Source organism: Balaenoptera physalus, assembly GCF_965194825.1.
Source record: "Balaenoptera physalus genome assembly, chromosome: 16".
In the NCBI taxonomy this organism is placed as follows: domain Eukaryota; kingdom Metazoa; phylum Chordata; class Mammalia; order Artiodactyla; family Balaenopteridae; genus Balaenoptera; species Balaenoptera physalus.
The window spans coordinates 5628036-5699426 of record NC_138898.1 but is presented as its reverse complement, the minus strand read 5'-3'; the positions used below and the strand labels follow the sequence as shown (position 1 = coordinate 5699426).

The 71391-nt window shown below is 44.8% G+C and overlaps 2 protein-coding genes across 3 annotated transcripts; both read left to right on the top strand.

Annotated features, from left to right (window-relative positions):
- Window positions 1-23921: 23921 nt before the first annotated feature.
- Window positions 23922-38391, top strand: SPO11 (SPO11 initiator of meiotic double strand breaks; the record flags this gene model as incomplete). Its single annotated transcript, XM_082428188.1, has 13 exons — window positions 23922-24253; window positions 26082-26195; window positions 27494-27582; window positions 28004-28070; window positions 28303-28411; window positions 28756-28839; window positions 29556-29592; window positions 29882-29991; window positions 32287-32386; window positions 32803-32840; window positions 33774-33850; window positions 36029-36140; window positions 36625-38391. 13 exons carry the CDS (start codon window positions 23922-23924, stop codon window positions 36742-36744), a joined length of 1389 nt encoding a protein of 462 aa, XP_082284314.1. The 3' UTR covers window positions 36745-38391.
- A 4343-nt stretch (window positions 38392-42734) lies between these two features.
- RAE1 (ribonucleic acid export 1) lies at window positions 42735-61570 on the top strand. 2 transcript variants are annotated; one of them, XM_082431967.1, is made up of 12 exons: window positions 42735-42952; window positions 46028-46124; window positions 46702-46806; window positions 47807-47899; window positions 51773-51859; window positions 52836-52922; window positions 53368-53439; window positions 54490-54597; window positions 56915-57021; window positions 57106-57181; window positions 57768-57962; window positions 61108-61570. In XM_082431967.1, the coding sequence occupies exons 1-12, from the start codon at window positions 42771-42773 to the stop codon at window positions 61192-61194; spliced, it is 1296 nt and encodes a 431-aa protein (XP_082288093.1). In that variant the 5' UTR covers window positions 42735-42770; the 3' UTR covers window positions 61195-61570. The 2 variants fall into 2 exon arrangements, with proteins under 2 accessions (XP_082288093.1, XP_082288094.1); XM_082431968.1 differs by lacking the exon at window positions 51773-51859 and having other exon boundaries at window positions 42757-42952; window positions 61108-61328.
- Window positions 61571-71391: the final 9821 nt, after the last annotated feature.

The following is a 71391-nucleotide window of genomic DNA, read 5'->3' as shown; positions in this document are numbered from 1 at the left end:
GCTGTGGCACACAGGCTCAGTAGCTGTGGCTCACGGGCTCTAGAGCGGAGGCTCAGTAGTTGTGGTGCACAGGCTTAGTTGCTCCGCAACATGTGGGATCTTCCCGGACCAGGGCTTGAACCCGTGTCCCCTGCACTGGCAGGCGGATTCTTAACAACTACACCACCAGGGAAGTCCCTAGATCAAAATTTAAAACACAGTTCTAACTAGCTATGATCTCATATATACTTAACCTCTTTGTGATTCAGTTTCCACACCTGTAAACGGGACTAATAGTGACTGTTTCAAAGATGGCTGTGAGGATTAAATTAATTAATAAACGGAAAGCACCTTAGACAATGCCTGGGACCTAGTAAGTACTTGATTAATATTATGATGGTTATTTGACCTAGTGATTCTACTTTTCCGATTCTAATTCCAATTTTCAGTTTTATGATTCCTCAAGTGCCTCACAATACATGCACAAGGCTGTTTGTTGCAGCAGTATTTGTAACAGCAAAGACTTAGCAACCACCTAAATAGCTACCCATAGGGGAGGGAATAATATACTACAGATCATCCATACAACAGATTCTTTGCAGCTGTTAAAAAAGAATGTCTTGGGGCTTCCCTGGTGGCGCAGTGGTTGAGAATCTGCCTGCCAATGCAGGGGACACGGGTTCGAGCCCTGGTCTGGGAAGATCCCACATGCCGCGGAGCAACTAGGCCCGTGAGCCACAACTACTGAGCCTGCGCGTCTGTAGCCTGTGCTCCGCAACAAGAGAGGCCGCGATAGTGAGAGGCCCGCGCACCGCGATGAAGAGTGGCCCCCACTCGCCGCAACTAGAGAAAGCCCTCGCACAGAAACGAAGACCCAACACAGCCATAAATAAATAAATAAATAAATAAATAAATAAAATTTTTAAAAAAAGAATGTCTTGATTTAGACTGATGTCCAAGATGTCCCTAAAGTTAAAAAAAGGAGGTGATGAAATAATACGCAGAGTGTTATCCCATTTTTGTTTAAAAAATATTGTCGGGATATGCAAAAAAAATTCTAAGAGAATTTTCACAGAATGCTGATTTCTGGGGAAAGGGATTTACTTTGACATTCATGTTTCAATATTTTTACGATAAGACTATATGGCTTTTATAATCTAAAAATAGTAATATAATAATAAAGAGACATTGAAATGCAGACGGCCGTCATTGCCCTCCTCAGAGGAGGCAGAGGCTGAGCTTCTAGGAGGTGGTGGGAACGGACCAGGCAAGAGTCTGGCTCTGGAAAGGGGGAGAGCCGGGCTCCAGGGGTCAAATTCCACTGCAGTGACCTGGAAAGGGCTGTCGCATATTTTGCAAAAGGAACGTCAGCGCATCAAGTGTGACTTTGACCTCGGGGATCCGAGGGCCAGCCCAGGAGACACTTGCTATTCAGAGGTGCAGGAATGGGACGTGCAGTGCCCTGTGTCAGCCAGCTCTGGCCACCTAGAGAGACCTCCGGGCTGCTCAGACCAGGGAGACCTTGGGCTCAGAGCTGGCAGACCAGGTTCCTCCACTTTGGGATGTGGCGGCTTCAAAGTGGGAGAGGAAAGAGCGGGACAGAGGGCCCAGGTGGTCACAATCCTCCTTTCCTTCCCTCTCGCTCGGACATTCCTTCCCCTGCAGCCATTCAGAATCCACTAGACGGCCCAGAGCCGTCCAGGTCACAGGCATAACGAGAGTGAGAGTTCCTGTGGGCTTTCTGTGGGCAACCACTGGGAGCTAAGCACTTTTTAAGGCTCATTTTATTTCCTCTCCTGAACAAGTCTGTGGGTTAGGTTATTATCTCCCTTTACCCAGTCAAGAACCTGAGGCTCAGAGACTTGAATAATTTATCCCAAACCACACACATTGTAAACTGCGGAATTTACAAATTTGTAATGTGTGCATCTATTTGTACATATTACAATTTTTACTACTTGTAAAAGCTGGAATTTAAACTCATATGTTGAAACCATCACACACACACACACACACACACACACACACACACACACACAAACATGATAAATAAGCCAACCAATATCCAAGAATGTCATTGCTGGCAAGTTCTCTAGAGATTCATTTCACTGTCTGACAAATATCGATTGAGCATCTACTACATACAATGCACTGCTCACCTGTTCTAGTCTTGAGATGCCTGCTAGTACCTTTGAACAGTGCCTGACTCCTAAAAGGACTTCAACCAGTGTTTTTGAATGAATGAATGAGTGAAGGAGTGAATGAACAAACGTGAATGACAATTTTTACATATACTTTTAACACTGAAAAGCTACCCTAAAATTCCTGGGTCAAAAATCTGGTAGATGTACCCTTTGGATGAGTAGGGAAAGAGACAGACTTGTCCTAGAAGACTATGACAAAACATAGTTCAAAAATCTAAATGAATGAATAAAATAACTCTCCACTCTAGTCCTATAACACCTCAATCTATGAAACTTTAGCATTTATCTAAAAACTTTTCACAATAACTTTTAAAATTGGGCTGTCTTATACTAATGTCTGCGAGCAGGACAGGTAATGAGGAAAAGCAAGTTTAGTAAATGTTAGTTGTGGAACTTAGGCCATGGGGATATGGGCATTTGCTATCCACTTTTCTATAAAATCTATAAGATGTCAGCGGAAGTTGCTGGGTTGGGCATCAGGAGAAACCTTTGAAGAGGATCAGCTCCCCTGGAAGCTACCCTTCTGCCCCTGCCCCTCCTCCGCCTCCCTAAGGAGACTAAAACTGGGATAATACGCCATGCTGGCAAGGCTCCCATATATGTTGCTGGTGGTACAATTCCTCTGGAGGGTAATCTGGAACTATCCATGAAAATTCCAAGTTCACATGCCCAGCCATGCCACTTCTAGAAACTAATCCTAGAGATCTCCCCTTGCACAGGAGCAAGACCATTTTTGTACATGGTTATTAAATGCAGTTCTCTTTGTAGCAGCAAAAGATCAATCAAAATCTAAATATAGATCTATCTAAATATCTAAATATATATAATATATATAATATAATCTAAATATATCCAACAAGGGGGGCTTGAACACATCCACAAAGTGAATTTCTTCATGTATGAAAATCAAGAGCTCTTCAGAAGATCGTTAGAAGGAAAAAAGCAAGATGCAGAAAAGTGTGCATAATATTCTGCCTTTTATGTGAAAATGGGGGGAATATATATTTGCATTGCCTTTTATCTATAAAAATATCTGCAAGGATAAACAATGAACTACTAATAGGGCTTTCCTGTTGGAATGGGAATTGGGTAGACAGACGGTTGGGTGGGAGGAAGACTTTTCACTGTTTACGTTTATACAGGTTTTGAATTTTAAACTGTATGAATGTAGCTACTCAAAGTGTTAAACAATTTTTACAATTAAAAAAAAATTTGGCCGCACCTCGCAGCATGCGGGATCTTAGTTCCCCGACCAGGGACTGAACCTGTGTCCCCTGCTGTGGAAGCGCGGCCTCCTAACCACTGGACCGCCAGGGAAATCCCAAAGTGTTAAACAATCTTTAATTACTCTTGAAATTCTTTTAGGATAGCTTAAAAACACCAAAAAACTTAAAATATCAAGTGTGGGTGAGAATATGGAGCAACTGGAAAGCTCATGCATTGCTGGCCTGAAAGCACAGTAGGTTGTACATTTTGGAAAACTTTGGGCAGCAACTACTAACGCTAAGCACATCCCCGCCCCACTCCGGGACCCAGCCACTCTCCCCGTGGCATGTGCAGGAGCATGTGTCTATCCCCACAAAAGGTAAGCACAGGACTGCCTAAAGCAGCTTTGTTCCTAAGAGCCGAGAACTGGAAACAACCCAAATGTCCATCAGAAATAGAATGGATAAATTATGGCACGTTCACACAGTAGAATACTACACGGCAATAAAAAATAAACCAGTACACAACACTGATGAATCCCACAGACGTTATGCTGAGAAATAGAAGCCAGACACAGAAGAGAACGTGCTGTGCGAACCTATTTCCATAAAGTCCCAAAACTAATCTATGGTGAGAGTGTTGGGGGGACGAGGAGAGGTACTGCCGGGGAAGAGATCTGAGGAAGCACCGTGGGGGGATGGAAATGGTCCATATATATGGAAAAATGTATCAAGCTGTGTACTAACAATGTGTGTAGTCAATAAAAAAGTTGTAACTCAACTGAAATGAAAATCCCTCAGAACAGTTTGGCGGTTCCTCAAAAAGTTAAACACAGAGTTACCATATGACCCAGTGATTCCATTCCTAGGTATGTACGCAAACTAATTGAAAACACATTCAGTTCTGGACCCAAACAAACACTGGACGCTAGCGTTCAGAGCAGCACTATTCACAATAGGCAAAAGGTGGAAACAACCCGAATGTCTATCAGCTGATGGCTGGATGAACAAATCGTGGCATATCCATGCAATGGAATATTATTCAGCCACAAACAGGAATGAAGTACTGACACCCTGCTACAACAGGGATGAACCTTGAGAATGATACGCTGAGTGAGAGAAGCCAGACACAGAAGATCGTATGTTATATGATTCCAATTATATGAAATATCCAGAACTGGCAAATCCGTAGAGACAGAAAGTAGACTTGTGGCTGCCAGAGGCTGGGGGAAGAGGGGAAGTGGGGAGTGAGTGCCTAATGGGTGTGGGGTTTCTATCTGGAGTGATGAAATGTTCTGGAACTAAATAGTGGTGATGGATGCAGAACATTGTGACTATGTTAAAGGCCACTGAATTGTTCACTTTAAAATAGTTACTTATGTTACATGAATTTCATCTCAATTTTTCAAAAAGTAAACAAGCAAAAAAACTATGTAAAAAAAAAATCTCTCCGGAACTTACACTGGTGAAGACCCCATTTGCTGCATCTCCGGAGTCTAGTACAGCCAGATTTTCCCCTGGGGATGGACAAGACAGACACTATGTTGTCCAGAGAGCCCCGACTCACTAGGGGCCCTGGCCTTAGGGCCCATGTTGTATGAAAGCTCCTCGTCTTCAGCCACAAGAAGCATGAGCCTGAGGGGACACGTGGGAGATGCAGCCGGCGGGCAGCCCGTCGCAGCCGCTGTGTGTGGTCTCCTCCGGAGCCTACAGATCCCAGCTCTGCAGCTCTAGCTGGGTGATGAAGGGCAAGGTCCTTCCTTAGTCTCTCTAAGCTTCTTTCTCCCCTTCTGTAAAATGGGAGTAAGAACAACACTTACCTCACTGAGTCCAGGAGAATGCAGTGGGCTAGAACAAGTAAGGCACTTGGAACGGATTGGCCCATACTGAGCTTGCAATAAATGGACCCAGGCTAGGTCAGTCAGCATCAAGGCCAGTCAGTGCTAAAGTTCCTGTTGGAACTCTAGTGAGAAGCACTTCTTTCCACCGGAGTTGATGAGGGCACTGGATCTGAGCCCGGCGCTGCTGACCACCGTCTTTCTTAGAGACCATCTGCCTAGAAAAGGAGACAACACAGAGAGAAGCATTGTTGGAGCACCCGGACACAGCCTTGCCTGAAGCCATTGACTCCGCACTTTTATGTTACGTGAGCCGATATTTATTTTTCGGTTAAGCTGGTTTGATTAGGTTTTCTGTCACTTGCAACCTAGAGAGTCCTGCTGATGCCGAGGCAGAACACACAGAATGGCTTTTGAAGTTGCTTCAGTGCCACACCTCCGTCATCTGCCCTGGGAGCTCCGTAGCCGGCTGCCAGCTGACACTCCTGCCCAACAGGCTCGGGCTCCTCTGGGAGGCTTGGGGCAAATCATCAAGGCCACCCAACCTCCCTCCTTTACGCCTGAAACCCTTTCTTCCCCTGACCCTCCTGTCCCCTCATTTCTTCTCCCTCTTCCCCTTCTCGGAGACTGTCTTCTTTCCTGCTTTCCTAAGAGGACGAATGAAGGACCAATGAAGGCTGAGTGTGGAGTTTGGAATCATCCACCCCAGACATCAGAGATCAAGCATCAAGTAATCTCTGCTGAGATTACTTAACCTCTCTGAGACTTGCTTTGCTTTTCTGTAAAACGGGGATACTACTTCCTATTCATGAGTCTTATAAATAACGCCGTGCGCACCGTATGGCCCATAGGAAGTACTCATCCACACTGACGACTATTATTAAACTTTACCTCCTCTCCCCAGTCCTTGGCCCATTAATGCCCATTGCCATCGGTGACCTTGAGGACTAAAGAGGAGACCGAGCCCCTGGCCATCTCCCGGGTGGTCTCCATGAAATCATCTGCAGACACTGTTAGCTGATGACTTAACTCTTCAAACGAGGCCCACCCCAGTGAAATGCCTGCCTGCTCAGCCAGGTTTTAAGAATATAAATAGCACCATCGGCAAGATTCAAAGCCCAGGGCCGGGTAATGACTACCCCTCTTGGGCCTTAGTCTAAGGCAGGTTCCAGCCTGCTATGCAGGGCCTGGAGCTTCTCTTAGGTGAGGCTGTAGCAAAGAGCCTCGCCTTGCATGGAGCGTTTCACTTCCACTTAAGGAATAAGAAGCACGTGGGAACTCTGCTGCCGGTCCTCTCAATCCCCAGGCTCAGCACTCTTACGGCAGAAATGGAACAGTCTATGTATGAATGGACATTAGCTAGACATGCTAGGAAAGCCATGACTGAATTTAGCCTGTGAACGAATTGGAACAGTATGCCCACCCTAAACCATCACTGGGGATGCTCCTGGGCTGTGATATTATTACTGGAGACTTTTCCATTCACAGAGCACTCTTCAAACATCCTGCTACTTGTGTAAGACGCTTACCATCACATGAGGCTGAGGTCACACCCCAAGCGTCCTTGCATAACTGGGATTCTCTCGAAATGACACAGATCAGTCCAAGGCATTCTGGAAGTCATGGAATATAGTTTTGTGAGCTGGGTGTAGGCTTTGGAGCCAGTCCCTCTGTAAGGATTGGGAACTGAGTGCTGAAAATGAAGTACACTGTCTGCATTTGACTTTTTTAAGCACAGTGCAATGCACAGCAGTTTTTTGTACCGTTGTCTCCTCCTCTACCCTACACTGCAAACCCCTGAGGGGCAGGGTGGGTCTCATTTGGCTTTGTCTGCTAACAAGCTGGCTTAGTTTCCTATTCTGCTAAATGGGGATCCTAGTAGTTCCTGCTTAGTAGGGCTGCTGTAAGGATGAGTGGCGGCTGCCTTTGCTGAGCCTGTATCCCGCGCAGGGCATCTAAGTGTTACAGGCATGACTTCATCTAATCTGGGCAACATCCCAATGAGACAGGTACTAGTGGCATCCCCAGAGAAGAGGGATTTACAGATGAGGAAACTGATGCAGGGGGCGCCTGAACAACTTGCCTGAGGTCACAGACCTAGCAAGTGCTGGGGCCAGAACTGAACCCAGGCATTTGGACAGTGGAGCCCAGCTTTCTGACCACCAGCCCCACCACTCCCTGGTTCAACACGATGATGGATGTGAAACACACACACGGCACAGCATCTGCACCCAGCTGCCCATAAACTGTACATCTGATTGTTATTCATGCCCTCCACAGGACTCCACACACATTGTACGACATCCACTAGTCAATATTTAGTGAATGGATTCACGCAATTGGTCATGAAATACTGGTTGAGCTCGTGCCATGCCCAGGGTACTATTCTAGACACAGGGAATGGAGACGTGCAAGGCCCCTGACCTCCGGATGCTTCCATCCCAGTGGGAGAGGACAGGCAGTGGCCTTACGGTCAGCTAGAGTATCAGATATAGTATAATGTCAGAGGTGACGTGAAGCAGCCCAAAGGGAAAGAGACGGACAGGAGCTGAAAGGGAAAGAATTTAGAGTTTGTTTGAAAATGTGGAATTTTAGAACCAGAGGGGCAGTGAGAAAAGTCCCAGAGGGGATGTATTTGTGACTCTGTCATGCTTTGGTCAAAGTAAATGCCACCACATAGCAGTGAAAGTTACACCAGGGGTTTTGAAATGGCAACAGAGAGGGATGGTTGATGAGGTCGACCTGGGGGTGGACTCCTTACACACACACCCCTGCCCGCCCCGGCTTTCAGAGCCGACGGCACAGTGTGAAGACAGGACCAGGCAGCCCCCAGCAGGTGGCATCCACATACGCGCCCCCCCTGCCGGCTTAGCTGACCTGGGAAGGGGCCTCCCGAATCCTGTATTTTGCCTTCTTTTGAGTGAGTGGCCAAAAGCTCAGCACAGTCTCAAATAGGATGTCCTTCATCTGTGACCAGTACCTAAGAACCAAGAACACCGGAATGGAATTTCAACGGGGTAAATAAAATGTAGATGCTAAACCCTGAGTTGCAGCAGCTGGACGAGTGAGAGGCCAGTGCAGATGGGGATCCACAGGCGCAGGACAGTATGGCCGGCTTTCCTGGGTGCAAATCATGCAAAACGGGGTGGGTAGATTTGCAGAACACTGGACAGGGAGAAAAAGAACTCAGGTCTGCGTGCAACTGTCCTCCGACGCCAAGTCTCGGGCCGCACAAGCGGTATCCCGAGGAGGCCGTGATCTGCAGGCTTCAGCCTCCCAGCTGCTCTCGCCTCTGAAGCCCCCTGGGAGCTCGGTGGTGACCTCATTAGCATCCAGTCCTGTGCTCCGGAGGGAATCCGCTGTGCAGGGTCCAGGTTGAAGCCGGCCAAGAAATCCTTGAAGAGAGCCAGGGACGGAATTTAAAGCCAACAGAAACAGCAGTTTCTGACCCAGGGTTCCCCACGGTCTGTGGAATTCCATGAAGGAGGTAATGTTAAGATGGTCAAGGAAGACCACCGGGGGCCCCTACCCCAGATCAGCACCTTGCTGTCCCTGTCTTGGGCTGATCAGACCCCCAAAGAGGGTAAGGGCCACCATGTCATGCCATGTCCCAGCAGTGGAGCTCTTGCAAGTTGACACGGAGAGTGGCCTCAGAAGAAGGGGAGAAATGACAGAAACATGGGAGGAAAGCCCAAAGTTATCAAAATTATCAAAACTCCCCCAGTCAAGTTGGATTTGGAGTGCAAATAACAGGCCCTTCTGCGCAGGCCCAGCCCGGCAGACAAAGTGTCAGCGGTGGTGACACATCGTGTTTGTCCTTTGCCTCTGGCAGCTGAGTACGTGGCTTGTTTGGCCATCCGCAGAAGAAATCCATCTTGACAAGAACATTCTAATTCTATTAGGAGGCGTCTGAGCCAGGCGCTTTTGGCTCTTCCCTGCCTCTCTGGGGAGCACGTCAGGACCAGCTACAACACAGGCAGGGGAAGAGAAAGGACCGGAGGCCCTGAGCTGGGATCTGCAGGAGCCGAGGGGCACTTCATTCTGCAGGGCTTGTTGATCGCACAAAAGTGCTTCCACCTGGGACGGGAACCAGCAGGGCTCCTGTCCCAGGACAACCAGTCCAGCACTATGGACAAGCTCCGGGGTTTGGGAGACAGGCCTGGATTCAAGGCCCAGCTCCACCACTTACTTGCTGGGAGCCTCAGCCTCAGTTGAGGCCTTGAGGCCTCTCTGAGCGTCAGTTTCCTGATCTGTAAAATGAACATTAATAATAGCACCGGGACTTCCCTGGTGGCGCAGTGGTTGGGAGTCCGCCTGCCAATGCAGGGGACACAGGTTCGAGCCCTGGTCCGGGAAGATCTCACATGCTGAGGAGCAACTAAGCCCGTGCGCCACAGCTACTGAGCCTGTGCTCTAGAGCCCACGATCCACAACTACTGAGCCCATGCGCCACAACTACTAAGCCCACGTGCCTAGAGCCCATGGTCCATGACAAGAGAAGCCACCGCAATGAGAAGCCCACGCACGGCAACAAAGAGTAGCCCCCGCTCGCTGCAACTAAAGAAAGCCCGCCCACAGCAATGTAGACCCAATGCAGCCATAAATAAATAATTAATTAAAAAAAAATAATAGCACCAACCGCAAATGATCTTTAGGAGGACTCGCTGAGATCGTGCTCATCAAACACTCACGAGAGCTTTAAACGTTGTATGTGCTCCATGAGTGCCTCTGAGGCCCTGTTAGCTTAACTGCGGTTGCCACAGTGAAGGGCTTCTGTGTTCCAGTGACTGTAGGGCTGCCCTTTGTCCAGTGCTCTCAGGCACCAGGGACCGTGCTAAGTGTTTTACAAACATCATTACCTCACTAATTTTCCCAGCAAACCTATGACACTGGGACCATTGTTGCATCAGTCAGAACACTTCTGATAGCAGTTTCACAGGTCGGCCGATTAAAAGCGGATAGAACAAGGGGGAAAGTGCGTTTTCTCCCAGCACTCAATGTCTGCTGGCAGGCTGTACCAGGTGGGATTGGTGTCCCCGTGAACTCTCCAAGGACCAGGCTCTTTCCATCTTCTTGCTCCCCCATCAACTGCAGACTGGCTTCTTCCCTCATGGTCACAGAATGCTGCTACAGCTCCAGGTGTCACACGCAGATGTGACAACACTCTGACGAGTGGCATTTGTCCTGTCCGTCTCTATTAGGAAGGGAAGCCTTTGCCCTAAACTGAAGGCACGCAGGCCGTCGGGAGTCGTCTGCCAGGACTGGGGCAAAGCCCTCCACTTAGCCCCACCATTCACTAGCAAGGAATTAGCCAGACTGTTCATCTCCCGTGGTGGGAGGTGGGCTTTGCCAGCAAGGAGAAGGACTTGGGGGAGGGAGACAGTTGATAGTGTCTTCTCAAATGTTCACCCATCCTTGATGAGGAGAGTCGAGGTGCAGAAAGATGAAGCTGGGTGTCTGACATCACACTGCTGGCAGGTGGTGACTCCAGACCCACAGTCTGGCCACTAGTCTTCCTGACCTTTCCGACCTACAGCATTTAAGAAATCCTTCCCTACCCAAAGTCATGTGCTTTCTTTTTTGAAGTTTTGTTTTCCATACATAGGTCTTTTTTTTTTTTTTGATGTGGACCACTTTTAAAGTCTTCATTGAATCTCTTACGATATTGCTTCTGTTTTATATTTTGGTTTTTTAGCCCCAAGGCATGTGGGAGCTTAGCTCCCTGACCAGGGATCAAACCCGCACCCCCTGCATTGGAAGTCTTAACCACTGGACCGCAGGGAATTCCCACACATAGGTCTTTAAACCACTTTGAAGTGAATTTTGAGTATGATACACAGTAGGAATCAAAAAAAATTTTTTTTTAATGTGGAAAAATGGTTGTCATAGCACTATTTTTTAAAGTAGCCCATCCTTTCCCCTATCTTCAAGGTCACCTGAGTCATGGAACAAGTCTCCACTCATGGAACAAGTCATGGAACAAGTCTTTCACTCATCTATTTATCCATCACTGTTTCAACATCAGCTTCTCTCAATAACTAGAGCTTTGTAACAAGTCTTATGTCCGGTAAGTTAAATCAGCCCAACTTCTTCTTCCAATTTATCTAAATTATTCTTGCCCTTTGTTTCTCCATACAAGTTTTAGAATTGATTTGTTAAGTCCACTGAGAATGCAAATTCCAAAAAGAATTATTGGAATTTCATGGGATCTAGGTTAATTTGGACACATTCTTCTTTTTATAATACTGAGTCTTACATCCACAAATATGGCATATGTCTCCATTTATTCTGGTCTTCTTTCATGACCTTAAATAATGTTTTATAATTTTCCCTGTAAAGGTTTCATCAATATTTTCTTAGTTATATTTCAAAAACCCACACTGGAGTGAAAAGGATCTTAGAGATGATCGGATCCGATGTCCCACTTACAGATGAGAGACCAAGTAGGCGGCCGGGTCTGCGTATAAGATTCTATGTGAGTGCTCCCAGAATTGGGAACTGTAGGAACAAGAAGTAGCAAGAGACGGGGTGGGCAGGGGAGTGAGGAAGACTTTCAGGGGAGATTGTCCCCAGGAATGGACAACACCGACCAGAGGAGTGAGGTGGCATTCTGCATGAGGATGAAGGAGCATGTGGGAGACTGCAGGTGATGGCTGGAGCGAAATAAACAGGTGAGATTGCCAAGTTCTATGGAGGCAAAGCTGATGTTACAGTTAACAAACTCCAGGATCTTGAAGGGGGTCAGAATATAACCTTTAGCCAACACAGACAGACTTTTGATCAAACTGATGGAAATGGACACACAGAAGATGTGACCAGAGCTTTGAACATGTGCTTATACTGACCTACATTTTCATCACAACTGTAAGATGATGATAATAATAATAACAGTAGTAGTAATAATGACAGTTAATTTTTACTGAGCACTTACTATGTGCTAGGCCCCATTCTATGCTCTTTACTTATGAATGTTTGTATTAATGAATGAATGAGTGAAATGTGTTAATTCATTTAATCCTCCTAACAACCTATGAGGCAGATACTTTACCATCCTCCTCTTAAAGACAGAGAAAGTGAGGTCCAGAGAGACTGGTAATTTGCCCAAGGTCACACAGCTAATAACTGGCAGAACTCAAGTGTGAACCCGGGAACTCTGGCCACAGATCATATGCTATTAGCCACTACAAAAACCAAGGTGAATTGTGCCTGCAGCTGGGAAGTTGGGCTACTCTCAGGGAGGTCCTTGCTCCTGGTCCTGACTGCGGAGCCATGAACCAGTTCTTTGAAAGAGACGCCAAACCAATTCCCCATCAAATGCGGTAGAAATAGAAGCCACTGGTCATTGGATGCCCTGTGATTTTGGGACAATCACCTGAGAGGTTCCCCAACCACAGATTTGGTGACTGCTCCCCTCTGCCTGCCCCCCTGCTATTTTCTTTCCAGAATTTACCTTGTCTAGACAACATGCTAATGAGTTACCTGAGAAGGTCTGGACGGCTGGTAGTGTCTCTTAATGAAACCCACTTGCTCGACAGAACGGCTGGCATTGGCGAATGAACCTGAGTGACAGGACCGGGCAGGGATGCCGAGTGGCACTGGGATAGTGGAGCTCAAGGGCTGTCCAGCCACCAGCACCGCCTCCACATGCAGGGCTAAGAAAACAGTTTTCAAGCACGTGGGTATGGTTTTCAAGGCAGGCAGAAGAAAGAGGTGCACGAGGTAGAAAGGGTACGGCCTCATCTGCTGCTACCTCCACAGTGAGGGCTAGGGGACAACTCCCACAAAAGCCACCAAATAAGGCAGCACCAAACTTTGTTTAAAGACAGGTGGGCTGAGCACCTGCACAGGGCAAGTGAAGAGAAATGAGCGATGCCCTCACAGCAGACTGTAATCAAACCTACAAGACCCATTTACTCTATATTCAGCAGCAAATCAAGTTCCAAAAAACACCAGGAACAAGGATTTCTGCTTTAAGAACCCAAAACTCTTTGAAGCCAAGTCTGGGAAGGAGGGAGACAAAGTCACAGAAATACAAAGATCCTTGCTGACTGGGATTACATGAGACTCATGTCTCTTTCCCTTTTTCCTAAAGACAAAATAATCCCTACCTTATAAAACGGTTCAAACATTTCAGACATATATAATACAGAAGATGAAGTCCCCCAAAATATAATGTACTAAAGCGGGATAATGTGACACAGCTGGCCTTTTCACCCAACGGGTAGCCAGGCAGTATGCACTCTGTTCCTGTTATCAGCTTAGAGAGTTTTCCACTGTGTATATGGAAAGCATTGCCTCAATCTTGCACTGGAGAATATCTGAGTGCTTGCAAGTTTTTTGCATTTCCAAACAGTGAGGCAATGAAAAACACTGCCGATTTTTATAGACACCGAATGTGTTAGCAGAGAAATTTGATACCACCAGAGGCCTTCGAAGTAACGATTGCTTCCATTTATTGAGCACTTACTGTGTGTGTTCTAATAGTGTGAATGCATTTTATCCTCACAACCCTCTGAGACAGGTATGATGGTTACCCCCACGTGACAGATGAGGAAACTGAGGCTCAGAGAGGCTAAGAAACATGCTCAGAGTCAGAGGGCTAGTAAGTGGTGAGGCTAGGGACCGACACCCTGCACACACTTCACGCGTATGATTATTGCAACCACGCGGCCACACGGGTGTGACAGAGGGTAAGGAAGGGGTGGGGGGTGGGAGATGGAGCCCAAGGTGAGGTGAGGCACCGACGGGCGCAGAAGTACAAGCACGTGTGGGAAGAAAACATGAAAATTACTCTACTTTTCTGAGCTGGAAAGATAGAACTGCCCCTCCAAAGCAATAAGGCAACGTCCTGCATTATATCTCTATCACGGGGCTTCGGAAAGTCGGGTGAGGAAAGCTGGCCCAGCTGACTGCTGAGGGGCTGCAGATGGAAATAAGTGCATCTTTCTCGATGCCCTGGTTGCACAGGTCGGCTGGGAAGCAGGACAGCGGTGAGGTTAGGTCTCCAGCCTCCACGTCTGGATGACTGGGGCCAAAGTCCCACTGTCCCTTCAAGAGTAGCAGCACCCTGGAAAGTCCTAGCGCCGCCTCAGTTTCCCCCTCTGCTCAGTGGGGATTTGAACACTTGCTCTTGTGATTTTTTTTGAGCATGAAATAAGATGTGCCTCCCTGGTACCCACTAATCCGTGATCCTTTTATTTCTTTTTAGCCATTGTCACTCTATCTTCTGCACGTGCGCCCCGTCCCCGTCCCCGCACGTGATGGACACTGAGTTGCTGTGCCTGGATGTGGTGATCCTGCTCCCTGGTCATAAGCAGCTGGGCCCAGCAGGACGTCTCAGATCAAGAGGCTGGCTCTGCCCACCAGCTGGCTGTGTGACCTTCGGCAAGTGTCTCAACCTCTCTGAGCTTCAGTTTCTTGTATGGAAACTGGCAGTCGTAATAGACCTACATCCCCCATAGGACTGAAATGAGGATCGCATGAATTAATGCATGAACAGTGCCAGGCATATGGTAAGCACCTTAGACATTAACAATTTGTATTACTACTGATCCACTTAAATAAAATTTATTTGAGAACCTTTTGCATACCAGGCAGTGTTCTAAGTGTTGCAGGTACAGCAGTGAACAAAACCAGACAAACCCTGCCCTTACGGAGCTTAGATTCTAGGGGAAGACGCAAACAACTCAATATAATATAATGTCAGGTAGGGAGCAGTGCAGGGAAGGGCATTAAAGCAGGGTGGGGTGAGCAGATGTAGGGTGATTAAGAAAAGGGGTAACATTGCGCTGTTCACCGAAAGTTTTTGGTTCTCCTTCTGGACACTTGTGACTGGCTTTGGCCACGAAACGTGAATGGAAGTGATAGGTGTCACTACCCGGTAGGACTGCAGAGCCACTGTGTGATTCTCCACACTCCCGTCCCGTGGCCACTGTGACCGTGAAAATATAAGTAGAGACGGAGCCTCAGTCAGCCTGGGCCTCTGAGTGACCACCTGAGCCCCCAGGGGATGACACCAGACATGCAGTGTGTGTGAGAGATGAGCCTTGGCTGTGCCTGAACTTGGAGAATTGGGGCCTGTTTGTTACTGCAGCAAACTGAGCCTGATCTAGAAGTCCTTAAGGGGGCACTTGAGTAGAAGCCTAGGAGCAGAAGCCTAGAAGCAAGCCGCAGGACGATGTGTGATGTGTGGGGAGTGCTGCAGGCAGTGGGAACAGCAGGTGCAAAGGCCCGGAGACAGGAGTGGACTGGTGGATTTCAGGAACAGCACAGAGGCTGGTGTGGCTGGACCAGCCCCAGCAGGGTCCGTGTGGCAGGGGAGAGGGGGCCTGATGATGTCCTTGTGGTCACTGGAAGGCCAAGCACAATGATTACTGGTGTCTGGGGAGGGGAGGCTCTCCAAACCAACCAGCACACCTGTCCTCCCAGACCTGTTTCCAATCCTGACTTTCAAAAGTCACAAGGAGGGCTTCCCTGGTGGCGCAGTGGTTAAGAATCCACCTGCTAATGCAGGGGACACGGGTTTGAGCCCTGGTCTGGGAAGATCCCACATGCCGCAGAGCGGCATCTGGCACAGAGTAGATGCTCAATAAGTGTTTCTTAAATTTCTTAATGGTCTTAAGTAGTCACCCCGAGGTCATTCTCACGTTCGTCTGCCAGTCCTGGCTCCACGGGAAGCAGAGTGAAGCTACAGCCGAGAGCCCAGGCAGCACAGCCAGACTGCCTGCCTCCATGTCATAAGGGCCGGCCTCCCCTTCATCGGCGACACAGGGAGAATTTTCGTACCTGCCTCATAGGGTGTCTGTAGGTGCTAAATGAAAGAGTCCAGGTAAGGTGCCTGGCACCCACATCAAAATCCTAAGGTGGCACGGCTTCCTACCCTCAGATAGGCAAAAAGTAAAGAACGCTGACATGATCAAGGGTTGGCAAGGATGTGTGTGACAGGGGCTTCCACTGAGACTGCAGGGCAATGTAATCCCTTAGAGATTCATTTGGCAGAATCTAGTGGAAGTGAAGAGGAGGAACCTGTCCTATTCCTCCTGGGAGGCAAGCACAGGACGCCTGGTAATGACACTGCTTGCAATCACAGCTACCAACATATAATGCTTATACCGATACAATCTTACTGGCACACTCACAGATGCTGCTGGCAAGAATACGGCTGCAGTTGATGGCCAGATGTGAGAGTAAGAACGTTACATAAACAACCTCATTTCACCTGTATCTCCATTTTACAGATGAGAAAATGGAGGCTCAGAGAAGTGTAAGTTACTTGCTCAAGGCCACACACGGCTGGGGAGTGGCAAAGTTCTGACCCACGCCCTAGATGGTGGATAGGGTGGGAAGGGGAGGAGGGGCAGGAGGAGGAAGGAAAACAGCAGAGAAGACAAAATGACAGCATCAACACACCGCAAAGAGCACTCTCTTCTGCCAAATGCTAAACAGAGCTACCACACGACCCGGCCATTTCACTCCCAGGTACACACCCAAAAGAGAGGAAAATACACACCCACACAATGTTCATCCACAGGAATGTTCACAGCAGCACTAGTCATAAAAGTGGAAATGATGTAAGTCCCTCAACTAATAAGTGAATAAATAAAATGTGGTATGTCCATACAGTGGAATACTTTTTGGCCATAGAAAGGGATGAAGCACAGATACATGCCACAATGTGGGTGAACCTTGAAAACATTATGCTGACTGAAAGCGGTCAGTCACAAAAGGGCACACCGTGTATGATTCCATTTACATGAATTGTCCAGAACAGGAAGATCTATAAAGACAGCAAGTAGATTAGTGGTTGTAGGGGCTGGGGGAGGGGAGAAAGAGAAATGACTGCTAGCAGGGGCAGGGTTTCTTTTGAGAGGGACAAAAATATTCCAAAATTAGATTGTGATGATGGTTGCACACTCTGGGAATATACTATAAAAACCATTGAATTGTATCCTTTAAGAGGGTGAATTTGGGGGCTTCCCTGGTGGCGCAGTGGTTAAGAATCTGCCTGCCAGTGCAGGGGACACGGGTTCGATCCCTGGTCCGGGAAGATCCCACATGCTGCAGAGCAACTAAGCCCCATGCGCCACAACTACTGAGCCTGTGTTCTAGAGCCCGCGAGCCACAACTACTGAGCCCACGTGCCACAACTACTGAGCCCACGTGCTACAACTACTGAAGCCCGTGTGCCTAGAGCCCGTGCTCTGCAACAAGAGAAGCCACCGTAATGAGAAGCCAGTGCACCGCAACGAAGAGTAGCCCCCGCTCGCCGCAACTAGAGAAAGCCCGTGTGCAGCAACGAAGACCCAACGCAGCCAAAAATAAGATAATAAATAAAATAAATAAATTTATAAAAAAAGAAAAAAGAAGAAGGTGAATTTTACGATATGTGATTATATCTCAATAAAGCTGTTTTCAAAATATGTTCTAAGGGGCTCTGGTTTTCTGAGCGTTCACGGGGAAAGGTTATGAAAAAATAAGCTCGGCAAATGCAGGTTTAACAAGCTCAGTAAGGTTTTTAATGCAGGACTTCTCAGAGCCTTCAATTCGTAGATATGCATAGGGACACTCCTAAGAGGAACATATCCTAATAATAGATAATGCTTATTGAATTTTCACAATGGGCCAGACATACACTAACTCATTTACACATATTAACTAATTTAGTTCTTATGCTAACCCTATGAGGTAGTTACTATTATTACCCTCGTTTCACGCATGAAGAAACTGAGACCCAGAGAGGTTGAGAATCTTGCCCAAGATTACACAGGCAGCAAGTGACAATGTCCAGAACTGAACCCAACGAGCTTTGCTCTGAGATTCATGCTGGACTGCATATCTTGATGTAGCATACAGCATTTCCAAGACATGTTTGACCGTGGCTTACTTTAATAAAAAGAATCCCAAAATATCTGCCTTCTCTCCAGCTTCAAGGCCAGCACCCTGGTCCAGGAGCACATCCCTCCTGAGCAAGTGCAATTCCTTTCCCAGCCCCCCAGGGGCCTCCTGCTGCCTGTGCACCCGGGTTTCTCAACCACGGCACGGTTAACCTTTGGGACTGGCTCACTCTCTGCCGGGGGGGCTGCCCTGTGCCTTGTAGGGGGCTTCACAGCATCCTTGGCCTCTCCCTGCTAGATGTCAATAGCACCTTCTCCCCAAGTTTGACAGCCAAAAATATCTCCCAACATTGCCAGATGCTCACAGGGACAAATTGCCCAGGTAGGAATTGCTGCCTTCGAAGAAAGTCCCAGTTCCTCACTGTGGCTGAGAAGCTCCTGATGGTCTGGCCTTGCCCACCTCCTCGCCTACCACCTTCCGGTACCCACACCCCACAGCAACGGGGGCCTGCTCTCTGATCTTCTAACTCTCCAAGCGCGGCCCTCCTCTGGCTCTTCGCACGTGTTCTTCCCTCCGTCCTTCTTCCTCATTATTCAGGTTTTCTCTGTCCACCTTCTTTGCTGTTTTCTACCCAGTCACTCACTCCCCTAATACTCGGATTTGTTTTCCCCATAACACACCATTATTGAATTTATGATATGTATTTAGTTTTTTCCTTATAATCTGTTCTCCCCACCAAAACACCAGCAACGTGTGTGCGGACGCCTGGTGATCTTGTTCGTTGAATCTCCGGTGCCAAGAAGAGCCTGGGTACCCGGCAGCCGCTTGTCTCCGAGTGCTGGATGAATCATGAGCCTGTCAACAGGTAAATCGGGAAGCCCTCCTGGCGCGTGCCTGGGCACGGTCGAGACTGGCGATTGGAGGGGAAAACACCTGAGGAGTTTTATCAGTTTTATCACCGTGGCTGTGGGCATGGAACATGCCTTCTGGTCTTTTGTAAAAGGTCTCTTTCTTTCAAAACCGGTTGCCAAGAGGTCTTTAAAACGGAAAACACACAATACAAGAAGGAAAAGAAACAGCAGAAGAGGAGGACGAAGATTCCTTTAAAATTTTTAAAGTCTTCTTAAATGAAAGCAAGTCTCTGCTTAGTGTCGGCTGATTTTCCAAATAAAGCAGGGACTAGACATTGGAACAGGAATGGAAAGCAGTGGTGGGGCGTCTCAAGGTCACGGCTTCGGCAGTCCCGACAACAGGGGGTGGGTGGAGGAGAGCGATGAGCAGTCCACTTGGGGTGTGAGGAGGAAGGAAATACAAGGCAGAGGGCATGAGTCAGCCTGGACTGGGGCCACCCTGAGCACCAGGAGGCAGAGAGAGAGCCGGCTTGAGGAACCTTCCTGGCAAATCCACAGGATACGGCTAAGCACCGGAAGGAACTGCAGCTTCTAAAGCTCTCCCCAGATTTCCTCCTCCGGGGTGGTCTTCTGTGAAGGGATTTTGAACTTTGCAAGGATTTTGCTGCGCACAACTAAGCCTCCTGAGCTTGGCTTCTCCTTCTGTTAATGAGAGGCTCAGGCTTGCTTGGAATGTCTCGACCTGGAAGCCCCCGCCATAGTGGCCCTGGGAGGTTAGACTGGAGGCCCTAAATATTTCCAACCACCTATTAAATATTTTTATTAAAAAAAAAATCAAACCAGAAACAGTCAAGTCCCCAAGTCTTACCACCAATTTACAGGAACTACCAGGGATAGAAAAACATGTTAAATGACACCACAAGGATGCAACCCACAAACTCTCAATTGCACAAAGCTCTCTGGGACAAATGACTAGCTGTCTCCAACAAATAAACTGCAAGGAAGGAAAAGAGGGAATCCTGTGGAATTACGGAGTCTTAAGAGACACATCAACCAACAGCCACGTATGGATGCACCTTGTTTGCATTTTGACAAGAACAAACTGTGAAAACAATTCCTGAAACGACTGGGGTTAATTTCAACAGTGATGGGATATTCAGTGCTATTAAAGGATGATTGTGAATGCAAGTTTTGGTATGATAATGGGATCATGGTTATTTTTTAAAGAATCCTTATTTTTTAGAGATATTTGTTCAAATACCTGTGGAAGAAATGATGCCTGGGATTTGCTTCTAAAAAACCTGGAATGAGGTGGGGGAAGGGGAGGATGTAGATGGAAAAAGTTTGGCCGTTTGGCCGTGATTGACCAATCATGGCAGCTGCTGTTGGGTCTGTGGTAGTGGATTACATGCCCTCTCCCTAAAAACAAACAAACATGACTTCATCAATCAGATGACCTACAAGCTTACAAATATTTTGGTGCTCTTACTAAAATTCAGTTTAACTTTCTTTATTGCTCTGCTTTACATCATACACCCAGGTATATAATTCCTGGCTATGAAAAATGGGTGAATTCATTCATCAGTACTAAATTACCTTGACTTGGAGGCAATATCATATAGTGGCTGAGAGTAGAGAAACTATTCCTGTCCGTGGTTTGTCATTTGCATCTCTAGGAAACCTAGTAAATATACTTCTTGGAGCCTCAACTTTCTCTCCTGTAAAATGGGAGGGAGTAAGTGAGATTTTGCATGTGGAGCACTTGGCCGAGTGTATGACTGTCAGAAAACTGCAGTGACTATTATGACCAGTGGCAGCAATACCAGAAGAATGCAGAGTAGGGTCTATTCATATTAAAAAAGTATGCTTATTCAGGCATCTGCAGAAAGATGACTGGGATGAAATACTACAAAGAGATTACAGAGAGATAATCCCACAGGGAGTCATTCATTCATTCAACAAACACAACTGAGTAAGTATCTTCCATGTGCCAGGCACAGGGGAACTGGGGCCACTGCCTGAGCACAGCCCCTGCTCTCCTGGGAAGAGAAAGGAGGGCATGTTGAGACAAGGGGAAAACAGGGCTCAAGACTTAGGGGCAGTGCAGGGAGAGGTCCAGACCAGATCTGAAGGACATAGGAGAATTAGCCAGGTTGGATTTAGGGAGGGAGGGCGGAGAGGTGGGAGAGAAAAAAGGACAAAGCATTCCAAGCTGTTAAGGGAAGAGCAAGTGCAAAGGCCCTCAGGGCAAGAAGGACTAATTCCAGGCTCAGAAGGATCACAGAGTCCCAAGCAGGACAAATGGAGGTGGGGCAGTGAGTGGCCGCAGCTGGGAGAGGGTTTCTTTCATTTTTACTTCATACCTTCTGAATTACGAAAATATTTTATGGAAGCATGTGTCATTCTTATAATTTTTTAAAAGTTAAAAAAACACATACAAAAGTAAAACACCTTATAAAGCCCCAAGGAGTAAAGAAATTATGAGAGCATTTTCTCTACTCTTTTCCTCTCAAGAATTCTACAATATGTTAAAATTCATTCACATTTGCTTAAAAAAAAAAAAACCACTTAAAAAAAAATCTAACAAGCACAGCACCTTCTCCCGCCTGGTTTGCTGGAAGGGCCTCCCCAGCCTTCCCCACCTCCTTTCCCTTTTTTGGTGCGTTAGACATGGAAACGATAACTGCACCTAATTTCAGCGACGCTCTTTCCAACCCTCATGGAGGCTCTGGCCCTCAAACAAGTTTCTAAGTGACAGGCTGAGCTTGGAGGAAAGACCCACTAGTAAGGTTTGGGGAAAAGCTTTTCATTTTCCCAACGGAATGCCGTTTGAACACAATTTGGAGCGTCCCCCCACCCCCTGTCCCTGTGCTGAGCACAGCCGGCCAGTAGGAAGAAAGAACTTGGTACTGGGACTGCCCTGCAAAGTGGCGTCTGCAAGTTTCCTCTGCAATCTGTTGCTAGGGGTGGAATATCTGTTTTTCTGGTTTCCTCTCAGCCCGGGGCTGGGCTTCACTTTGATGTGAAGGAGGTGCACGGCGTGCATGCGAGTTACCTGAGTGGAGGTGGAGACCTGAGGGCAAGGCTGCAGCTGCCTGGGAGGAGGGCTAAGGCCTCCCCCTTTGGTCTGCGCAGTGGGAACCCCAGCGAGGCCCTTTCAAGTCTGCACCTTGCGGTTTCTCCCCACAGGAAGGCCAGCTTTATTATGGGTTTGTTCCCTTCACTGTTTTGATCCCCTCCCAGGGCCCCCGCCCAGCTCAGGACCTTTCATTTCATGTCAGGTCTAGTGAGGCCGCTGGCTCCTGGCTGAGCGTAGCGCTACGTGATACAGAAGGGTCTGCCCTCCTGAGAGACAGTGATCAGTGGTCAGACGGTTTCTGTCCCAGGAGAGAGGTGCCTCCCAGCAGACAAGCCTCAATGGTGTCATTGACTCAGCCTCTCCCTTCAACGGCCTTTTATTGTTTGTTTCTCATGGAGAACCCACCTGCTGCAATGCCTTCATCTGAAAGATGTAAAAGCTGAGGCCGGAGGGGTAATTCCACCACCAAAGAAACCCCCGCAAAATTATGATGCATTCCCAGCCAGACCCTCAGTGGTGCCTCATAATCTAGCGGTAAGAGCTCCACTGGGGAGTCAAGGTTTACCTGCCAGCTCCGTCGCCAACCACAATGCAATCTTGTCCAAACTGCTCAGCCTCTCCAAGCCTCAGTTTCTTCACCTGTGAAATGGGGAGAATAATTTTTACAGCTTAGGGTTGTTGATTTAAGTCACCCTGCCAATTTAATTATTTAAGTGTTCACCTGCTTCTCCTCAATTCCCCCCTTCCCCTAGACTGTGAGTCCCCTAAAGGCAAGGACTCTGTCCACCTTGCTCACAGACGTGACCTCAATAACTACAAGTGCCTAGTGCAGGGTAGGTGGTGAGGAAGTATTTGTGTTGATAATAACGAAGGCCCTCAGCACCGGGCTTGGCACAGACACTCATCGTTATGAACAGAGGGAGTTTGTTATTTATGATGGGAAAGCAGGTTTTGTTTCAACACTATCAAATCACCAGGAACTGAGGGAACAAAACAGCTCTCTGGAGAGGGCCTGATGTCAGGTGGCTCTTCTGGGGCAAAGCCTCCAGGACCCCATCCATAAAGGACCTGTTCCCACAGGCTTCAGAGCCACCTTGCTCCAGGGCCTCTCCTGCTGTCCTCTCTCTCAAAGAAATTGTCCCCCAGAGGCAGGACTCGTTCCGCAGGGCTTCAGAATTCCTATCTTCTGCTCTAGAAGAGAGCAGGGGTAAAGGCTCAGCTCACCAAACCTGCAAGGGTAGGGTTGCTAGGTTAAAATACTGGACGACCAGTTAAATTCGAATTTCGGACGAACAATGAAATAATTTTTTAGTAAAAGTATGTCCCAAAGATTGCATGGAACCTGGTTATCCTTAAAAAAAGTATTCACTGTTTATCTGAAATTCAATTGTAACGGAGGGTCCTGTATTATAATTTGCTAAATCTGGCAAGCCAACAAAGTGATGGAGTTGGGATGTTAACCCAGGCCTGCCTGAGCTTGTGGGCCTCACTTTCTCCTCTCCTGCAAAATCCCCATGATCATATTAGGAAACTCTTGGCATGGTTATGGGAATTAAAAGAGAGAGGCTGAGTGAAATGGGCTTTTAAGCCCTCAACTACTTCATAAATGTTAGCAAGGGCAGGAATTTTGTTTGCCTTGATCCTGAGCTGAACCCAGTGCCTAGAGCTGTATCTGACACACAGTTGGATAGCCATAACTATTTGTTTCAGTGAAAAACCTCTGGTACTACTTTCCATAAATAGCCCCCCAAAAAAAAAAGACATAAAACAATTTAAAGGTCCCAAATCTAGGTCCCACATTCCAAGCATACCCTTCTGGTCCCTTATGCTGGTCCCCATACTTGCCAGACGGCGCCCAGGCAACGGTCCCTCACTTTGCCTCCCAGGTAGGATTGCACCTGAGAGAGGCCCGCGCATGCACGCCTCACTCAATGGAGATGCTATGCGCATGCGTTGGTCCAGCTCCGCCTGGGGCGGGGGGTGAGGAGTGCACATGCGCGGTCAGCCCTCTCCAGAAAGTGCGGGAAAGGAGCTGCGTCCTTTCCCGGAAGTGCTTTGTGGGTGCGGGGAAGGGCGATATCAGCCCAAGTCAAGTTCCTGCTCTTGGACACTTTCATTGCCAGGCGGTCCTCATGGCCTTTGCACCCAGGGGTCCTGAGGCCTCGTTCTTCCAGGTTTTGGACCAGCACAGGGCTTCCCTGCTGGCCGCCCTGAGGAAAGGCGGCGGGGAGCCCGCTGGCGGGGGGACGCACCTGGCCTCTAGGTATGAGGGCTCCTTCTGGGGCGCAGACGCCGGGACTTAGCGAAAAACTTCCTCGGCGCAGCCGGGCTTGAGGTGTTCCGTGGGGAAATGCTGGACCCCCTTCTCTTCTCCCACTGTGGCGGCCCCAGGGTGAGGCCTTTTGGGCCCGCCAGCCCTGAACCCCGAGAAAGGCCCTTGTTTAGCGACCCCCTTTCTCTGCTGTTAACTTATTTTGAACTCAGAAAGCCTGGTGACAGACCACCCTCCCCCTGCCCCATGTCTTCTAGAATGTTCCAGGAGCATCCCCACAGCTGGGTTCACGAGTTTCTTGAAATCCTAACAGTTTGGGGGAGTTTAAGGCACAGTTTGGCCTTGTGTTTGTTTAAAAAAAAAAACAAAAGTGTAAAAATTTAGAAGTTTTCAGGCTTTTTTTTTTGGGGGGGGGGAAAGGGGGAAAATCAATGTTGTGAGTTCTCAATAAGTGTGTTTTATCAAAATGAACAAGGAAGTCAACACATTTTAAATGGTTTCTAGTGAGGCAATGGGGTTTTTGACTTCGAAGTGAAGAGAATGTACACTTCTTTAAATCGATTAAAGCAGTTAGAGGTTAGCTCAGAGTGCGGTGCTGATAAAATCAGTTACGAGATTCTCCAGCTGCCCAGCTTGGAGTTAACTACAGAAATTATGTTTACATTATTCACCACTTTTACTTAAAATGCTCTGTTGTTCTGCTTCCTTGATCTGCTTTTCCCATTTATCAGCAAACTTTTTCGCTTAAACAAATTACTGCCTTTTACTTTTAAGTCCAAACCAACTACCAAAAAACCAAAAAGCCGGAAAAACCCACAAAAAATTTTTTACAAAAGGATTTAGTTTAAGGGAGAACTGGGAGTGAAGGAAAGAAAGGGGTGGAAGTCCCTTTTTACGTTTCAGATGGAAATCTGGTTGTTTTAAAGTTGGTCATAATGTTATTGTAACTTTTTTTTTCCAGGCTGGAAAAATGAGATATCTGAATCAGGTTTTGCATCCCACTATTAGAAAATATGAAATGTTTTAAAATTTATTTTCTGATACATGCATTTTCAATGAAAACTCTGATGTTTCTGTGGAAATTAGAACACTACATTTTGTGCATTTTCTAGATTTAATATGAGTTCCCTTCCTAGGCAATATTCTTACAGTGTTTATAACAGAAAAACATTTTTTGAAGCTGATGGCTTGTGAAATTAAAAGTCAGCTGACAGAAAACTGGGCTAAGTCTTAATAATTTTCTGTGGTGTAGTAGTTGCCAAGTCCTTTTATGGTAGTGATTAAACTTTTTCTTTTTGTGTCACTAAAATTCAAAAGGGCTGATTTATGGCATGAGATCAATTAAGGTAACGTGCTACAGCACGAAGTTTTTCTTTTGAAATATTTTCGCTTTGCATTTTGGGGAAATTAATTCAAAGCAAGTATTACATCAATTTTAATTAAAAGATTTATCAGTAGTATTTCAAGTCGATGAGTTTGTATTTAAAGTAGGCTGATATGAAGAGTAGATAAAAATATATTTATAAATTATATTGTCTAGTCATTAAAAGGGAGATATTACTTCAATTGGTAATTGAGAAGTAAAATTACAAGCAAATGAAATTTCTCTGTAATTCACCACTATAAATACAGTTGTTGTTTTAATGCATTACTGTTGTAAAAATTTAGTGGGAGAGAATATCATTGACATATATCACCTAGTCTTAAAAAACAACCAATGAAACTAAAAATTACTTTAATATTGATCTGGGGAAATGTTACATACTTTAAAGGTCTAATTTAGAATTAAGATTGAATCATGGTGTATTTATTGTTTCAGTTCTGAGGTTCTTGCATCTATAGAAAATGTTATCCAAGACATAATCACAAGCTTGGCAAGAAATGAAGCACCTGCATTCACAATAGACAACAGATCAAGCTGGGAGAATATAAAGTGGGCATTTTGCATTTTTTACTTTTAAATGCAGTATCTATGTCATTATTTGAGTTTGAGTTCGAGTTCTAGTTGGATTTAATTCTTTTTATTGCCTTTACCCTGCCAAAAAGATCTAAGGAAGTTTACAAAATACATACCATACAGGCAGGTTTTATAAACTAGAAGTAGGTGTGAAAGATAAGGCAAAGGGAAAACAATGCTAGGAACAAAAAATGGAGCACCAAAAGGGGTTAGAATTCAAAATGCATATGATAAAGTCTCACAGTCCTGCTAAAAATAGGCTCCAGACTTGGATCCAAGCTTTCTAGCACTCAAAAGGGGGAAATAGCACCAGTGGAATTCTCATCTACACTGCAAAAGCAAACCACTTGCTCAGGGGAGCTACAACCAGTCCTGATACTGAGACCAAAATAAATGTATCCTGAACATAGAGCACATTTTGATGGCTCTTTCCCCTAGCAAATCTCCCCCTGCTAAGTCCTGTGTCCAAGAGGGTAAAATCAGCAAACAGCTTTATCAGAGTCCTGGAACCTAGTTACATAGTTTGTTTCTTTCAGATCATCAACCTGTAGACACTTTCCACTTAATAATGAAAAACACTACAAGAATAGTCTTCAATAAGAGTTACAGAAACAGAATTAAAGTAATTTTAAGGCTCTTTAGGCACTAAGTATTCTTTTATGATCAATATAATTAATGTAACTGTAAACTTTTGAATCATATTTTGTAAGATGGATCTTGAAGCAGCTGTCACCTAGCCTATTTGCCTGGTGCCTTCTGCCACCTTTAGGACAGGCTTGGCAGTTCAATTTAACAACCTAGTCTAAATTGTTATTTCATTTACTGTAACTTTGGGGGTAAATTAAACAAAACATTTCAAAACTTATTATTAAATTGAGTAAAATTATTAAATAAACCAATCAATTAAATAAACCAATCAAGAAAATGAGCAAAATGCTAATAAAATTGTGAAATATTTGGTAATAGTTCACATACCCTAAATATCTTCCTGGGAAAGAAAGAAATACACACACATGCATCATAATTAAAGGTATTTAATTCATGTATTTTATACACTTGCTTTTAGTGCCTCTGTATGTTGCAAAGCTAATTACCTAATTACCACCTGGAATTATCTAAGCTTATAAACGAGGTTATCATAATATATCAGTGCTTACATTGAGAAGAAATGGGGATTTAAATGATGTTCAGAAGAGGACATTAAGTGTATATTGTTTGGTGTTCAGAAGTTAATTCTTTTTTATTCTATTCCCTTGCTTTAAACAAAATGACAGGTTTGAAGATTCTGTGGGTCTTCACATGGTATCTCATTGTACCACAAGAAAAATCAAAAGTGATTCACCAAAATCAGTTAAAAATTTTGGTAAATTAATCTTTCTTAGCTTTCTGTAGTAAAATAAATAATTTTGGTTACCTTCTGGGTTATAGTTTTTCCTAGCTAAATAATTTTACTTGTTCTTTAATAGGCCACCCTGTACTTGAAATACATTTATAGAATTTTGCATTGTTAATAACCATGGAAGTAAAGTATTATTTCAAAAGAAATTTTCAAGATGCATGAGTCAGTGGAAAAGTATTCTCTCAATTTTGCTGTACATAGAGCAATTAATTTTATCTGATTCTTCAGGCAATTATTATTCTGTACTTAACACTTCTATTTTGGGAAGATAATTTTTGTAATATTGTGGAAAGTAACTGAGGACAGTTAAAATCCTTGATAGCAGTATGTTTTGAATTCGTAAGAAAAATGATGAGTAACTTGTTTATTGCATCTTATTTTCCAGCGCTAATTCTTAAAATATTGTCCATGATTTATAAATTAGTACAGAGCAACACTTACGCAACCAAACGGTAAGTACATTGTTCTAATAAATTACTCTTTAAAATGCAGTGTGAGATTTAGTGGCATTAACTTTCATTATATGTTTTGAAAAGTTACATAAAACTAGGCTATGGGTGGTAAACTACTTTGCTTATATGTTGCCTTCATCCAGTTAAAGCTTTCTTCAATTAATACTCCAATACTTATCATATTCAAAGAGAATATGGTTAATTAAAATATATATTTTTAAAATTTTCATAGAGACATATATTACACCGACAGCCAACTCTTTGGTAACCAGACTGTTGTGGACAATATTATCAATGATATTTCCTGTATGTTAAAAGTGCCGAGGAGAAGTCTGCATATAGTAAGTAGCATTTCATACAAAACATTTTAAGACAAAACATATAAAAATTGTAATAGAAGAATAAATGTAATCTGTGCCTTCTTTCCATATTTTTGATACTATGTTTTTCTCACTATGAATTTAAATAATCTATTCTCATTGCATTCCCTTGGATAAATGAACCAAAACAGATGAATTATCAAATATTTTTCATTTCTAAATGCTCTTACATATTTTCTCCTTTATTTCTTAAATTCCAGTCTGAGCCAAAATACATATAATTTAGCAGGTGAACATGAGAAGGGACTTAGAAGCATAAAGTAAACTCAAGAAAAAGGTTTCAGATATGTCTATTATTTTTTCAGTTATCTACATCAAAAGGTTTAATTGCTGGCAATTTAAGGTATATCGAGGAAGATGGCACCAAGGTGAATTGTGCATGTGCAACAGTAAGCATCATTAATGTTTTCACGTGTTTTAACTCCATTTCAGATCGTTTGTTTTTGAAATCCATTTTATTTACTGCCTTGTTATGTAGTTTGGAGCTTAAGATTTTAAAATAAAATCGATGAATATGTATATGCTGTACAGGGTTGTACATTACATAGTTTCAAAATATGCCAGTTGCCAAATGTCATATTGAAAGAAACAAACATACACATTCCTTTTTAAAATGCACTGTTGTTTTCAGGTAGAGCGTGACCTGACCCTTTTAGCATGGTTATTTATGTAATCTTCATAAAATTTTCTGGTTCTGAAATTAATGTTTGTTACTAAACTGTTTGTTAGGCTTGGTGCGTAGAAAGCCCACAGTACTGAACTAGCACAGAAGTTTGGAAAGGGCCAGCTCACCGTTTTGGAAAGAGGAGAATGACACCTATGAGATCCTGCATAAGGAAGTCTTTCCTTCATCAGTTTCTGCTTTTTAAGCCGTATATCTATAAAATTTCCAAGAAATTCTCACCTTCTGGGAAGTAGTTTAGGTCATATGTCTGTTTTCTTACTGAAAAGTAAATCTGTGTCCTACTGTTTTCTTACTGAGGCATAGACCTCTGATAACAGGTGTATTTTTTTTTTTAATGAAAATATAGGATTTTTGTGATAAATTTTTAAATGTCGTTAAGCTTGCTATTTATTTAAAATAAAAACTGTCTTGTTTTGTTAGGCTGTTGCTGTGCCATCTAATATTCAAGGAATTTGGAGTATCCTTTGGGAAAACTATTTAAACGTCTAGAATGTTCATTCATCCATGACTTTGATAAATCAAGCCTTCATAATGTGTAACCAACAAGCCAAACCCTGTAGTGGTCAAGATGAGCACACCATGGTCCCTTTTTTAAGATCCTTTTAGGAGCTCACCATCTAGTAGGAGAGACATATCTAAATACTGTGTGTGAATAGATATCTGTTTACCTTCAAATATAACCGTTATTTAGTTAGTGGTTAAATTGAAATACTCGTGCCTTAAATTTATCAGCCTTAACTTCACAGATTTAATTACAGATGCAAAATTTCTATTAATTGTAGAAAAAGATGCGACATTTCAGCGGCTCCTAGATGACAATTTTTGCACCAAAATGTCTCCGTGCATCATGGTTACGGTATATTATCTACCTTTACCACTATTCCAAGACTAACATACTACATTGGTGATTGGTAAGAGGGGTTTATAACATCATCCATAAGCTTGGACAGCATTCTGTTATCAATATGATGCATCCTTTGGGATTATAGACCAAGAATTTCCAAGGTGTTTATTTAACCATCCTCAAATCTGACTGAAATCAAATAACGCCTCCCAGGAGGCATCCTGATATAGTGTAAATATCAGGTGCTTACAAAAGTGGATTGGTGAGAATGGAAATGACAAGGATTAGTGTGGCAGCGTCATCAGTTAGACGGAGAGGGACGTAACTGGATTTGGGGAGCCTGTCCAGAGGCTCTCAGGTGGTTCCCTGGGTGGAAGGATGCCAGGGGAATGATTAAGGAGAAAGGACTTAAGCAAAGGGCATTTCCAAGGCAAGTCCAAAAGGACGTGGTGACCACGGAATGAGAGGAAGGAGTCAAAATGACTCTGGTGTGTGGAACTTTACCGTGATATCACCAGCGATACTACAGGACAACTGGTGGGAAGGCCCAGTTCTTCGCGGCAGAAAGATGTTGAATGTAGTTTTAGAAATATGAATTTGAGATGATAGCAGGAAATCCTAGTGGCCTCTGCCCAGTTTGAAATGAGGGGAGAACAGTTGAGATGGAAAATGCAGACTGAGAGCTCATAAGTAATAAAGGCGCTACCTGAACCCCTGAAGTGATCTCTCAGTGGGGGTGTCCTGTGGCTCACGCTTTGGTCCAGTCCTCCTCAGCTTTCACACCTCCCTGGTGAGAGTGCATGCTTGCTGGGCTGATAGGAAGCCAAGCCACTACCGACAGAGGAAGCTGCCCGGGCCCCGGCCTCTGTTCAGCTGTTGGCGTTTGAATCACGGCTGGTACTAGCGCATCGGAGGCGCAAGTAAAGCTCGGCTCTCTGTCACATTTCTTTTTCTACCTTGCCTTTCCTCTTGTAGGCTGCCTCCTAGTCCTTGCCTACCTACACGTTGGTGCTATCATGGTGTCCACTGATAATTGCTGTCATTGCTGTGGTGAAACACCCACAAGCAGCTGACCTGTAGTAGCTGTTCCTACAGAGGGGAGCTGAGAACCGAGGGCCAGGCTAGGAAGGAGCCTTTGGTACTCCTCTGTGGTCTCCTCTACCACATACATGTGTAGTCGTTCCCAAAGGAAAAAATTAAAATACACTAGCGCTCACTAAGTGCTCATGATGTGCCAGGAGCTCTGCCGGGCACTGGATACGATAAGGGTTCCCATTTTAGTGCTGTTTTTCACATAGCAACGTGTAAAGTCTCTCCAACCTTGTGAGGTAGGTATTATTATCATCCCCATTTTAACAGTAGGACAATGGGACCCAGGAAGGTATTTCACCGCAATCTTAAGGCTGGTCAGAACTAGGGCTGGGATTCGGGTAGTTCAGCTGCACATTGCTGTAGCCCCATAACTGTGTGGCAGGCATATTTATCCCATTTTATAAATAAAACCACGGCCTAAGACACCAAGAAACCAACCCAACTTTACCTGCTCATGATTGGCGGAGAGGGAGTTCAAACTCAGAGCGGTCGCATGGAAAGCCCATTCTTCTCTCTGCTTGCTTCCTTCTCTGCTCCATGTTTCATTTGGTTTTCTGCTTTTTTCTCTTAACGCTATTGTAAAGCTCTTTAAATTACTTTTCTACATAATTATTGTTTTAATGGCTTCATAATACTCTTCCACTGCTTAGGGTTATTAAATTCTGAATGTAAGCCAGGTACTCTTTTAAATGCTTTATAAATCATTAAATAATTTAATTCCTATGGTAACTTTATAAGGTGTTAAGAAGCCCCGAACTTCAGAGAGTCTTCGTGACTCTTTCAGGTTCATGCTGCCAAGAAGTGGCAGAGCCAGATGCCAGCCCAGGCTGTCTGGCCCCAAAGCTGGTGCATGTCACCACCGTGCTCTGCTGCCTCTCCATGTCCCTGTTGTGAGATATTTTGGCTATTTATCATAGTTTCTGTCCTGTTAAATAACCCTGCAGTGGACATCTTTATGTATGTCAGATTTTTCTTCTGTTTCTGCTGAAATATTTCCTTAGGATTATTTTCTAGGACTGGGATAATTGTCAAAGGTATGAAGTTATGTGGGCTTTTTCACCCTGTTGTATATAGTGTACATTTTTTCACAGTCAAAACCAGTCTTCCATCACCTGAAATTTAAGGTGAGGGGATCTAACTTTTAAGTTACTAACAAAATAAGAATATAGTTGGATCAGTTTCATTCTACTAAATGATTTCAATACTTGCTTTTAGGGAAAGGGAGTACCTGATCTGAACACAAGACTTTTAGTCAAGAAGCTGTGGGATACATTTCACATTCCTATTTTCACTCTTGTAGATGCTGATCCTCATGGTAATTTATTGTTGGACTATTTGAAACAATAGTCATAATAAATCATATCTGTAGTTGTGTTTTTCTGCTCATAGAACACTTTCATAAAATATTCTGGGACTTCCCTGACCATCCAGAGGTTAAGGCTCTGCACTTCCACTTCGTGGGCACGGGTTCAATCCCTGGTCTGGGAACTAAGATCCCACATGCCGTGCAGTGTGGCTGAAAAAAAAAAATTAAAAGAATATGATTATTAGATTAAAATGAATGACTGTAATCATTTGGGGGCAGCTTATCGCTGTTTTTACCGTATTAAACTGAACCATAAATTTTCCATTGGTAATGTCCACAAAAATAAAAATTGCAGATGTTAGGTATAATTATCTAGCCTATAATATGCAAGAAGACTAATTTTAAAGTTAACTTTCTTTTAACAGGCATAGAAATAATGTGTATCTATAAGTATGGATCTATGGTAAGTATAGAAAAATATTTTTCCTTTTTCACTATTGAGATATTTTATATTCACTGAAGTGATTTCTGCATTTACTTATCAGCCCCTAGTAAGCTAAGGGCCCCCAAAATGTACCGGGGAAGCTACTGTCCTAGTCTAGGGCCAGTCTATTTGAGACCTGTGATTCCAGCTTCCAGCATGACCAGTGTGACTGCCGATGACAGAGTGGGACTACCTGTGGGCAAGAGGCATTAATTATCCTCCACTTTCCTGGCCTGCTGAAGTAACTGTGGGCCCTCAGCATAGCAACATTGATCATTGATTATACCCTGAAAATTATATATAGCCTTGAATTCCGACTTCCAACCATTGGTTGAATTCCAATTCCAACCATAAGGAGAAAGGAAAAGATCACCAAACTTCACCACTAGAGACGGCAACTACCACGCGTCAATGGTTGTCAAAAATGTTGTCCTGGACATCAGCATCACCCGGGAACTTGTTAGAAATGCAAATCTCAATCCCCATCCAGACCTCCTGAGTCTGGATTTCCAAGGGTGGGCGTTCCAAGTGGTTCTGACACATGGTGAAGTTTGGGAACCATTGGTGTACACCTTGAGTGTCCTGATGTATATGTTTATAGCAGATGAAAAGGATGGTGGAGCAAGGTGTTAAGGTATGGAATCATGAACAACAGTAAATGCAGGTCAGAGGGGTCATTTGTAGTTTTACTTTATAGAAAACCAATACAGAAATACTACAGAGCAGTTTTAAAACCTCCACTGAAAGTCAAGTTTAGCTAAGCCCCTGGTGATTTTTTCTTACTTCTGTGGTCTCTGGGGGTGTGAAGTCTTCAGTACTGGTCCTTCCTAATAAGTTAAAAAATTTGCTGCAAAAACAAGTATGCTAGTTCTCTGCATACCTTAGCTAATATACTTCTGCTCTTTATTTTAGGCTATGTCTTTTGAAGCCCATAATCTCACAGTTCCAGCTATTAGATGGCTTGGTCTCCTCCCTTCTGATATCAAAAGGTTAGGTGGTTAGCAGAAGTAGGATATTTAAAATGATGATTCATTGTAATATGGAATATGTAACAGCCTAAAAAGTCACCACCTGGGAAAGCACTTAATGGTTTTTACTTACCGTGTTCACAATGACTCGGGATTATATAATTATGAATTACATTTATCCACGTTTCTGTTTCAACTACTAAAATACTTAAATATATTTGGTTAATTGAACCTTTAGCTAGCTAGAAGACATTTTTTGTTTTACCTTTATGGTTAAAGTGTTTAGTAATTTTTTTTATACTTAGAAAGTATGAAGGCATTGAATCTAGTTAAATGGTAATCCTTGACAACACCATTTGCCATATGAATTAACTTTATCATAGATTTAAATTTTTAACTTCATTTAAAAATCTCATTTTAAGATTAAAGTTGGGAAATCTAAATTTTGTCCTTTTTAATATATGTATGTTCATTATAGAAAAAATATCATTAAGTAACAAGATAAAAGTCACCTACAGATGAACAGCTTTACCCTTGTTGATTATTTGCTGTGCATTGCCACAACTTCTTCCAAAAGAATGGAGTCATACTCTATTTTGCAGTCTGCTTTTCTCACATAACACAATGTGATCGCTTTTCCTTATCAATAAATACATTCCTAAGACCTCATTTGAATGTCTTCTTCTGCTGAGTTCCAATTCTGAGTGCGTTTATTCAGTCAGCTCCTTGCAGCTGGACGTTTGGGTGGTTTCCACGTCTCTGTTCCAACGGATAGTGCTTTGGTGGGCCATCTTGTAACTAAATCTTTGCCCGGTATCCTTAATTAGTCCCATAGGCCGAATTCCCAGAATTGCTGGGTCAAAGGGTATGCACATTTTTAAGGCTTTGACTGCCCTCTGCATAGGTTAATTATTTTGTTTTCCCTGGAGAGTAAGAGCCCATCTGTCCTTCAGCATGAGACATTATCACTTTATTCATCTCTGCTAATGTGATATTTTAAAATATTTTATTGTTTTAATTAGCCAGTGAGAATGAAATTAAACATTTATTGGATTTCTTTAAGCAGTGAGCAAACCGTGGTAACAGGTGCTTATTTTATAAATATGGAACATGACAGGTTTTGGGTAATCACTGCTTCTTACAAAATGAGGGCACCAGAGAAAACATTCAGTTTTCGTTTTTTGAATGTTTACGCTCTAGTGAATCAAAGTTTTGTCAGTTTAGTGTATATGTCATGGTCAAAATCCCTTGGGGGTCATCTATTTGTAGGAATATCATTTCTAACACAACTTGAGGACAGAGGATCTGATTATTGAGGTGGAAAACTTGAAGAAACTCTAGCTGCATCTCATAAATTCCATCAGTGCCCTCAAAAGCCACTCTAAATAAATGTACAATCAAAGAAAAAAGTGTGATAGCAACACAAACATGGCTTCAAGGGAAATCCTCTAGGCCTCCCTTTCAATCAAATTGTCATCCTATTCAGGAGCTGCCACTGGCAAATGGTCATAATTATGGGGACATTGAAAAAGACTGTTTGAAACTGGAGCTCTCCTGAGAAATCCAGGATTTGTGACTTCAAAAAGCAGTTCACAACATAAATCCTGGACCTCTCATGTTCTATTTTTAAAACACATACCAAGATAAAATGACAATCTTTTAAAAAGTGTAAGAAACTAAATAGATGTGCGCGCGTCTGTGTGCATGCATGAATGCGTAAGTGAAAATTGATAGACTAACTTCTTCGGCCCAGAAAATTCTCAATGAATTACAGAGAATTAAGTACTCAGTGGAACCTAAAATGCCACAGTGGATCTTGCTGCTGGCCACACATAGTGGCGCTCACCGCGTCGAAACTGCGGTGCCCTGGGGGCTGCCTTGGTGTTGATACACACGATGTTAGTGTTCTCGGCATTTGTTTTATAACCAATGTCTGTCTTCCTGTCATCGTCCTGTGAGTGTGGCATGAAAGAAAACAACAACTTACAACAGACTTCCGCTATGATCTTGAATATTTGCTGGTCTAAGACATGCCAGATCCCCCAAATTCCGTATTTAAAAGTGGATCTGTACTAATTTTCTCATCTGTTATTTCTGAGTCTCTTGAAATAGTATGATAAATAAAAATGAAATATATGTGACCTTAAAGTTACAGGAGCACTTTGTTTTTACTGATTTTTTTAATCTATTTTTTTCCAGATTAAATATACCTAAAGGTACTTTAATTCCACTGACAAAACAGGACCAAATGAAACTTGACAGTATCCTGAAGAGACCTTATATTACTTGCCAACCATTTTGGAGAAAAGAAGTATGTTTCTTTTTAAAATTCAAATGTTGTATGTTTTATTGCCTTTTACTTTAGCAGTGGCTATTTACATAATATTTTGGAACTATCCTTCTTGAATTTTTATATAACCAACAACTAACGTGTGTGTTGTTCAGCAGTAAATGGTTGTAGAAACATTGAATTGTGAATGCTAATAGGTAAGATCAGCTGGGTGGAGCTGATCTAGTTTATCCTCATCATAGTTATATACCCATTGTCTATGGCTGCATCATACTTCATGGGGGAAAAAAGGAGAGAAGGAAGTTATAAAGATCCCAGACCATTCCTAATTATTGAAGGAATCCATACTAATATTTTTAGCTGTAGCAGCTCCAGAATATTCTGGCTGACCTAAAGGTTATTGCCGATGGCTTTGGAGAATAAAACAAATCTAGATTTACCAGTTTGAGTTGACAGAACTGTAGCAAAGGACTCTGGTATGATTATATTTTACTTTTATTGACAGATGGAAATAATGGCAGACTCTAAAATGAAGGCAGAAATTCAAGCTTTGACCTTCCTATCATCAGATTATCTTTCCAGAGTGTACTTACCCAACAAATTAAAATTTGGAGGATGGATATAAAAATATATCAGAATATATCTTGTGATTGCAAGAGGCTTTTCGTTAGTTTTGTTTTCAGCAGTGGGTGCTGTTGTGGAAAGAACATATGGTCTTAATAAAATAATTTCCGTTAATTGTATTTTTTGTCAAAAAAAATGCTGCACTCTAATTTTCTTCAGAAGGCTTTATTTTATCCTTCTCTGTAGAGACTAATTTCTATCCTATGTTCTAACGTAAATCATAAAAGAATGTATGTTATTTTGACTTTTAAATTTTGTTTGAAAAAAATGTTTACACATGTCATCAAAGTCTGCACAAATATTTTATTTACTTTCTACAATACAAGTAATGTTAAGGCATGGAGTATCTTATCAGTAACAAAAATAATAATAACCTAACTTGGAGAGGTTGCAAATGAATGATAGTGTCCAGCAGTTTCTTCTTAGTTATATTTTCCTTTATCTTCATAGTATAAGGGTCATACCTCATTCATTTACTGTGAAATTAGTAATGGTTATTATGAATAAATATTTGGATTGATGTAGTCTTCAGTGCTTTGATTTTGAGCATACTTTTTTTTAATAATATACTTATTTGAAAAATTTTCCCAGGGTTGTATCAGTTCTCACCCAAATTCAAGTCACCTGAATTCTTCTCTAGTCTAGGTTTAGAGAACAAAGAACTGGTTTTAAGATTAACAGAAACCTCAAGTTTTAATAAGGCCTTTCTAGAACAGTAAAGATGTGATCTTTTCCTCTCATAAACTTATCTTAATTTTTCCAGAGATGAGTTTTATGATTTTATTCTGTACTTTCAATAAAGTTTTAACTGCACTGGAAAGTTTATTATAATTGTAAGCAAGATTATGTATTTATAGGAGAAGTAAAGAAATGTTGGGTTAGTTTTTTATTGAGATAAATGTTAATAATAATAATAGATATTTCTGAGAACTTGTATGTGCCAATCACTGCTTACACGTTATCTTATTTAATTCTCCTGAGAAGAGCCTTGTCAGGTCAGTAGTTACGCTTACAGTTTACAGGTCAGAACACTGAGGATGTTGCTTGTCCAAAGCCACCCAGCCAGATGTAGCAGAATGGGGACAGTAACACTCTCTACCTCAAGAGCAGGGCCGGGTGCCGAATATTTGGGGCCCAGCGCAAAAGGTAAGTGTAGGGTCCCTTGTTCAAGAGTTATTAAGAATTTCAAGATGACAGCAGCCGAGAATTAAACCGAGCATGGGGCCCTTCTCGGCCTGGGGCCCAGTGTGACTGCACAGGTAGCACAGCCATGAAGCCCGCCCTGCTCAAGAGGTAAATAAGGTCAAATATAATAATGGAAGAAAATACTTGTATAGCACTTATCATGTGCCAGGTATTTTTCTAGGTGCTTTACTAACATTCATTTCATTTTCACAGAAACCCTATGAGCTAGGTACCTTTCTTATCATACGCATTTTACAGATGACGAAACAAACATACAGAGAGGTTAAGTAACTTTGCCAAGGTCACATAACTATCAAGCAGTGGAGCTGGGACCTAATCCCAGAGAGTCTGACTCCAGAGTTCATGCTGTAATCACGATACTGGTACATGTAAAGTGCTTCACGTTTGGCCGGGAAGGCACACCACTCAGGAAGGGTCTACAATTTCTGTTGTTGGCGAGGTTGCCAATGGCTTTGGAGAATAAAACAAATCTAGATTTACCAGTTTGAGTTGACAGAACTGTAGCAAAGGACTCTGGTATGATTATATTTTACTTCAAGTCTCCCTGATATCAAGCCTGTGATGTCAAGCTTGTTATGTTATATTCTCTAGTCACATCAGAACCAGGTATTTCATTCTGAGAATATTCTGGTAACTGTTAATTTGACTTACTTGCGAGACTATTGAAAATTCTAAAAACATTTTATAAATCTCAAGTTTTTCTTTGAATTTATGCCATACTCCCTCCCTTAACAGCTAATAATCATTGAATTTTGACAAGTTTTGTAAAGGAGAAAAATACTAACTTAGAAATATATGGTTAAGCCACAAAATGTCTGGATTAGGATATACTGTCAAAATGGGAAGGAATAAAAAAATCTATAATAGTCATTAAAATTTGAAAATAAATTTGAAAAAGGCTTGCAGATACATTCAGTTTGGATAATTAAGTTCATTTCAAGTTTATATGTGGAAATTTACTTAAAATAATTTTCATTTATTTGGGAAGTGAAAATGGGAGGAGAGCAAAATGCACTGCAGTTTGGCTTTGCTCCCTATCTTTATTAGATGCAGCTGAAAAGTTAATGTTAGTAGCTATTTGGGACCCAGCTAGAATTCTCATTCTTAAGATTTGTTTCTAAAAAGTATTACTGTAAAATAGGCAGCTGTTTAAAATGGCAACTGACAACAGACATCCCCTCTAACCATGTGTATTTATTATTTATTTTTTATAGCTCACTTTTATATTATTAGATTCAACACATAAAATAGTCAACTATAAAAGTTTCTAAATGCTTAATTTTATTTTCTGAATTTATCACGGACAGCTAACAATTTGAGGAGTACACCGCCTCCATTAACTACACTTGGAGTAGCACTGTTCTGTGTCACATTTTGAGCCATTTCTTGAAGGAGCTTTCTAAGAAGTCTCTCATCATGAGCTTTAACCTATATAGATCTCTCCCTTCCTCTGAGTCTTTCTTTCTTTCTTTTGGCTACATTGGGTCTTCATTGCTTCGCGCGGGCTTTCTCTAGTTGCAACAAGCGGGGGCTACTCTTCGTTGCGGTGCTCGGGCTTCTCACTGCGGTGGCTTCTCTTGTTGCGGAGCACGGGCTCTAGGCGCGCAGGCTCAGTAGTTGTGGCTCACGGGCTTAGCTGCTCCGCGGCATGTGGGATCTTCCTGGACCAGGGCTCGAATCTGTGTCCCCTGCCTTGGCAGGCGGATTCTTAACCACTGCGCCACCAGGGAAGTCCCTGAATCTCTTTAGCATCTGCTAGTGTTGGAGGGTCTCCTGCAGAGGCAGGGGGTGGCTGTGTCTCACCGTGAGGACAAGGACACTGGCAGCAGAAGTTCTGGGAAGTACTCCTTGGCGTGAGCCCTCCCAGAGTCCGCCATTAGCCCCACCAAAGAGCCCGGGTAGGCTCCAGTCTCTACCATCTGTATTTATTTTTATTATTTCCATAATTTTAATCAAGAAAGAACATTTGGATTGGAGTCTGTTTATAATTAAAGTGAATAAAAACTGGTGCAACCAAAAGATGTTCAGAGAATCTTGGTTTTTTTCCTTAAGGGCTCATAATCACCCTCGTAAAATAAAAGCTCTCGTGATATCTCCAGGTTTCTGGGAAATTTAACCGTCATCATTGATGATGCTAATTGATTTCAGAAGTCATGATTTCATGAAAAAAGAAACCCATATTGCACTTTCTACAAAATAGGCAAAAAACACTCCAGGATTTCTATCTATAACTTCCCTTAATGAATGTCTCAGTTGACCTGTTTGATGTAGATACCTGTTCAGTGGTGCTGAAAAGAATAGATGCTGTCAAAGCTAAGCCACAAGTACATGTGTACTAAACAGTATTTTCAACGGGATGTTTTTGTAGTAAACTATTGAGAAACATTACTTTTGTTTGGACTTCTGTTCACCATTTAAAGGTTATGTATCCCAAGAAAATCTTGTAAAAACAAGCCAAGGTCTCCCTCTGCTGGCAGAAGCTCTATGTTCTCTCAAATCCTTCCACTGTTTTGGGTGGACATTTCTTTAAAATATATTCATCCCAAGAGGGAGGGGATGTGGGGATATGTATGCATATGGCTGATTCACTTTGTTGTACAACAGAAACTAACACAGTATTGTGAAGCAATTATACTCCAATAAAGATCTATTAAAAAATATATATATTCAAGTTCTTGTTTTCAGGAATGGGGTGGAAGAGTCTGGGACACAACAAGAGGTTGGGGAAACCATGAGGATTTCTGTGTGAGACTGAGCACTTCTAGACAGGAACCCGTTTTGTATTATCATCTTTGGATGCCCGCAATTCCTTGTAAAGCTACACTTAATGTGTGCTTCGTTGCAACCAAGCTATTTACAAAACCTTAAGACAACATATTAGGACTTTTTAATTAAAATAACAGAATTAAAGATCACTTCAAATGAAAAGGAACTGATACTAAAATTACAAACATTCAGTTTCTATTTACCCAGAAATGGAATATAAACTGTGTAGTCATTCATAAATACTTCCTTGTGTAAAAAACTGCAGAAGAGTATACTAATGTGAATAATAGCCATGACCAAAATTTAATTTTACTTTTTATTTTTAAAATTTTTCACCTAGACTTTTGGCTCAATAATCATACCCATGGATACAGATTGTTTTGATCCCCCTTTTTGTTTCTGAGGGAAAAAGGTGAAGCCACAGACAGCCATCTCTAAAGTCATATTTTGAGGGGCAGACTGCTTGCATCCCAATTCCACTTCTACTCACTGCCTTTGTAGCTGGGAGAGGTTACAACCTGGCCTTCATTTCATCAACTGTAAAATGGGGATAATAGTGATAATACCTAACCTATAGTGTCATTGTGAGAACAAGTGTGGGTTTGAATAACACTCTTTAGAAAGAGTCAAGGAGTGTTACTGTTATATTTGGGTACACATGCTGCTACCATTGTTCCACTGATGGTATATGCAAAACCAGCTTGTCGATTACATACCCCTAAACAACAGAAAGAATTTTTTTAAGCATGCTGAATAACCAGTATTGTACATAACAGAGGCTTCTGGAAGATTCCTTGGGCATGGAAAATATAATTCGACAAATATTAAACACCAAAATATGTAAGACTGTGCTTGGTGCTATATACATGGGCTTAAGACACAACGTTTAAAATCTAGGAAGCTAGACAAGGCAAATACACCCACAATCTTATGAGACAGAATATGATAAGCACTGAGAGAGCTTTGAGAGGGCTTTGAGAGTTGAGAGATACTATGAGATGATCCATTTGGTAAAGAAATTACAGGAGATGAGTATCCAGTGCTTAAAGGAGCTATTACTATTATCATCATTATTTAGACGAGAGGTTCTGAATCTTGCCTGCATCTTAGAATCACTCGGAGAGCTTTTAAAAGATATTAATTCCCTCGTTCCACCCCAGAACAACTAAATCAGAATCTCTGAGGGTGAGGCATCAGAGTGTTTTAAAAGTTTCCCCAAGTGATTCTAAACACCTCATCTAGATCCTCGGTGCTCAACTGCGGTCCGTGGCCTCGCAACCTCAGCAGGGAGTTTGCTAGAAATGTGGGTTCTCAGGCCCACACTGGACCTTCTGAAACTGCATTTTATAACCAGGTCCCGCGGATCCTCAGGCTCCCTGAAGATGTCAAGGCTTTTGGTACGCAGCCCACGGTGAGTAGTAAAGGAGAAGGGTCAGTGTATGTACCACAACCTCAGGAGATCCCGTCCTCTTTTTTTCCTTCAGACATTCTTAAAGGGGGAAGAAGCAACCACCTGAAATATTCGGAGTTGGCACATGTGCGTCATAACAGCCCCTTAATATTCCTATGGAACCTTACACTTAGCAAAAGGCCTTCATGTGTGTTACTTTACTTGAACCTAATTAAGAATAGCCCTGGAAGTTAGGCATCATTATCCCCATTTCACAGCTGGAAACTGAAGTCCAAAGAGACCAGATGGCTCAAGATACCCCAGTCGCAAATAGGGAGGCCAGGGCAGGAAACCAGGCAGCGTCCCATCAGCTTCTCGAAGGATGGCCTTGAGAGCTGGCGGCAATCGTAATTTTGCTAGACTTGTCATTCACAGGAGAAAATCGTAACTAACCTTCGCCAGCCGGGGCCGCGGATTTATCAGAGCGGTCGCTCTGCCGCTACGTCGGCTACACCAACTTTCGACCAATCCGCAAACTGCTGGCACGAGGACTTCTTCTTGGCGTCAATAGCGCTTCTGCGCATGTGCAACTCCCTTAAGGGAGGAGCAGCCTTTTCCTTCTTTTCCCTGCCTTCCGGACAACACAGGAAGTGGTTCGGAGACGCATGCGCAGTGTCTCCGCGGTAATTAGGGCCGTTTCCTCGACCGGCGTGAGAAGAACCTCAGGCTCCAGGGATTCCTGTTCCTGCCACCTCGCTACCGCCTCCTCCGCGCCCGAGCGGGGTCGCAGGCTCCCGAGCTCCTCCCGCTCCCCGTCGCCGGCTTCCCTCCGCGGCGCGACTCTCAGGTAGGCCCCGTGCCGCTTCCCCCCGTTCCCAGCCGCCATGGCGCCGCAGAGGCCGGGTCCTCCCGGGCGAGTGCGGCTCGTCGCGAGGTGCTGGGGCACGAGCAGGACTGTTGGCGAACTCCATTAGTGGCCCCTGGGAGGGACGTCAGAGCTGCAAGGGGCCTTACGGGTCACCTCCGGTCTAACCCCCTCGTTTTTCTCGTGGGGAAACCGAGGCACCGGGAAGGGTCACAGAGTGGATGGCAGCCTCTGTCACCTCTGCCCTTCCTCGTCACACGTCTGGCTTCTCATAAGACACAAGCCGCCACGTCGTTGACTTTCCCGGACCGTTCTTCTGCGGAAGGCTATCCCCCTTTAGTCTCCCCCACGGTAACCGGTTTCATCTCCTTTGTTGCATTTATGCCTCTTTGAACTGGTTCTTTGTTTCTGTTCCCTCCATCAAGTAGTCCTGTATCCACGTGCACACACTGTGCCCAGGCAAGTATCTGTGAAGTGCCAGGCGCCGTGCTGAGGGCCAGGTGTGTTTCAGGGGAGCGTTCAGGCGGCTCTTTGCCGTGGTGGAGCTGGCGCACTCCTGGGGAGGCGACTGATTGCCACCAAGTTCCAGATGGGGACAGGTGCTGTGAAGAAGACGGAGATGCGATGGAGGCTCCAACGTGTTAACATTAGGAAGGCAGGGAAGCCTCTGGGAGGGGCCTTCCTTTACGAAGATGCTTTTAACAGCTTCACTGGATGTCACTTACACAGGATAATCCGTTTAAAGTGTACATTTTGATGATTTGGGGAAGTTTAAGTCGTGTAAACATCATCACCGTGCGGTTTTAGACCGTTTCCATCACCCTCAAAAGTTCGCAGGAGGCCCCTTTTGAAGTGGGACCTGAAGATTCAAACTGAGACAGCTGGGGGTTTGGGGGAGGGCGGATCTTCCCAGGCTGGAGGAACAGCTGTTAGGAATGCTCCAGGGCTGGGAGGAGCTTGCTTTGTTCAGGGGCAGAGAGGAAGCCATCAGAGCTGGGGTGCAGCAGGGAGGCAAGGAGCGCGCGCTTCGGTAGGCTGGAGACGTACACTTGTCTTCCGAACGTCTAGAGGGTCCTCGGTGTCCTGCACAACACGTGGCCCATGTAGGCTGATTAACGCTCGATGGCCCTTGTTCTCCCGTAGTTCATCCCTAATGGCAGAAATGCTGTCTCCCAAACTTGACGGTTGAAGAGAGGAAGGGACAGGCGTTTCAGGCACTGTGTGTACAACTTCACTTGGTTTTTGTAACTCTGTGAAGTGGATATCAGGGTCTGTTTTTACAGACGAGAAAATCAAGGCTAAATAATGTGCCCCAAATCATATATTTAGTTCCTGGACTTGACTGCAGAAGCCTTGTCATTCCTTTGTTTGCTTGTGCAGTTAACTGGTGTTTCAAATACATCTCAAACATTTGAGGCAGAGGTGGTCAGCAAGCACCACGGCCTCGCACAGGGTTGCTTTCTGAGATATTAATGCGTTCATAGACCTAGTAGGTCTACACTTGCTTATTTTTCATAAAGCTCGGGAAACTCAAATGCCTCCCCAGAATTCCTCACAGTTTTCCCATTCTGTGTTGTCTTCTTAAGAGATGCTACTCTTGTTATCTCCTGTCCCATGAGCTGTATGTTATTGGGCTAGTCACTTTTGTCACTCAGCTGCTAGCCTCCTTTGGGAGAGGTTGCTGATACGGTAGGCTTCTGGGTGTAAAAATTTACTAACCAATGACAGAATTGAAAATGTTGCATCAATGTATGTGAGGAATCAGAGTTATAATACATAGACTTTCTCCTTGGAAGGAAAAAAGGGAAGGTTGTTTATGACCCACTATGCACGAGACACTGCACTTTCTACATAGATAATCTGATTTGATCCTCAGAGCAACCCTGGAGAAGGTGTTAATATTCTCTGTGTTTGCAGAGAAGGGAAAACGAGGCTTGGTGAGATCAGGGTCCCAGCTCTGGTGAGTGGCAGAGGCATGGCTCTAACCCAGGTGGGCCTGCTAGACTGTGGTGCCCAGGAGAAAACTCAAAGTGGGGGGATTCTTGCTGGGCAGGTGCCCAAAACGTAATGCCAAACCTTTTGCTACTTAAGCAGACCAAAATGGATTACTTTTTTAAACTCCTACGATCGCTGCCAGGGTTGGTTGCTTTTCTAAGTAACTTCATGCAGAGATATTGACCTAATCCAGAGTGCGGACATTAGTATGAAGACAGTGAACTGTCACTGAGTGGGAAGCTGGAGGAATGGGGCCTTCTCCTGGTTTCCAGTTGTGTTCCTGGTGCTCAGCAGCGTGTGTCTAACTGTGTAAAAAGAAATGAGCGAATTTATTTTTTACCTGGTGACTGAAAAATACTCTGCTGTAACGTGTCAGTATTGGTGAATTAATTGTGACAAAGTTAAGAAGGAAACTGGATGTGGGGTGTATGGGAACTCTTCTTTTTTTTAAAAATTTATTTATTTATTTTATTTATTTTTGGCTGCATTGGGTCTTTGTTGCTGTGCGCAGGCTTTCTTTAGTTGCGGCAGGCGGGGGCTACTCTTCGTTGCAGTGCGCGGGCTTCTCATTGCGGTGGCTTCTCTTGTGGAGCACGGGCTCTAGGTGCGCGGGCTTCAGTAGTTGTGGCACGCGGTCTCAGTAGTTGTGGCACGCGGGCTCAGTAGTTGTGGCTCGCGGGCTCTAGAGCGCAGGCTCAGTAGTTGTGGCACACGGGCTTAGTTGCTCCGCGGCATGTGGGATCTTCCCGGACCAGGGCTTGAACCTGAGTGCCCTGCATTGGCAGGCGGCTTCTTAACCACTGCGCCACTGGGGAAGCCCAGGGAACTCTTCTGTCTTAAGAATTTTCCATTAAAAACTATTCTAAAATAGAAAGTTTATTTTTAAAAAGCACTCTGCTTATCGCATATTTAGATCTCTTCAGAAGAGAGAAGCCTGACATCAAGCCATTTATTTATTTACGCTCTATTTCCCTTCCATAACTTAGTTGTCTGTATCTTGCCTCTCAGCGATGTGTATTACCTAGGAGAGGCCCTGTCCTTAGCTGTTCCCATTATTTTTAGGGCCCAGATGAGCTTGTTTGGAGCAGCCTCCGGGTTCGGCACGGGGGGAGCCAGCATGTTCGGCAGCGCCGCCGCAGATAATCACAACCCTATGAAGGTACCACCTGAGGCTGCATGGGTTTGTAGAGACGCTGCAGGGGGCCCCACGCTGGTGACAGCGAGAGAAACCCAGATGGCTTGGGAGCCTCCTTTGGAGGTGAAAACTCTGAAATTTTGTCCAGGCTGCTTTCTCAAATACTGGAGCAGAGAAACTGCATGTCCCATGGATGAGTGTCCTGTTCCCCCTGACATTCCTGATCACTGGAATCCCTCGAGGTGCCTGTTAAAATTGCAGGTTCCTAGGGCCCAGCCCACAGCTGTTGACTCAGAATTTCTGTGGCGGAGGGAGGCCGGTGGTGCTGTGATGCAGCACTTCGGGGCAAGAGTGAGCGGGTGGGCCGTCATCTGGGGAGTGCGGCTGTGGGCCTGCCTTTGAGAGCGCTGCCTGCAGTCCGGCAGCGCCCGTGCTTTCACTGGCTTAGTTATGCTCCCCTTCTTATCAGAGTAAGAAAGGTCTGATTCACTTAGCTCTTGACACGAGGGAAGGCCACCATGAGGTGCTGGTGAGAAAGAAGGCAATTTTGAATTGAATTGTGACGATGTATGCATTTTAACATGGACTTTTTCCACCCCAGGATATTGAAGTCACATCCTCTCCTGATGATAGCATTGGTTGTCTATCTTTTAGCCCACCAACCTTGCCGGGGAACTTTCTTATTGCAGGATCGTGGGCTAACGATGTAAGTGCTCCTTAAACGCGTGTTCTCTCTGTCATATCTCTTTGTATGGGCACAGTTAGCTTTTTTTTTTTTTTTGCTCCAAGTGAATGAAGCAGAGAGTTCAGGCTTATTCGTGGCTTTTTTTAAGCACCGAGTTTAGAGTGTGAACCCGTCTGAATGGCAGGCATCACTTCTTGTGCCGATTTTTGTTAAGAAAGCAGGATCATATGCGTCATTCAAAAATTCCTACTCTAGTTCAGTATCTTGAAGTATATTCCCAGATCTGTAGTGTTCATTGAAAATAAAAGTTGTCCATGACGGTATACACAAATTTCCCTTCTAGGCATCCTGCAAGTGTTCTTCAGGCATATGTTAAAGTTTCTTCACCTTTAGATATAGCATAAATCCTGCACAGACACTATACTTACCAAAAAGAAATCATAGCATACGAAAAGAAAGATAAAAACTCTGGTAGAAAAATAGGCGAAGGGTGCTTAGAGGCACTTCACAAAGGAGTGCAAGTGGCCTGCTGGAGTAATCTTGAAACATTCAACCACACTCCTAATCAGATAAACACGTAGTGGCTTTGCCACTCTCTTAGATATGGGACCTGGGCCAGTTATCTTCGTTAAGCCTCGTGTCCTGTTTCATGAGATGGAGATGACAGTAAGTTCACAGAGCTTTAGCTGTTGTAGAGATTAATTCAGATAACGCATGTATAGTACATCATGGGAAATCCTCAAGTCCCGAAATAGTTGAGACACAGGGTACAGACTTAAGGATTTCAGATAAATATCCTCCAGAAGAGCTGTACCAATTTACACACCTACCAGTAGTACAAGTTTCAGCTTATCCTTGCTGGCGCCAAGTATTATTCATTTTATTTTTGTTAATTTGATAGGAAAAAAGTGTCTATAATGTAAATTTGTGTTTATCTGATTATGGCTTGGGGCAAAGGGCTTAAAATGCATATAATGTATCATTAATTGGCTGTTTGCGTTAATTTGTTTTATTACTATAGGTTCGATGCTGGGAAGTTCAAGACAGTGGACAGACTATTCCAAAAGCCCAGCAGATGCACACTGGGCCTGTGCTAGATGTCTGCTGGAGTGATGTAAGTTTCATTCAGTTTTTTCATATTTTCAGAGTGTATATAAATGTATATATGTTTTTATATAACCTGAAACACAAATAGCAAGTATGTATACACATTGTAGAAGTGCTCTTTCTGAATTTAAATATAGTAATTTATTGATACTCATAATGTAATCAGTTAACTTTAGTCATGTTAACTTTAATCTCTCTGAAAGCTTTTCTTGCATGAAAAAAATCCATTAATTTATTGACTTATTTCCTTGAGCAAGGGATTAGACATTTTTTTAAAGCCTTTCCTACCTCTACATGTTCCATGAACTTATGTTGTTTTAAAATTAGAAATTACTGTCCCAGAAAATAAGTCCTAGGGGAAAAATGAATCCTTTTCCATTATTAAACTTCTGAAATATTTCATTTTTTTGGAAGTCTTTTTCCTCCCAAATCCTGAACATCAGTAATATAAGTAAATGTGTTCAAGTTTATTCAGCTCTGAGCTCTTCTTTATTTTTCTTTTTGGGGGAGTGGGTGGGTGATTGGGGAGTTTAATGAAGGTACCATTTACAAAGAAACCAGCAGGGATGGTGAAGTCACGCACAGCAAGAGCCACAGCTGTGGAGGACCCACCCCTCCCTAAAGGAGGAGCCCAGGATTGACAGCCCAGCCTTTCTCTCCTCCCTTCTGTTGATGGCTGAACGCTGCAGAAGTGAGAAAACAAAGGGGCCTGACTGAGAGTCTGGGGCAGCTGTGCTGAGGAGGCTAAGCCTCAAGGTCCCTCCTCAGGCTCATGCAAAATTTTTTTTATTAGATACGATTTGCAAACAGTAAAATTGAACCTTTCTAGTGTATGATTCTGTGAGTTTTGAGAAATGCATAGAGTTGTGGTCAAAATATAGAAGAGATCCATCAGCCCAAGGATATCCTCCTGCCCTTTGTAGTCAAATCCTCCTCAGCCCCCAGTCCCTGGAAACCACTGATGTGTTTTCTGTCCCTGGGGTTCTGCCTTTACCAGAATGTCATAAACAGAAGCCCTTTGAATTGGGCTGTTTTGAGCACACTGCATTTGAGGTCCATCCAGGTTGTTGTATCTGGCAGTAGTTTGTCTTCCTTATTGCTGAGTAGTAATCCATGGTATGGATGTATCACTCTTTGTTCACCATCCACCAGCTGCAGGACATTTGAGTTGTTTCCCATTTTTGGTCATTACGAATAATGCTGCTATAAACATTTGTATGTTGGATTTTCTGTGAATATAAGTTTTCATTCCTCTTGCATTAATATCTAATAGTGGGCTTGCTGGGTCATATGTAATATATGTTTAACTTTATGAGAAATATCAAACTACTCACACCATACATTTATGTGATCTTACTTAGCTTTCAAATAGGAAATGATTCTACTATTTATAAATATTTTGAGATGGTTAAGGAGCCAGAGTTGCTCCCATTTTAATCATTAGCTCTGACAGCCTTCTCTAAAGCATTTTTGTTATCTGTAAAATGTATTTTTGACATGTCTGATTGCGTTATTATGAGACTAATAATAGTTTTAATTTACCTGTAGAAAAAGAGCAACTTGAATAGATTTTAAATATTTCTAATTTATTTTGCCTGTCTTTCTTTACTGATCAGGTAACAGTTCAGAATTGTAAGTTTCTTATCAAGTATGGTAAGAAATAGAATTAACTGACACCGGAATTCTGTTGCTCAGATGTTACTGAGTAGGCTGTTGGCTTTTACAGAGATGTGTACCGCCTGTTTCCTTTCTCCATCTCCATTAGAGTTGTGCGCCATCTAGTGGAGGCATCGAAACATAGACATGAAGAGTTCCAATTCAGTGAGCTGAGTTCTGAGAGAGGCAGGATGCACTGTGCTGGGTGGGCAGAACCCAGAAGGCAGCTATAAGGTTTGGGAAGGGGGCTGTGAATGCTCCACAGAAGGGGCAAGAATTGAGCTGAATCTTAAAAGTAAACCATTTGCTTATATAGCTGTAGAGCATTGTCTCATCCATTCCAGGCCTGGGTTCAAATTTCGGGTCTATCTCCACTTTTTGACTTTGCCAAGTTATTTAATCTCTCTGAGTCTGTTTTTTCACTTATAAGATGACGATAATAATAGTATTTACAACAGGTAATAACATATTTAGTTCCAGTAATTGTCAGGCACCTATTGTATGCTAAGCACTTGGGATATAGTGGAAGTCAAAGTAGGCGAGGTAGGCAAATCCTGTGCTTATGGAACTCATGATCTCTTAAGACAGACGTAGAGAAACAGAGAAGGATTGCAGGTAGTGGAAATCAGTGACAGCTAGATTCAGCCACGTAAAGACTAGCGGGGCACCTGTGGGAAGTGGTTAAGAGACTTGTTTGAGGGAATATAGGGGGTGAAAGGCTGAGCCCAGACCTGGACCTTCCTGGCTCCAGAGCCCATGCACTTAACAGCCTCCCTCACAGGGGCTTACAGGAATAGGAGCTAGCCTGGGAGAGGAAGGCAGCTGTGGAAAGGCACAGAAGCACAGAAGAGCCACGGTTAACACTTGAGGCATAAAAGCCAGACTTGGTGAGGGTGATTCTCTGGCAGTCTGAGGACGGTCGGTCTGGCCACAGCAGGTGGACCTGAGAGGAGCTGAGTCGAGAGCGCTTGGGAATCTCGTTTCTGTGCCCCAGCCGTCTGATAGACTGGCGTCTGTCTCAGTGTGTCCACTGGGGCCTGGCATCCTGCAGCTGGTAGGATTGGCACTTTATGAGATTGAGGGGCCAGTGTTCCACTCAGCCTCGGGGCATCCCGCTCCATACGTTAGCATCTTGGCGACTTCAAATGGGAAGAAGTTTTTGCTAGGGGAAGATAGTGGTAAATCTGAGCTGTGGAACCAGAAATGAAGTACTGTAGGGCAAGGGTCAGCAAATGATGGCCCATGGGCCAAATCTGACCCATTACCAATTTTTGTGAATAAACTGTTCTTGAAACACAGCCACATCATTCATTTACATAATGTGTATGGCTGCTTTCAAGCTACAACAGCAGAGTTAAGGAGTTGCAACAGAGACCTCTTGACCTGCAAAGACTGAAATATTTACTGTATGGCCCTTTATGAAAAAAAATTTGTTGACAGCTGGTCTAGAATTTTCAACTCAGTACTTTTTGTTTTTAAATTACCTTGTGCTTCATGTTGACTGACCTACTTTATGAGTTCTGTATGTGAGTATTTTAAAACCACTATACAGTGACTGCCAATTTTTTAAGCTATTCTATAGTTTACATTGGACCAGTTACTATCATAAATTAGTGTAGTTTTATTGCATGCACTTTAGAATGCTATGAGATACTGAGCTGAAAAGTAATAATGATTGTACGTGTGGTATAGAGCGGGAATGGGGGGGGTAGAAAGAGATACAGTAAATGTGGCAAAGTGTTTACAGTTGGTGAATCTAGGTGATAGGTTTATGAGTATTCATTGTATTATTCTTGCAACTTTTGTGAAGGCTTGAAATTGATGAAAATAAGAAAAACATTTTGAGGTGGCTCCTGGTAGGTAACACACACCGATGCAGGACGTGCAAAGGCTGTTCCCGGGGGACGTGCCAGTGGCCATGGCTGCCTCTGAGCGGCGAGCTGGGGTCAGGAGAGACTTCGTTTTCACTCTATAGTTCTAAATGCTGCTCAGGTTTTTTTGACCTTTTTACATATTATCTCTTAGAAAAAATTAACAATTAAAAAGAGCAGAAAATGTGTTTTGTATATGATATTGTAGCTTGCAATACTCTGGCCCCCAAATAATTGGAAAAATTAAAATTGCAAAATAAAACCTGCCTCGGTATGTTCAGTCTAATATCTAGATGTTCATATAGAGGTTTTATTTTTCTTAGAATGTCAGATTTTTTTCTATTTTATTTTAGGATGGGAGCAAAGTATTTACGGCATCATGTGATAAAACTGCCAAAATGTGGGACCTCAACAGTAACCAGGCGATACAGATAGCACAGGTAGTAAAAACTTACCCTCTGCAGGAAGGCTGGGCAAGGCTGGTGCCCAGGGTTGCGATGATTCCTTAATTACAATAATTCTCTATTATAGGAAAGATGCAGTTTGACCATTCCAAATCAATTAGATTTAAATATACCAGAAACCTCTGTAGCACAAAAATGACACCAATTTTGTACACATTCTCGTTTTAACTAGTATTTCATAAATTGTTCTGTCATGGGTCTTCCGTAGTGTGTGGATGAGGAGGGCATAATAAGGAGCTAGTGACATTAAAATCTGTAAATGGTACAGCTGGTCCTCCACATTCTGACACCCATGTGTGGCTTGCCTTGTACCAAGTGCGTTTGGTCACGTAGTCGTTCGACAAGTCTGTATTGGATGAATGCCTGTGATACTCCAGGCACTGCCCTTAGGAGTAGAGATGCAGCAGTGAGTGAGAGGGACCCTTCCACATGCCAGGAGCTTTTACAGTCTGCTCGGGACAGCAGGCAGGTTCTGTGTGAAGACTGCTAAGAAAAGCAGAAATGAGGAAGATGAGAGAACCTGGAACCGGAGGGTCTGGCCTGGCGAGGAAGAGCCTCTTGACACCGAGACATTTTCAGGAAGGTGTTTTGTACCGTGAGATCGCAGCACTGTGTGCTAGAAGCATCTCCTCAGTCTCTCAATGCGTGTCATCTAAGTGATACAACCATGGTGGAGTTCCCTATGAGTTATTCCTGAATATCTCCCCCTTTCACTCTCACATGCTAGTTAATTATGGTTAAAATCAAATTAAATTTTGTTAGAATGGAAGGTAGATACATGCTCTTGATGTTACATTGAATGTTTTCGTCATGGGGAAGGGCTGAACTATCCTTTGGTTTTTGTTTGGTATGACCTCAGTATTTAAGGTTCCTTTTCTTTGAATTTCCAGAACCAAAGCTGTGTAGCATATTATTACATTCACCTTGGTGTATTTTGGTTTTATCTTGAAAGCACGATGCTCCTGTTAAAACCATACATTGGATCAAAGCACCAAACTACAGCTGTGTGATGACCGGGAGCTGGGATAAGACTTTGAAGGTATAATATACTGTTGAGGGACTGCATGGCCTGACCAAGATTGGCATTTATTTTATTATTATTTTTAAAAATTAATTAATTAATTTTATTTTTGGCTGCATTGGGCCTTCGTTGCTGCACGGGGGCTACTCTTCATTGCGGTGGCTTCTTTTGTGGCGGACCACGGGCTTCATTAGTTGTGGCACACGAGCTCAGTAGTTGTGGCTCGCGGGCTCTGGAGCTCAGGCTCAGTAGTTGTGGCTCATGGGCTTAGTTGCTCTGCAGCATGTGGAATCTTCCTGGACCAGGGATTGAACCTGTGTCCCCTGCATTGGCAGGCGGATTCTTAACCACTGCGCCACCAGGGAAGCCCGACATTTATTCTTGCACTGTTTGGACTTTAGCTCTGAATGGTCACTTACTGGGTTTTTATGGGTTTGTTTTTTGATTTTTTTTTGTCTTTTAGTTTTGGGATACACGATCATCAAATCCTATGATGGTTTTACAACTCCCTGAAAGGTGTTACTGTGCTGACATGGTAAGGAATTTTTAACTTAGTAATAATTATTTCCTTTAAAAAAAGAAGAAGAAGAAGAAAAAAGGCACTTCTTACCTTATGATATCTTGCAATCAGAGGGTAATGTAAAAACCCTTCAAACTTTAATAATAGACGTGGGATGTAGTTTGGATTGCCTCAGTCGTCTTAAATCTGTAGATTTTTGTGCTGCATATGTTCCAGAATTACAGAAACCTGGATGTCACATTTTTTTAGTCACTTGTATGAACATAGGCAGATAGCCACATGTCACGCTGTCCCCAGAATGCCATGCACTGTGTGGCTGGAGGAGAACTGGCAGTAGCTTGGTGGTGTGGTGCCAGAGCTCTGGTGACTGTCTCTGAGTGAGCGGGATAGAAACTAAAGAACTTTCTCTGTTGGTTTAGCAATAAGTTGAAGTTTTATACCAATAGCCCCAGTAATTCCACTTTTAGGAATTTATCATGAGAAAAGTAAAGATGCAAATGTTTTTTGTTCTCTATAATATAGTAAAAACATGGGAAGTGACCCAGTGGCCCAACAAGACAGACATGGTTAAGTGAACCCTGTGGTGGGTTCATTTGAGGGAATGTTAGATATGTGGCCACTGCTAGTGTTCTCTGGAAAATGTGTGGGGTGGTGCTCACTAAACACGCTTTGAGTAAAGGATCAGCATTATATAGAAACATATATATACACACCTGTATAATGTTCAGGAAAAAACACGGGGGTTAGCATACCATAATGCTAACAGCAGTTATCATTTGATGGGGCGATAGAGGTGATGTTCATTTCTTCCCTATTTCTCAGTACATTTTCTAAATGTATATTTTGTAGTTTTAAAAAACGAGTCTTTTAAAAAGATATGAATGTTCTACTTTCAAATACGATTTCTCTAGGTTACCTTGAAATGTGATAATATCATTGAACTGTTAAACTTGAAAAAAAATTCAGACTTACTTTTGTGACTCTAAAAAAAATTGATCTAATACTTTGGTATGAAAAAGAGCACAGTCCACTTTAAGCACGTCTCTGCTTTCCTGTGTTTTCCAGATATACCCTATGGCTGTGGTGGCAACTGCAGAGCGGGGACTGATCGTCTATCAGTTAGAGAATCAACCTTCTGAATTCAGGAGGATAGACTCTCCGCTGAAACATCAGGTGAGTCACAAGTCAAATCAAGAAGCTCGTATTTAGCACTTGTCGCAGGCAATCTGGCCATGTGGCCACATATGGAAATCGTTGTACTTTCAGACATTCAGAGGGGGTGAATTTAAGGATATAAACACAAATATTTAGTGAGTAAATACCATCTTCTGCAAACATCCCCCGGGTTCGCTGCGTGCTGCTGAATGGGTGCACACCTCGGTGGATTGGTTCCATCGTGAATCCACAGCTTCCGTCTTTAGCTTGGTCTTTACCTGCCACGGAGTCTTAGATCTCCTTCACTCTCTTCAGACCCCTGGACACTCCCTCCGAGGACATAGAAGCTGATGGTTGGGAACTTCCCCATCGTCCTCCTGCTGCATCTAGAACTCTGGCTACACCTGCATCTTCCCTGCCTTTTCCCAGCTGTTAGGTGAGCCTTCTCAGGAGCCGTAGGCTGTCAGCCACCTGCCTCTCCTGTGTCTCATCTCCCCTCTTCTTGTACTTCATTGGCACTGAACCAGGCTCAAGTCCAGTCCTAGGAAACAAGCCTCTTCTGACCCCCACATCCTCTGCCACCTGGGTCCCTTTTTCCCTTTGAAGTCAAGTAAGTGTGTTACGTGAGCTTTCTTGGTTCCCTTACCTCCCACGCATCTCTCACCCTCTTTGAGACTGCTGCCCCCATTACTCTACTGAAACTGTTTCTGGCATGGCCATTGATGGCTTTCTAATCAGTAGCTCCAGTGGGATACTCATCAACCCTCATCTTACCGTGGCAGCAGCATTCGCTGCTGTTCTTATTACATATTCTTAAAACTCTGTCCTTGGTTTCTGTAATGCCAGCCTCTTACGTCCTGCCTCTCTGGTTGCTGCTTTGTCTTCCTTGCTGGTTCTTGCTGCATGTTGAGGTTCCCCAGGCGTCTGCCCTTGGCCACTGCCTTCTCTACATCTGCCGGCCGTTGCTGTTGCTTAGGTACGCCTTGTGGGCTGGAGACTTGGATCCCCAGCAGGCCTTGCCTCTGTGCTCCTGACAAGGACACCCACCGTCTGACAGCTCCTTTGCGTCCTCCTCATGTCTCAGCCCAAGAGCCAAACCCGTGCCAAACCCAGGACCACTTTCTGCAGATCATGTTACCTCTTCTCAGGATGCTCCCTGCTCATTCTCCCCAGGCTATGTATATATAGATATGTGTGTGTGTCTTACGTATACGTACGTGTAGATTTTACTCATCTTGTTTTTTCGACCAGAGCATAGACTCAGTGAGAGCAGGGATTTTGTGTTCATTGCTGCCTATTCCTGGCACCTGGAGCCAGGCCTGAATAGAAGGCATTCTGTGTTTGCCGAGTGAGCAGTCTTTACCTGCCCCTTCCCACCACCCCAGCCTGCTCTTCCCCTTGTGCTCTGCATCTCACTAAATGGGGCCTCCGCCCCTTAGTTGTCTAAGCCAGAAATCAGGAGTCGTCCTTTATTCACTCTCCCTCCTTTCCTCCTCTCCCATCTCATCAACCACCAAGCTCACTTCTACCCTGCATGTGGTTTCAGATCTGTTCATTTCTCTCCTTCCCTCCGTCCACATTTAATGCAGCTCTTCTTGAATGACAATAAGAATGTGGATCTGTGCTCCTTCGCCCCCGGAGGCTGGGCCGTGGGCTGTTGCTGTGGGATCTTCTGTGGAGTCCAGGAAACCCTCCTTTGGGCCCTCAAACTCAGTGTCGGATCGAGGGCAGTGTCTGGCTTTTGCATAGCTTATGCACGGTTTAGAAAGTTCTGGCCACGTCCACTGTATGCTTGACCCTTGGTCCCCCGTGCTCCACAGGCAGACACTACTTCCCTTTTCCAGTTGGGGATGCAGAGGCTCTGGAACGTTGGGTGACTTGCTGGAGGGCACTTGCCTAGTCAGTGGTGGGCTGTGAATCAAAGTGACATGTTCTCCCGACCTACCAGGGGGCCAGCGCCAGAATAGGACCTGGCGGGGCTCTGAGGACCGCGTGCCCCGCTGCAGTGACAGCAGGGCCTTCAGGGTGGCAGAATAGGACCTGGCGGGGCTCTGAGGGCCGTGTGCCCTGCTGCAGTGACAGCAGGGCCTTTAGGGTGGCAGAGGGAGAACAGTGCCTGGATGGAAGCACTTGGTCTGAGGTTTATTCATAAAATCATGTGGCTGAGTAAAAAGAAAATAATGCTTACTGGAGGAATAGAAATTATCTTCTTTACCATATTTGAGAAATACTGTTTCTGGTTCTTTCAAAACCCTAAAAGCTGTTTACAGTCACATTACTTATGGAATGTTACAGCTTACATTGTGATGATATACTTTTTCCCCCCCAACTGTAGCATCGATGTGTGGCTATTTTTAAAGACAAACAGAACAAGCCGACGGGTTTTGCCCTGGGAAGCATTGAGGGGAGAGTTGCCATTCACTACATCAACCCCCCAAATCCGTAAGTGAGGCCTGATCAGCTTGAAGATTTTCACTTGAAGCTTTTTTTAAAAAAGGAAAACTAAGTTGGGCCTTTGTTTTTCAGTGCCAAAGATAACTTCACCTTTAAATGTCATCGATCTAACGGAACCAACACTTCAGCTCCTCAGGACATTTACGCGGTATGTTTTTAGAAACTGTAACCCTGAGAATGTGTCTAGAAACTAGACTTGGAGGTGGGTAGCTGAGTCATTATGGGATCAGAAAAGATCACTGTCATTGTGTGTGTTCGCGTGCAGAGATAAATGGCTTACGTGAGAGGTTTCAGTTTTCTGTTTTTATGAACATGTTGACCGTCTTCGTTCTCTCTGTTTCTGAGTGCAGGCTTAGGAGTTTTGGGGAGCGACTTCCACCTCTATGAGTGCTGGTAGACAGTTGATACACTTAGCTAAAACCGAGAAATTGCCATTTGCTGAAAAAGAAAAAGGCATTTTCCTGAGGTTCGCTCCTTGGTGTCACTAGCTTACATACTTATTAACCTTTGCTGACTCGTGTTTTGAACAAGAGGCGAGATTCAGTCCTGGGCTGCTGATTGGTTCAGGAAGTGGGGCTAGTTTCTCCTGTGATCAGCGGGCCGCCAGCTCTACTGAACTGACCGTCTGTTCCATTTTGTGTCCTGACTGAACCAGGAAGTCTGCATTGGCGAAAACCTGATTTCTCCTCCCTCCTCTGCCTCTGCTTCTCATTGTACATATCCATCATTTGTAGGTAAATGGAATTGCGTTCCATCCTGTTCATGGCACCCTTGCAACTGTGGGATCTGATGGTAGATTCAGCTTTTGGGACAAAGATGCCAGAACAAAACTAAAAACTTCGGAACAGTTAGATCAACCGATATCGGCTTGCTGCTTCAATCACAATGGAAACATATTTGCATATGCTTCCAGCTACGACTGGTCAAAGGTGAGAATTCCCAAACCTGCGCTGGGCCCCGTCAGGCAGCAGAGCCAGGCTCTGGAGTCAGAAGGCCTGGGCTTGAGTCGCGAAGCCTCCCCAGACACGTGGTGTGTCTGCAAATGGCATGTCACCGTCACCTCACTGCAAAGGGAAACAGCAGGGCCTCCCTCTCATGCTTTCCCTGAGAACGTGCCCACGTCAAGAGCTTGGTCAGTGTAAACCCAGCGGCTGCCACTCGGGGGGCGTCTGAGTCATCCAGTGATGCCAGGGTTTGTTGGGCGAGAGTGAAGAGGACTCAGCAAGGCCGTGGGGCTTCCACCAGAGGCATTGGCTCTTTGCTTGTTTGCTGTGTGGGGAGGAGGGAAGTTAGGGACTGACAGGGTCCTGGCTGTGTTTTGGAGTCATCCCAGCGTGATGGTGAAGAGAGCAGACCTGGGTACTTGGGTTCCAGAGCCGAGGTGTCTTTCTTGCTCACCTCCACACGTCTGTCTTCACTGGCCCTGGCCCTCTCCCTTCCCCGAGACACACACAACACACACACAGCACACAACTCTCTCCCTCTCTCTCCCTCTCTCTCTCTCTCTCTCTCTCTCTCTCTCTCTCTCTCTCTCTCTCTCCTCCGTTCTTCTCTGCCTGTCCCCTGTCTCGTTCCCCATCTGTAAGCACACACTTCGGCTCTTCTAAAACAAGTGTTAAGAAGCCTGGTTTCCCCTCTGTTAAACTTGTCCAGAGTGGTGACCCCCTGCCCTCTTTGTTCCCCCACCTCTGTCTCCTCAGTTTCCTGGACTGTAGTCAGGTTCTTGCTGCCTTTGTTCTTGTCCAGTACAGAAGCTTCCTTGCTGTCTATGCTGGGCACCGGTCCATCCCTTCCTCTTCCCTTCACAAAGCCCTCCCCTTGGTTTCTCTGACCTTTCTGTGGTCTGTTGTATTCCTTCTCCTGACTGCTGCTCGCCATCTCTGGTGGCTTCTGCTCTTCTGCCCACCTCTTGTACGCAGGCCTTTTTCTGTGGTTCTCCTTCGGGTCCTCCAGGCGCGTCTGCATTCACGAAGCAGCAGCTCTTCCAGCCTAAGCTGGTGACTCTTCCATGTCTAACTTGGCTCCTGACCTCGCTCCCCACTTCTTCCGCTGTCCCAGTCCCAACGGGATGTCCGCCCCTGGCTACCCCGTAAGCACCTTAACCTAGGAGATCAAAATCCGGTGGATTTCCCCCCCCGCCCCCTGCTTTACCCTCCCGCTTGCGGCTTCTCCTGTGTTCTTTCCTCTTTGAGGCAAACACCTCCTAGTCAGTGGGGTGTCGGTCTCGGAGTCGCCTTTGGTTCTCTCTCTTTCTCAGAAGAGCTGGGCAGTCACGGAGCTCTGTCCACTTCACCTGCGGTACATCTTGCCCGCTCAGCGCATTGTTGTGATGCCTGCTCAGGCCTGTGGGAGGCGCACTCTCTCAGCGTTTGCTTATGTGAGCCGCGTAGCTGCCTTTTTCCAGCAACTTTACTGAGTTGTAATTGAAAGGCAGTAAACTGCGCACATTTAAAGTGTAGTTTGATCAGTTTCAGTATCTGTGTATATACCCAGGAAACCTTCACCACAGTCAAGATAACATACATTTTTATCTCCCGCAAAAGTTTCTGTGTGTATCATTGTAATCCTTTCCTTCACGCACACATTGATCTGCTTTCTGTCATTATAGGTGAATTTGCATTTTCTAGAATTTTGTATAGGTGGCCTCATATACTGTGTACTCTTTTTTGCTGTTGAGTGTGTCACTAGTTTGTTTTTTACTGCTGAGTAGTATTCCATGGTGTCTTGATGTATCACTGTTTGTTTATCCGTTCACCTGTAGAAGCCACGCACTCAGTTTTGCAAAGAGTGTGCTTTTTTTGGTTCTGCCTGGCTGGGGTTGGAGCCAGATTGTGGCCTGAGGCCTCAGTTTCCCCATGGGCCTCTTCGATGGATCTCCTCTTCTTCACCTGCTCAGCCTGCAGCCGCATTAAACCTCCATGTTTAACTCACATCACACTCATGGCTCTGCATGTTTCAGGCGTTGAAAAAATAGTTGTAAATTGAAAACAGTGTAAAATCAAAGCTCATCACTTTGAATGCTACTCAGAATTAATTCATCTGAGCAATTAATGTCAACTTAACCGTGGAACACTTAAATTATAATCTTTTAACTTGAAAAAAAAGTTGCTTATGAATTTTCCATTGTTCTTAGTCGAAGGACAGTTATCCCCACATATGATTAATATTATTAGCTTGTTGCTTGAGCGTAACTGTTCCGAAAAGCTGCACTTTGTGTATTACGATGAGACTTAATGGTCATTGGGTGAGCAGAACTTCTAGAACTATCTTGGCGTAACTGTCAAGGAGTGAGAATAAAGCATATCATTGCACTGCAGGCGGCAGAACGCACCCAGAGGCGCTTCCCACCTCCCTGTTCCAGGCCTTTTGGTTACCTCGGGTTTCCACTCATCTGTCTTACCCACACCACTCTGCTGTCTTCCTGAAACATAAGTCCTGTCATTGTATTGTCACTTAGCTTTGTGGCTGCCATTCCTTTTCCCTGTGGGACAGTTTTCACAGGCCTCGGTTTGTCCACAGCCCTTTCTAGCCTGGCCTGAGCTGGGTGCTTCCGACTCCCCCAGTGTCACACAGCCCCCCTTCCTCCTCAGCACTGGCGCAAGCAGACACGCTGACACCTGCACTTCGCCTCCCTCTGCGTCTGGGGTGGCGCATCCTGGGGCTTGCCCCGCTCCCTGTGACATCACAGACCAGAAGTCTCCTGTGCTGAGGAACCTCCAGCCCATCCTCCGCCAACCTCCCTCCCCAGCCTGTGCTCACTGAGGGGGAGTCATCTTGGCATTAAAGCAGTGGAAGGTGGACAGAAGTCTCAGTGCTGAAAAGATAAATATGTAGAAGATCATCCTTCTAAGGGGCACATTGAAGACATTTCCACTGAGTCCTTAACCTTTACTCTGAGGATTAAAGTTTTTGTTTAACGTTTGACTTTTATTTCTCTCCATTTACCTGTTTTATTCCTCCAGAGAGATTACGCATCATGCATGGAGCACAGGACTTGGCATGTTAAAAGTGCCCACAAAATGCTAACCTGATTTTTAATCAATTTTTAAGGTACTGTTTTTTATTCCCATTTAGGGACATGAATTTTATAACCCCCAAAAGAAAAATTACATTTTCCTACGTAACGCAGCTGAAGAGCTAAAGCCCAGGAATAAGAAGTAGTGGCTGGAGACTTGTGGGTTGTCCAGAGTTGTCTTCTCTCCACTCTGCCTCATCTCTGTACGAATTTGGGTCCCAGCTTTCGGTGGGTTGTCAGCCATGGATATGGATTTCAACCCCTGGAGAAAACGATGTCATTGTTCAGCAGTCAGGAGCCTGGCGGCCACGGTGACTGTCCATCTCTCCATTCCACTGCCGGTTACAGGTTTCGTCTGTAACTTTAAGGGGATTAAAATTATTATAGAAGTTCTTAGATTCATGTGGGCAACTGCCAGGTATTTTGCAGTGCTTTGTTCAGCAGTGTATGTCTTAGAGAACATTGGGAAACATTCTACGAGCCCTGTACTGTATTTTGTAATAAAATATTTTGAAGATTGTCTACTAAGCTCCCTTTGTCCATCTCTCCCCTTGCCCACCCCGTAAGCTCTGAAGTGGTGGCCCTGCTTGGCATCATCATTGGGTTTTGATTTGTGATTGCAGATGCCCTGTGGGAAATGCAGAAATTTTGCCCCTTAGGAGAGAGGAAATCCTGAGCTGGGAATATTTCTGCTGTGTGGATTGTCTAGCAGCAGTCTCTCCAAGCATTGGTGGGCAGAGTTTGAATGTGTTTTTCTTTTGCTTCCTTTATTCCTGTCTTGGACATTCCAGTGCTTTTCAGTTCTGCAGGGCAGATGTCCTGGTGACTGGAACAGGGGTGTTCCTGTTCTGAGTGACAGGCCTTTGTGGGCAAAGCCCAAGTGGGTGACGCATGTGTGGCCTTCAAGTTAGAACCCAAGTCCCCTGCATGGGAAGTACTCGGAGCTGGTGCCCCCAGTAGCCATAGGTTTGGGGGTGTTGCTTTTTTATTTCATGTAATTCAAAATTCCTGATTGGTAAGTATCTGAAATGAGAGTCTGCTGTGTTTTTACCCTGCAATCCCAAATGCTTTTTCTGCTTTACTCTTTGGGGCTGGTGTGTAAATTAACTTCCTGAGTGTGGAGCTCTGGCATTGATAATATTGTAAGACATGTTTGCCTACTCTTAAAAGACAAAATAAAGTTTCCTACTGAAAGACATTGCCAGCACTCAATGGTTTAAATTCTTTGGTAGTCAGATCACAGATGAATTCAGACCATTAACTCTCCGGTTCTTTTGGTCTGAAAAGTTTTGTTTTGGGTTGGTTATTTTTTTCTTTTATTTTTTTGAGAGAGAGGGAAAGGCAGGTGCACTAGAAAAGTCTTAATATTCAAGTTAACTGTTTACAGCTAACTTTTTCCTTCCCTTTATGAATCAGCCCTGCAGCTCTGCGATCTGTGTGTATCGGCAGATACGGCGAGTAGGAAAGATTGCCATGAGGAGAGCCAAGCTCTAGCCAAGCTCAGGCTATTTCAGAAGCCGATGTTCGTTGGAGGTGAGAATAGATGGATCACTTTTAGTTTAGCCGCAGTTTTGTTACTCTTTTTTTACAAGCTAGTGACTGGCTATGGTTGAAAATGACCACAAAATAGTGAGTCTTAAGTCATGAGCCTTTTAGAGTGTTCTTTTCCAAGACTGGCCCTTGTCACATCACCGAGGGGATAGTTTTTCTAATTGGCAAATTTAAAACATTTGCTTAAGTCCAGGGTTGGACTTGGGGCTGCCAGAAACCAGGAGTAAAGTAAGCTCCTTGCTGGGAGACGGGCTCAGCTCTCTGTCGGCCTAGAACCCAGAACATAAAAGTCTGCTGTATTTTTTCTAATGATGAACCTGTAAAGATTTGTTGAAGTCATTAAACTTCTTAAGGTACTTGTTCTCATGTTTCCTAAAAGGTATGTGAAGTCTGAGGAACTCTCCATCTTCAACCTCCTCATCCCTGCAGGCACCGGTACTGTATGTTGCATACAGTAGGTGCTCAATAGGTAGTCATAAATTTGATGGCATCTTCTAGTTTGGAAAGATACAAGTGTAATCTTGACTGTGCTTTAATAAGCGTCAAGTCATTCTGCCATTAAAAATTTACACCCAGTTAAAAATAAGAGTTCCTGCTTTTGCTGCAGATGGAATATGTAAACCTCATGGAGAAGACAAGTTTTGTTTTCGCTTATTTTTTTTTCCTAACAGTTTTAATGAAAACTTTCAAACAAACAGAGGAGTTGGAGATTTATAGTGACCATATATCTACCACCTAGATTCTACAGTTAACATTTTGCTTCCATTCAGTTTTCCACTGGTTTTATTAGGCTTCTTCTCATCCCTATTTATAACATAACTTTCTTGGTTAATTGTGGACATGATCATACTAAGATGCTGCTCAGGACCTCCCTGGTGGTCCAGTGGTTAAGACTCCGCGCTTCCATTGCAGGGGGTGTGGGTTCGATCCCTGGTCGGGGAACTGAGATCCTGCATGCCTTATGGTGCAGCCAAAAAAAAAAAAAAAAGCTGTTGAAACAAGGTGTCCTTACGGGTTTTCCCAAACCCGAGTACAGGGAGGAGCACCTCTCTGATCCTGTTAGGTTTGGTCTGACCCGGGTTCAGAGGGGCAGGTCCTGGAAATGGCAGGGAACTGTGGTTCTCCGTGTGTGAGCGCAGGTCTGCAGGCCCGCGTCTGAGCCTGCCTGCGAGAATCCCGCTCAGGCAGGGGGGCCTTCCGAACCCTCCCTGCCCAAGGCTGCTTTACGGGCGGCTTCATCTGTCACCAGCCCTGGACGGGAGGATGCAGGGGTGGGGTTGGGTGGGACAATGTGTGTGCCCGACTCCCTGCAGTGAGGGATTGCTGTCCTTCCAGAGAAACGGCGGTTCCAGCAGGTGAGGAGCTCCTCAGGGGCGGGGCCCTGCGCTGGACGGCGGGTGTCAGTGCAGCTTCCCAGGCAGGCTGAGCCACCGCTTCCACTGGTATTTACTGATTTGTCTTTAAATCGATCCACTTCTTGAAAACATAGTTACCTTTCAAAAATAAATTTGTGGGCTTCCCTGGTGGCGCAGTGGTTGAGAATCTGCCTACCAATGCAGGGGACACAGGTTCGAGCCCTGGTCTGGGAAGATCCCATATACCGCGGAGCAACTAGGCCCGTGAGCCACAATTACTGAGCCTGCGCGTCTGGAGCCTGTGCTCCACAGCAAGAGAGGCCGCGATGATGAGAGGCCCGCGCACCGCGATGAAGAGTGGCCCCCACTTGCCGCAACTAGAGAAAGCCCTCGCACAGAAACGACCCAACACACCCATAAATAATAAATAAATTAATTTTTTAAAAAAAGTAGAGGAATTTAAACAAAAAGTCCTAAAGAAACTCAACATTTAAATAAATAAATAAATAAATAAATAAATTTGTTGCTGCCATAAATTTAGAGAAAAAATTTCAGGATATGGAAAACTAGTATCTCTTGCCCAAGGTATTGTAGAAAGTAACCATAAAAAATAATACAGTGAAAATAAAGCAATGAAAATGAGACAGGAAATAATATAATGGAAGTTAAAACGTATACCTGAGAGTCGTCTTCAAGGTGCAAACATACCTCGCTAGAAAATTCTGCAAAGGTGACATTATTCCATGTGTTCTAGGCTACTTGGTAGAGTGGAGGGATACTTTTTTTTATTCAAAATTTGAGTTTCCTTTTAAGGAAGGGCTCTGTAAGAAATGAACCTTGAATGCATATAGGAAGATCTAAGCCAGCATTTTCCAAATTAAATCATGACCCATTCATAGGTGGTATAATGACTGTAGTTGTAGCATTTTTTAAAATGGAGCCACAAAAGATGACAGAACCCATTCCAGTACGTTGCATACAGTAATGGTAAGTATTGTTGTGCTACCATTACATGTGTATATATGAATCTATGCATGTATGTATGATATATTTTAATAATATCGGAGATGGGCATTTTTCTCTGTCCCTGTTGCTTTTTATATGGTTTAGAGTGAGTTCTTGTGGTTCAAGAATAACCTCAAGTAGTACTGTATGAGTACCAGTCATAAGTTATGTCCTTGCATTCTCCCCAAAATGGGAGGGGTAATTGTATCAATTCTAATGTGACATTTGAAATGCCTGTACAATGTTATAGTTAAGAACATGCACTCAGAGTTGGATTGCCTGTCTTCACATCCCAGCTCTGTCCCTTACCAACTCTGCGACCTTGAGCATGTGACTTAAACTTCTCTGAGCCTCAGTGACCTCATCTGTAAAATAGGAGACATTAAAAGTAGCTACCGCAAAAGGTGGGTGTGAGTATTTAAAGAGCTAATGCATGCCAAGGGCTTCTGTGGCTGGCATGTAATAAATGCTCCAATGTCAGCTGCTGCTATTGTAACTTCAGGGGGGATGGCGTCGGTGGGAAGTTTCCTATCCCACGGAGACTGCTGGAACAAAAACGACAAGAGGATGGTCGCAGGGGGAGGCTGTGTTTCAGTGTGGCCAGCAGATGGCGCCAATGACGCCAATGGCAGTATTGGGGACAAGGTTCCGTATTCAGTTTCACCGACTTCAGCTGATTAAAAGAAATGTTTACTCTCCGTTTGCTGCTGTTAGTAAGCTTGTCAAATAGTTGGAAAGTGGAGTCAAAGATTATTTATCCTGTTAGAAGACTATTCTTTAAAATAATACACTTTTATCTTTAGAAGATTGATGGCCTCCTTAGGAAATGCTGAAGGGGACAGTTTTTCAGTGGTCAGATTCCTGACTTTTCTACTTAAAATTTAATGTCCCCATTGGTTTCCTCCTGGGACATTGAAGCCTTGTTGTGTGGGGTGCAGGGGGCTCTGAGCACCTGCTCACCCTTCAGCATCCCTGCCCTGGTTTGGGAAGGAAAGATTCGGAAAATCTCCATCCCAGATGGGTACTGGAGGCAAACAGGCCATTTTACAATGAGTTTTAGTAACTCTGGATGCTCTAGGCCTCTGCGTGACTAGTCAGAATTGAGATGTAAATGTAAAATTTGGCACAGAAGATTTCAAAAACAAAAAAGAATGTAAATATCTCATTAACTTCTTATATCAATTATACGTTGAAATAATATTCTGGATGATAAAATTAATTCCACCTGATGATACTTTTGTACCTGTGGCTCCTAGAAATGTAAATCTACTGCTCGCAGTATATTTCCCTGGGACACTGGGGCCCCAGGCCCTCTGACTTTTTGTAGGTTTCCCCATTCATCACATCATATGTTAAAATACACCCACATCCCTCCTTAAATACACATTCTTGCTGCAAATTTTCTGAAAATTTTTGTTTCATATGTTACTTCTGAAATTATTTGGCAGTCTTTAATTCACACTTGGCAATGATTTCTTAATGATCACCTTGAATACCAGGAAATTTCTCATACATGTTTTCTGACAAATGTTTGGAACACTAAACCGTTTGATAGTATTACATTTGTAGACACAATGAAATGTTAATTTTGGGTTGTTGTTTTTATATTTTGAAGCCAATTTCCTCTCTCTCCCCCCCCCCCGCCCCCTCCCTCTCTCTCCCCCCTCTCCCCCTCTCTCCTCCCACCCCCAGACACTTTTATAGGCCCTTGAACAAGCTGTATAGCCCCAGTCATTGGGTCCCCATTGCCTGGTGGGAAATCTCTCGGGGCTGCAGTGTTTAGGAAAGGCAGTTTCAACACAAGCGTCCTATTTCCTTGAGAGGTGCTGGGTTGATACCCAGAGACTGCCACTGTTTCATAGCTCTGCAGGATGTCCTGCTAAGTGAGGTTACCCAGATTTCACAGATCTTGTTCAGCAGAAGGTGGGAGAAGGTGGCAAAACCATGCGGCTGCAGTTTTGAGAGTTTTTAATCACAACAGGTGTTACGTCACCAAAAGGCAAATGGAAGCAGAGTAAGTAATTTTGTAGCCTTTTGTATGTAAGTCTATTGTGAATTTTGCATTGATGTATGTTGAGAAATATTCTTTAAGGTGAGGGCCATTTCCGAAGCAAATAAGAAAAACCAGTTACGCACTTGCTGAAATAGTAAGTCAGCCCCTAGAAAGCAACTGGTGTGCATTCGTTTGGTGTTTTCCCCCAGGTGTGGGGCAGAGGCGGTGATGGGGGGAGGAGCTGGACGCAGTACTAAGAAGAAACTGTCAATCCCCAGCATCCCATGGATCCAGATCAGCACCGCCCTTTGGGTCATCATGGCCACTGGCAGTGCTGGGTCACCCCCGCACCTTCAGTTTCTCTTCCCTGTCACTGGTCAGCAGTGAAGGTCTCTCCCTCTGCTCTTGAGTCTTGAATTTAGATGTGGCCGGGAGCCCCTCGGTACAGTGTCAGCACTGCTCCAGGTGAGTTTGTGGGCGTTGGTCACTCACCAGATTTCACAAGGCTGCCTGGGACTGGGAGGGGCTGGCCAAGGCTCCCTGTGACCCGGGCTTCCGGCCAGGACTCACTGCTTGCAGTGGAGTCGAACCCCGGCTCCTCCTGACCCTGGGTGCCTCCTCGGCCACCATATCTGCCATCATTTCCACTCCCTCACATATCTTTCTGACTCCTGGGTTGGCCCTTAAAACAGAAGTGCAGTGGAGGCCGAGAGTGGAAAGTACCCGCTGTTCTCAGATCAGTGCGTGTCTCCTGGTGCCAGGGCCCAGGGACGCCCCCGAGGCTCTTCAGCTCTCGGACTTCATGTGACATGAACCTGTTCCTTGGCCGCATCGGTGGGACTCCGCGGTGAGGGCCCTTGACCAGCGCGGAAGGCCCCGAGAGTGATTCTGGTTAACAACTCAGTCGCCTGCAGATGCAAAGAAGGTATTTGTCATGGGCTGAGTTGTGCCCCCCCCATTGTATCTTGAAGTCCTAACTCTCCAGTACCTCAGAATGTGACTGGATTTGGAGAAAGGGTCTTTAAAGAGGTGATTAAATGAGGTCACTAGAATGGGCCCGAATCCAATATGACTGGTGTCCTTAAAAGAAGAGTTTAGGACGCAGACACCACAGAGGAAAGACCATGTGATGACATAGGGAGAAGACGGCCATCTGCAAGCCATCTTGCAGAGAGAGAGGCCTCGCAAAAACCAACGCTGCCCACACCTTGATCTTGGACTTCTGGCCTCCGGAACTGTGAGGAAATAAATTTTGGTGGTGCTTTGTCACAGCACCCTGAGCTACGTGTTCCCAGATAGCCATGTGAATTTCAGCTGTGTGACAAGGTGTCCTCCTTGGAATAGAGCCCATGTTCATGTTGCACCTACAGGAAACTTCACACACACTCCTGGGCTCCCAGAGCAGGTGGTTTGAGTCACCTGCCAGGCTGCATCTGCCGGGGCAGGGTCTCCCACCAGCGCTCACTGGGAAGACCCCTGCCAGCAGGGGGCGCCCTCCCTCCCACTGCAGGGACAGGCTGGCCCTCATCCCAGCATTGGTTCTCGAGGACCACTCTCAGCTGGGGATTAGCCACACACCATCCTGGGGAAGGGGGCTCCTGCTGGCAGGACAGGCTTCCCAGCACACCTGCTGGCCTGGAGATCACCCAAAGCCAAGACACACGTAGCCTTCTGGGGGGGATGGGACTGACCGTGTTTAGTCCACATTTTCACACCAGCAGCGGCCGCTCTTCTAAGGCTGACAGAGGTGGTGTCCCAAGGTGTGCACTGACACACCATCATCAGTCCCCAAGGCGTCCCCCGCTTGCCATGCCACCTCACATGGTAAGAGGGACTTTGCAGATGTGACCAAGGCCCTGGGCCATGAGATGGGGAGATTATGCTGGATTATCCAGTGGCCCAGTGGAGTTGAAAGGGTCTTTAAAGTGGAAGAGGGGGGTAGAAGGGAGAGAGCGTCAGAGAGATGCTGTGGGAGAGACACGACTCTGAATGTGGAGGAGGAGGCCACGAGCTAGGGGTGCAGGCGGCTTCTAGAAGCCGGAAAAGACAAGCAAACGGATCCCCTCCTGGAGCCGCCAGAAGGACCACCCCTGCCTACACCTTGACTTAAGCCCCGTGAGACCCGTTCTGGGCTCTGACCTCCAGAACTGTAAGAGAATAGATGTCTGCTGCTTTAAGCCATAAGGTGTGGGCACTCTGTGACAGCAACAATGGGAGCTAATGCAAAGGGGTCCTTACCTGGGACTTGTAGATCCCACATGTAGAGTTCGGGGTCCATGAAATGGAAGGGGGAAGTGTTCATCTTCAGCAACCAGAGTCAGACTGAGGCACAAAGGAGCCACGAACTTGGACGGGGCCCCACCGTCAGCAGCAGCTGTGACCCAACCACGGAGGCTGTACCGCACCGTTTCTCTGATATCCTGACACAGCCATCTTGCTCATCAGGCCTTCAAAACTACAGACTCACTAGCGCCCCTGCTGGATTTATTGCTTAATGCATTAGTAAAGGAGCATATGCTTGCTTTTAACTATTTTAATAGCTGTGTTTTAGTATGATTGTTTTCCTAGGCATTTTATTAAGTGTCTAAGACCATCCGTCTGAGGAGGGTCCTTCAGTCTCAGCAGACTGCCCAGGACTCCGTGGCCTACACAGAGCTGTGGGCCCCTGGGAAGGGACATGACTCGAGGAGGCTGGGCCCTTTGGCTCTGGTATGGAGAGCAGGGAAGGCATCTTGAACAAAGGGATCTGGGACTCTGCCCCAGGGCACTGGGGAGCCACCAAAGCAGCACACGTGGGAGGGCTGCCAGGTTCCCTGGAAACTGATGTGTGCCTGGTGAAAAACCAAAACTGCAGGAGTTCACATTTACCAAGCTCCCATTCAGTATGAGGATGAGCTCAGCACTCTGTGTATGATCTCACTTCAGCCTCACCAAAGCCCTAGAAGGAAGTCATTGTCATTATGCCCATTTTACAGCTGAGAAAACTGAGGCCCAGAGAGGTGTTGGCTAGCAAGCACGTGATGCGTGCAGGACACAAGTGTGGCCTGCCCTCTGCCCGAAAAGAAGGGGGAGGGACTTCACTACCTGATGGGGATGATCAGAGAGGAGCCCAGGGGTCAGGTTACTCTCAGAAGCTGAAACAGCAGAGCCCAACCCATGCCCGGCTGGTGCGCAAAAGTCTCTCGCGCTTCCTCTTTTGGTTCGCTGTGTCAGTGTTTTATTTCAAGGCTCTTCGGGCCTCCGCCGTTTTGGGTGGAGGTGGGTGCAGGTGGCCTGCACGGCCCCAGCTGCAGCCCAGGTCTGGGATGCAGAGGGGGCTGCCCAGGCTTGACTCCACAGGAACACTGCGTAGCCTGCATCTCCGTTAAGATAAACAGGCTTTGGGGATCCCTCCACATTCCCAGTCTCAGTCTTCTGGAATGCGTTCATTCACGCATTTGTTCCTTCACTCAGCACATCTTTACTGAGTGCTTTCCATTTGCGAGGCCCTGGGTACACGGCAGTGAACAAAGCAGCCAGCAGCCCGTCCTCCTGGAGCTGGCCTCTCGTGGGGAGGCGGTCCACACAGAAACAAACAGATGTATAAAGCAGGGTCGGGCAGGGACACGAGCTTTTGAGGGATGCTGGAGGAGAGGCCTGGATGGAGTCCGAGTCCCAGGCCCTGGGAGCAACCAGATCAGCGACAGCAGATCCAAACACCAGGCCGGCTGCCTTCCAGGACAGGCTGGGAACAGAGGATCTGTGTCGTTCCTGGGGCTGCAGCCAGATGCTGCCTCTGAGATGCAGGTGGGGATGGACGGTGGGGTCTCAGCCTGGCTACTCGCTGAGTGAAAGGGCCCAGACTCAGGAGACGGCCAGGAGGGGGAGCAGGGAAGGTGGGCGCGGGTTCCATTCCCAGCGGGGGTTGGGAGGGAAGGATGGGACCGGACATAAACTGGGGATGTTTCGAGTGAAAGCATCCTTAGTTGGACCCCCACTTTTCCCAGCTGAGCAGCTGAAGCCCAGAGAGGAACAGGGGGTGCTTCCCGGTCCTGGAATGACCCTAGGGAGTCCCAGGACCCTCACGTGGCTCTGAAGGCCGTTCCAAAACATGAGTCTGACAGCCGTGATTCCACCCGCTCAGGGCTCTGGCTTCCTCTCCCCTCCGGCCGTGCTAGTCTTCTGGGGCTGCTGCAGCATCTGACCATGAACTGGAAGACTTAAGACAGCAGAAATTTACTCGCTCACAGCTCTGGAGGCCAGAAGGCCAAAGTCAAGGTGTCGGCAGGGCCGTGCTCCCCGTGAAGGCACTAAGAGGGAAGACTGTCCCCTGTATGCCTTTTGGTGCTGGCTTCCGGGGTTGCCAGCAATCACGGTGGTCCTCGGCTTGAAGGCGCATCCCTCCAACCTCTGTCTCTGTTTTCACATGGCCTCCTCCTTGTGTGTACAAAAATCCTATT

Excerpts from the sequence above, each read along its gene's own strand:
- RAE1 (XM_082431967.1), top strand. The coding sequence starts at position 42,771 with ATGCGCAGTGTCTCCGCGGTAATTAGGGCCGTTTCCTCGACCGGCGTG. Across the intron at positions 53,440-54,489 it reads GGTGTTACTGTGCTGACATG|ATATACCCTATGGCTGTGGT; the intron begins GTAAGGAATTTT and ends TGTGTTTTCCAG. Across the intron at positions 57,182-57,767 it reads CTCCTCAGGACATTTACGCG|GTAAATGGAATTGCGTTCCA; the intron begins GTATGTTTTTAG and ends CATCATTTGTAG.